Raw genomic sequence first — 60948 nt, 5'->3', positions numbered from 1 at the left:
ACTCTGAATGTAGGGGAGGAAGACATCCAGAACTAAGAGCTGATACAAGGATGTCTCTTGTTGTCCTTTGGAGCCAGCTGAAAAAAAAGCTTGCCAAGATGTGAAAACCAACCTTTCTGGCTCTGTCAATCAGGAGACAGCTGAAGAGGAAGGAAGAGATTCCAGATTACATGCACCTCTGTCTCCTCTTGGTCAGCTCATATACTTCTTCCAAAGGTAGAACCTACTGCCAATAAAGGAGAATATTTGAAGTTCAAGGTTGAAATTAGGGATCCTTGAGCACTCTTTGAGCTTGGTTGTTTTCTGGCAGATGTCTCATTACCCAAACCATCAGTGCAGGTGGCTGATGATGTTACCTAAGTTAGAGTAATGAGACAGCTGCCAGAAAACAACCAAGCTCAGAGCACCAAAAACCTAATGCCCTACAGATGTGTTGAGATGAATACTACCACTGGATTCCTGAAGATCAGTAGATTGGAGGAGGCTAGGTTAGGAGAAACCTGGATGGCTACCCTGTCAGAAGAAGAGCTGTGTGCACTGCCTCTAAAAAAGTTGCCTTCCTCCCCTCTGCTTTGTGGTTTCAGTATTCTTATTGTCATTTATGGTTCCTCAGCCAGAAGTCTCCATCTCATTCAGAAGTGGAATGCAGTGGAAATTAATCTCTGCCTATCACTATTAATACCCCTGCTCTTTCCTGTGTTATATTGTTATGTCACTGGAAGTCAAGACTTTTGTATTCTCCCTGGTCCAATATTTGTATTAAAATAATCCATGCTATAGCTCCATTTCAGTTCTTCATCTATATATATATAAATATATGTGTGTGTGTGTGTGTGTATTCCAGCATAATTGTGGAACACCTCAAGCAATTTCAGCCAAACTTAATACACAGATGATTTACTCTCTGGAAACAAATACTATGGGGGTAAGACACACCTAACACCCCTTGGGGTATGTGTGTGTCCGTGTGTGTGTTCCAGCATAACTCTGGAACACCTGGACTGCTGAAATTAAAAGGAATGAATTATAAATATTGTAAAGGGATGTGGTGGCTCAGTGGCTAAGATCCTGAGCTTGTCGATCAGAAAGGTTGGCGGTTTAGCAGTTCCTAGCACCGTGTAACTCCCGGTACTTATTTATAAATTAAAAAAAATGGGGGGGGGGGACTTCAATTAATCTCAGCCAGATCAGGTGTGTTCAAAAGAAAGAAGTCATTTTGACTGGGCTTAGGATAATTGGTACTGGAACCAATCAGAGAGGAAGTAACTTGTTACACAATTCTGTGAAATTCTTACTAGTTGTGTGGTTTTATTAGACCTCTTTATAGCCACACACCTTCCCTTCCCTCTCTTCTTCTAGCACCCACTGAGGTTTCTCAGACTGGCTTTTATCAACTGTTCACAAGTGACAGTGACCTGGTGCCTTGAAGGAGCTAATTTTAGCACCCCTCAGCTGAAGAAGATGGTGATTTTATGAAGGGATAACATGCACGCACCACTCAGTGGATGTAACGGTCTGTGAGAATATCCTTGTGCCATGGCAGGAAGAGCAATGTTGAATTGACTCAACCATATGCTAGTTTTCTTTTTCCTTAGTGCAAAGTAGCCAAAATTATCACACAAGATGGAAAATTGCAATTTCCCATCTTGTGTGATGATGATGAGGTGGCCTAGAGGTGGCGCTCTCGCCTCACAATTGGGAAGCTGTGAATTTGATCCTAGGTAGAAGCAGATATTTGTCTCACTGGGCACAATGAGAATATATCTGCTGAATATAACTCTGCATTGGTGACAGGAAGGGCATCCGGCCAATAAAGACTCAGCTCCATTCAGTTGCCCAGACACCATCCTGCAAGGGATTATGGGGTCATTAAAAGAAGATGATGATGGGAAATTGCAGCCAGTTTACCATGGTGGCGAACAATTTCCTGGAAAAGGACTGACTTGTCTAGGAACTATCAAAATCAAACATCAAGTTCCTCCAATAGATAACTAATCACATGATTTGCACCAAGAATTCAATTCTCTCTATAAACTTGGGTTTCTTCCGTAGCAACATTCTACCTTCCCCATAATTTGAAACCCAACAATTATTTGTACAGTACATGGTGAGATTTCCATCTTAATTTTTGTGCTCTGTTTTTCTTTCTCTATGACAAAATGGAATTTGATGCCCCTTGGAAATCCTCTCTACAAAAAATCCTACATCTCCGAGGGGATTTTTTTTTGGTGTGAACATATGAGTTTGAGATATAAAGATGGGAAAGCAAATTGGGAAGAAAAATAGGAAGCAAATGGAAGAGCATCGAGAATATTGATTCTATTTTTTTTCCATTCTATTCTAAATTACACTAAAATGACAAAGTTCCTACCTTTGTTTGCATTTCGTCTCTGGGCCATTTTGTCTCTCAATTTTTATTATTCTCAAATTTCCAGATTCTCCAGATCTTCCTGGCAGTTTCCCTTCCTATCAATATTTACATAGCCTGCAGATTGTTGTTATATTTCTAGGTTTTTCTCTGCAATCATGCTGGAACTCACCTGTTTTCTGAAAATAACTATTTTATTTTATTTATCCAATTTGGTAATCTAGAATAGAATAGAATAACAGAGTTGGGAGGGACCTTAGAAGTCTTCTAGTCCAACCCCCTGCCTAGGCAGGAAACCCTACACCACTTCAGACAAACGGCTGTCCAACATCTTCTTAAAAACGTCCAGTGCTGGAGCATTCACAACTTCTGGAGGCAAGTTGTTCCACTGATTAATTGTTTCAACTGTCAAGAAAGTTGCTTCTCTCCTTGATTAGTTTCCACCCATTGCTTCTTGTCCTACCCTCAGGTGCCTTGGAGAATAGTTTGCCTCCCTCTTCTTTGTGGCAACCCCTGAGATATTGGAACACTGCTATCATGTCTCACCTAGTGCTTCTTTTCATTAAACTAGACATACCCAGTTTCTGCAACCGTTCTTCATATGTTTTAGCCTCTGGTCCCCTAATCATTTTTGTTGCTCTTCTCTGCACTCTTTCTATAATCTCCACATCTTTTTTACATCGTGGCGACCAAAACTGAATGCATAATACAGTATAGCTTCACAAGTCCAACAGTCATTGGGAGGAGGGCAACCCTTCCCCCAAACATAGAAACAAAACATAAAAATATTAACGTTACTGATTATCCAATGATAGCAGAAGAATTTGTTCCGAATGCCACATTACGTCTCTGCCCTCCACTAGTGCTTGTTGGTCTACCAGAAATTGTGGGAGAACTAATAATCCTTTGAATATGGTCAACTTCTTTGGAGGAAATATTCTGTAGTTAAAGTTCTACAAATAAGAGAAGACAACAACAGGTTTAGGTTTAGGTTTAGGTTTTATTCAACTTGTATGACGCCCTATTCCCGAGGGACTCAGGGCGGCTAACAAAACCAAAGGGAAGTGGGGGACAATACGAAAGGGAAGGCAACAAAAACAAAACAATACAAAACCAATTTAAAAGATCTCAACAAGCACACCAGTTCGAGTGGGGATGGAACTCAGCAGCCCCAGGCCTGCTGGAACAGCCAGGTCTTAATGGCTATACGGAAAGCCTGAAGGGTGGTGAGGGTCCGAATCTCCACGGGGAGATCGTTCCAGAGGGCCGGAGCAGCCACAGAGAAGGCCCTCCTCCGGGTAGTTGACAGCCGGCATTGGCCGGCAGATGGAATTCAGAGGAGGCGAACAAAGCTTGGACCATCTAAAGATATGTTTTAACTATCACAATCTTCCTCAGACTGATGTTTTCCAATAGCCAGGATATGTCGGCATTTTAATAATTGCAATTCATTAAATTAGAAAATGCTGGGTTACGTAGTTCTTCATCAAACAAGTAAATTCCCCTAAGGACTGAGCCATAAAGCCCTGGGATGACTACCCTAAGCTATTTCCAAGTAGCAACTAAGGAATATATATAATTGCTACAATCAAATTGGAATTCTCCATGTTTGGGAACCATATTGTGTAATTTTTCTTCCACCCCTTATTATAAAGGGAAGCTGCTAAAAACTGATTTACTGCATTAAATATGAGATTAAGAGATCAGTGCAATCAACAGATCTTAACTATGATATTTAAGGAGTGCCACCTAAGAGTACTTCTAATCTTAGTACTTAATATAAAATACATAGCATACCATGAGTACTGTTCAGTTTGCCGAGGGTGGAAGTAATAACAACTAATAATTTAGCTCATAATTGCTGATTTCTGAGGCAGGCCAGATATTCATTACTCCTGGATGAACTCTTTGAATGAGTCAACATGTGTGTCCATCCATGATTCAGTCCCTATAAATGGGGAAGGCTTTTAGTATTAGTGTCCTATTAGTATTGTGCCCATATATATCTTCATTGACATTAGTTAGACTGAGATATAGATTTTCACAAAATGATTTAATTAAAACATTACAGATCAACATGCTGCAAAACAAAATACTAACCACTAAATTCCTGTCTTCTCTTAATGGTTTTGCATACTGCCAAGTTCCCATTTCACATGCAGGGTTTAATTATATGGATCCCAAAGCCACTTAGAAAAAAAAGTAAGTGGATATATCCCAGAATTTCATTATGAAGCATACTCAGAAAAAATAATTTTAACACAGATGGATAAAGAAGGTCTAGGAGAGTAAACATTTGGCTGGAAATGATGCATGTATTGTCCATGAAGTAAGTATAAGTGCTATTGCTATCACTATTTTTGTGTTGTTAGATCCTTTGTGTTTTTCTCACACAGCCAGCCATTATGGTGATGAAATAAATTTCATTACTATCTGTCATTGCAATCAGAACTGTTGGACAATCCTACAACTCGCTAATAAAGAAATAGCCCTTTTGGTATGCTTCCTTCCTGATCTCACACTTCAAGCAGAAGTAAAAGACAGTACACATAACATATCCACCTCCTGCAACAACAAACTTGTAAGATAGGGTGTTCCCTCAGGGAGTTTTTGTTGCTGAGGCTGAATTAGAAGATGCTCTCTTCACTCCTGCCCCATTTTCTGAATTAATTGCCATCAACTTGGCACTGACTCTTACTTAGATAGATTTTCTGCAGAATGATCTGTCTCCATTCCGGTCTTTCGGTTCTTCCAATGGTACACATTTTGAGAATAATAGAATTGGAAGGGATCTTGAAGGTCTTCTAGTCCAACCTCCTGCTCAAGCAGGGCACTCTATACTATTTCAGGCAAATTGTTGTCCAATCTCTTTTTAAAATCTCCAGTGTTGGAGCAACCACAATGTCTGGATACAAATTGTTCCACTGATTAATTGTTCTGTCAGGAAATTTCTCCTTAGTTCTAGATTGCTTCTCTCCTTGATTAGTTTCCACCCATTGCTTCTTGTCCTGCCCTCAGGTGCTTTGGAGAATAGCTTGACTCCCTCTTCTTTGTGGCAGCCCCTGAGATATTGGAAGACTGCTATCATGTCTCCCCTAATCCTTCTTTCTATTAAATTAGACATACCCAATTCCTGCAACTGTTCTTCATATGTTTTAGCCTCTAGTCCCCTAATCATCTTCTTTGCTCTTCTCAAACATTTACAACTGTTTGCTGTGCCCTGTGGTCACATGAGTGTGATTTACAATGTTTTTGTTGAAACCAGCAGTTCAGCCAAACTGGTAGTGGTTTGGCGGCCTGGGTCCCTGGAACCGGCAGCAACCCAGGCCTGCCACGCCCCCAAACTGGTTTTCCAGGTGCCACCATAGGCGCCATCTTGTTTTTCAATTCTATGCATGCACAGAACAATTTTAATTGCAATGTGCATGCGTGCACAGCGTGCATCAAGCTCGTGTTCACGCAAAGCGTAAAGACTCTGTCAAGAATAAAGACTTGACCGAAGTAAGCTTCAGTTCACAAAATCTGGGAAAAACAAGGCAAAAAGCATGACTCAATCCCAAAACAATCTGAGGGGAGAAGGAAATGACTCAAATAGACATCTCCTGAATTGCACAGGGGTATGAGGGGAGAGAGTGAGGCAGTAAAACACAATCAGGCTTTCAAGATTATAGTCAATATAATGAAAGTAGTTGTAATGTTCCTTTGCAGTTACGTTCTTTGACTGGTGTACATAATGGCTCTGATTGTCAAGTTGGTGTTGACTCTTAGCAAACACATAGCTAGATTTTCTCTAGGATGATTTGTTTCCATCCTGACGTTTTGGTGCTCCAACACTGCACTCTTTTGTTGCCAATTCACTCTGTTGGCATTCATCATTTTCCCTTCCCTTCTGGTGACCTAGTGTTGCAGGTTGCAACATTTTCGTTATCTGCCCTATGCCACAACCATGCAAGAAGAACATTGATTCACCTGCCCCAGGACTATACAATGACTTCACTGAGGTGTGGCCCTCATGTGGGGACAGCACCAGACCTGTGGGGAGTATCCTGAGTTTTTAATCTCTAAGGATCTCCAGTGCCATGGATCCTGTTCCAGATCATCTGAATCCTTAAATCACAATGCTCAGAACTGGACATACTGCTCAAGGTGAACATCTGCCAAAGTCAGAGCAAATACTTTCCATGATTTGAATACTTCTATTGAGGCAGGCTGCTGACTCATACTTTGTTTGCAATCAACAAAACAATTATCTTTATTCACAGGTTCTCTTGCCAAACCAATAATTTTCTTTCAAGCAGGAGGAATCTGAAGTCACACTATGCTCAAAGAGATCATAATAGAATAAAAAGAGTAGAAAGGGACCTTGAAAGTCTTCTAGTCCTGCTCAAGCAGGAGATCCTATACCATTTCAGACAAACAGCTGTCCAATCTTTTGTTAAAAACCTCCAGGGATGGAGCTGATTGTTCTGTCAGGAAATTGTTCCTTACTTCTAAGTGGGTTCTCCCCTTGATTAGTTTCCATCCATTACTTCTTGTCTTCATGGATTCATTATGTAACAAAATGATACATGATGCATTTGCCTGAGACTCTGGATCCCAAAGTTAATGCTTAAGATGGAGAAATAGTAGCATTTGAGTAAGTTCCTCACATAAACAAAATAAAGATTGTGAGATCAGTCTATGTTGTGCTTTCTTTTGGGGGGGACTTTTTTCTTACAAAGTTTCATTTTCTGAAATCTATAGTAGTATAACATGTAAAAATGATTTAAAGGTTTATTATGTGGAATCAGAGTGATATTACCCTATTAATTTCCAGATAATATATTACCTAATATACTGTAGTTTATATATTGGTGCTCTGAGAAGCTACACAGAAGCTGCCTCACTGAAGCTACACAGTTGAGCCATTTGCTGTCTAACCACCAATATATTTAATGATGAGTAAACCAGAAACAGATATAAAGTTGGATTATATTGGAGTCACTGACCAAGTGAATAATCATTGTTAGGTTTTCCCCAATATGATTCCCTTCCTTTAGCTCTAGGGTAAGAAAAATCTGCTTTAGATTGGAATATGTTTCTTCTTTTTATTACTCACTTCCTCATCCTAGTCTTCAACCTATATTGACTATTTTGTTGGCACATCTACTGGCACAAAGATAGGACCATTATTTCTGTGCCTATAAAATGTGTTTTGTACTTGTATACTTCCATGTTGTCCTGTGTAGTATAGCTACCTTCATAAACCTCATATATTGTTAGTGAAGTAAAGGGTATATTTAAGGCTCTGTGATGCTGCTGAAATATTGAAGTTGCATTAACTGAACATCAAATTAGAATTAAACCATTAATATAAAGAATACAGAATAACAGAGTTGGAAGGGACCGTGGAGGTTTCCTAGTCCAACCCTCTGTCCAAGTAGGAGACCTTATACCATTCTGTACAAATGGCTGCCTAATCTCTTTTTAAAAACAGCAAGAGATGGAGCACCCATAAGTTGAGTTTGAGTTTATTATATTTCTATGCCGCCCTATTCCCCAGAGGGGACTCAGGGCGGCTCACAAACAAGTCGGGGGGGTGGGGGGTGGGGTACAAATAAGAAAAAAAAAACACGAACAAAACAAAACTACAATTTAAAACACTCAACAACCATACCATTCGAGAGGGGACAAGAAACTCATTAGCCCCAGGCCTCTCAGAACAGCCAGGTTTTAAGGGCTTTGCGGAAAGCCTGGAGGGTGGCGAGGGTCCGAATCTCCACGGGGAGCTCGTTCCAAAGGGCCGGAGCAGCCACAGAGAAGGCCCTCCTCCGAGTGGTCGCCAGTCAGCATTGGCCAGTAGATGGAATTCGGAGGAGGTCTAATCTGTGGGATCTAATCGGTCTATTGGAGGTAATTGGCAGTAGGCGGTCTCTCAAGTACCCAGGTCCAATACCATGAAGGGCTTTATAAGTGACAACTAGCGCCTTGAAGCATATCCGAAGACCAATAGGCAGCCAGTGCAGCTCACGGAGGATAGGTGTAACGTGGGTGTACTGAGGTACACCCACAATCGCTCGCGCAGCTGCATTCTGGACCAGCTGAAGTCTCCGAATGCTCTTCAAGGGCTGTCCCATGTAGAGCACATTGCAGTAGTCCAGTCTTGAGGTCACAAGGGCACGAGTCACTGTTGTGAGGGCCTCCCGGTTCAGGTAGGGACGCAATTGGTGCACCAGGCGAACCTGGGCAAATGCCCCTCTGGTCACAGCCGACAAATGATGTTCAAAAGTGAGCTGTGGGTCCAGGAGGACTCCCAAATTGCGAACCCTGTCTGAGGGGCGTACTGTTTGACCCCCCAGCCTGAGAGATGGAATACTTGGCCATAAGTTTTGGAGGCAAGCTATTCCACTGATAGTTCTGTCAGAAAATTTATCCTTAATTCTAGATTGGACCTCTCCTCGGTTAGCTTCCATCCATTGCTTCTTCTCCTGCCTTCAGTTGCTTTAGAGAACAAGTTGTCCCCCTCTTCTTGGAACATATGCAGTTCCTTCAACTGATCATCAGTATGTTTTAGTCTGCAGACCACAAATCAACTTTCTTGCTCTTCTCTGCCCTCTTTATAGAGTCTCAGCATCTTTGAATCTTTTATTCTCTCTTTACTTATGGTGCCATCATGTGGTCTCTGTGAGGTCTCATGCTGCATTATTTCAGTTTATTCAGAATCAGAAACAAGCACACTATGGTAATTAGAACAAGTTATATCTGATCAAAACAGGTAGGACACACATTAAAAAAGCAGCAAACTCCATTCATTCATATCAAACCCCTGACCATTTTACGTGGAGTGGTAATAAAATCTTTGCAGAAAGAAAACCAAGCTCAGCAAAATCCCAGTAGATTGTTCTTGATTTATAATAGGAGATGATTTCTGTCTTGCAGCATTTAAAGCTTGAAAGATTAGTCAGTCCTATTCTAGTTTTGTGGCTGCTGCCACCAATGTTAGTAATATGAATAATGTTGCTGCTAAATACTTAGCCAAATCCTAGTTATGATGAAGTTTTCTAATTTAAGTGTGGTCTTTGAAAGATGTTTTTCTGCCCAGTCTCTTTTTGAAATGGAGATGCCAACAGTTCAATCTTTTGAGTTTCTGCATATACAACTTAAAAGCAGCAAATGTGTCTGAGCTCTTAAAACAGGAAACCAAATATAAGCTAGTATTTTTTTTTGTCTAGATCATACTATATTTTGTTTCTTCAAGCAAGGTTATTAAATAAGCCACAATGGGCTAGAATTTACAGACACATACACACACGCCTACCAAAGTATGTTATGGTTTATCATTAGGTGTGAATCATACTCATAAGAAAAAAATAATTTAAAATGAAAAATTTATTGCTGTACTTGCAATATCATCAGATAAATATGGAGTATTTATAAAAAAACAAGTGAACCACAAAACACTTTTCTCTTTTTTTTATAAAGAAATCAAGGGAAGTGACAAAGTCAGATTGATTCTTTAAAAAAAAATACTAAAGCCCACCTATTTTGTAACACTGCTAACTCAGAGAGTAGTTTGGAGGGGTACAAGATACTATTGGTATATGTTATAAAATGCCTCAACCTCATCAGAACTTAACCTGCAAAGCCCCCATTTTAAGCAACTTTGAATTCATAAGGAGATAAAGGCAGCAAAATAGTATTATTTCTTAACATCCTCTGAATAAAAAAAAGTAAATAGCAGTAGTAAACTGAGATAAAACTAAGTTTGATGTTAATAGTTTGAAAGGGAACGCTATCACAGTTCATTTTTCAACATATGTGTTTCCTTTACTCCCCCACCCCCAAACAGAATTGAGTTCACAGCAGGAAAGGAAGTTTAACTACCTTGCTCAGGATGAGATCATAGCAATTCTTTGCTGAAGCTAAAAACAACTGATTTGGTTAAGAGAGAGATTTTCACCAGAGGCATGTGGGGAGAAAAGGGCTACACTCTTCTACACAATTCTCTACTTTCATAAAATGTGATACTAGAGAATGACAAAATGAGTTATTCGTACAAGACTGCATGACTGGACAGCTTTGAATGCGAATTCAAAGCATAAAAGAACATGAGCTAAACAAGGTCTATGTGGGGAAAATGGCTACAGAATGCTTTGATTGAGACCTATGCTTAGCAATTCACCAAAAGCTTTATTTGATCTATAGCTCTCCTAGCCTGACCCAAATGCTCTAAATAACATTAGTTCATTCTTTAAAAAAATAGACTTTTCTGTTGAAGAGAAATCACGTCCAGTGCTACTTAACTTTTCTAGATTATGAGACTCTGAACTGGAGATACTGAATTCTCAGGATGCATACTGATGGCTGTGCTATTGAAGAAATGAACTGCTTTTATCTCAGTCCTATCTTAACAGAGAACTAGAGAGATCATCACCAAGTACTGATCATCCTAACTGGTCATCATTCCTTGACTGGTGGTGGGGATCAGATATCCCGTCTTTAGAACAGAGGTGATCTTTTTCTTTTCTGCTCTGTGTTTGCTGCTCTGTGGAAATGATGAAAATACGTTAGACACAATGCTGTGTTGCTATTGCACAATAAAAGAACACAGTTTGCAATTGGTCTATATCCAACTAGATTGCATATACATTTAATCTAATTTGTTAATGGCTCAGGGAAGGCCTTTATCCTTTATTTGCTACTTGTTCCTTTATTTGGAAATACTTAGCAGTTAAATCTGGGATTTCCTATATGCAAAACATTGATTCTGACAAGATATATTTATCTCCACAGGTAGGGACAATTTCTCATACATCACTGTATTAGAATTATGCATTTTCTGATTCTGGACAAAGATGACAATTTTGTCAGTTGCTGAAAAACTATTTCGTTAAGACGTATTTGTTTAAAGTAAAATTCTTATGGCAATGTTCTTGGCAACTTGAAGATGGGTGGACTTCTTTTCCTAGAATTCTCCAGTCAGCTAAGCTGATTAGGGGAATTCTGGGAGTTGAAGTTCACCCGTCATCAAGCAGCCAAGGTTGAGAAACGCTGTCTTCTAGAGCAGAATAGAAACCAAGACACCATGTCGGCAACACCAATCCAATTTCTGAAACTGGAGCAGGGATTGCCAACAGTTAAGAGGGAGAGCTTTGGCGGCAGTGTTTCTGTCTTCTTTGCCAAACTAAATTTTGTCATGCAAACTATGTAAACAAATGCAAATTAGTTTAATGTAAACTTTTTGTACAGGTTACAAGAAAGGGAACAATCCTTTCGTAATGTGAAGTGATTGCTGCATTTTCATGTTTTTACGTTCCATGCATTTCCTCATGTAAGAAGTTCCAACCTTGTTAAAAATCTCTCCCGTTGATGTTCAACCTCCCAGCTGCTTTCCTCCCATTGGAGATCCAAATCCAATATTGCCTAATGATGTAATGCCACATGATTTAGTAGGGCATAGAAAGAAATATAAAAATTACCTTTCTGCCTGCTGCTTGCCACACTAATTGCTAGTGGAAAGCCACTTCCTTCTGCTTCCTTCCAAGACATACACTTACGGAGATGTTTTTTGATCTCCACACGGCAAGATGTAGTGAAGTAGGGACTAGACTTAACTTATCTCTGTAATGTATTGCTTATAAATAGAGCCCCTTTTGTTACCATTATAAAAGTTGCTTTTCTAATTGTTAGTTGTATATACGGAATCATTTAATCTCCAGTAGGCAGTACTTGCAGAAAGTGACTAAAAATGCTCAGGAAATATTTCCCCATTCTTTTGCTCCTTCCAAGAGTGAATCTAGGGAATTCAGTTTTAGAAGCAAAAACAGCTTTGCATGAGGGCTGGTCAGGCAAGCTTCTTAACTTTCCCCTACAAGCTATAATTGTTAACCATTTGTATTGTTAGAAAAGTAAGAAAGCCTAATGGTATAAATGTAAATCGGTTCTTTTAAAATACAGGCAAATAGCTGGTAGCTAATACAATATAGGGAGGGACAGAGATGAGTGGCATATAAATTTAATAAACCGACAGGCAAACAGGCCATTGTCAGAATCAGTGACATTGCATCTATTTAAAAAAGGCAAAGATCAAAGAAAACCGATGCAATTCATGACACAAAATGTTATCTTCAGGAGTGGTATTTACTTAACCTTCCCTACTGATTCGCAAATGTGAGCGCGCGCTCACATGCACCCCCTCCACACATGTGCTAAGCCTTCAGCGCATGCACTTTTGGCTAAAAAAGGGTGTAAATGGGATGCCGTAGAGCAGGGGCGGGTGGGCGGGCCACCTGCAATTTCCGCTACCGGTTCAGGCAAACCGGTCCGAACCGGTAGAATACCACCTCTGATTCTTTTCTACATATTTGTGTAAATAAACAAGAAATTATACCATTTGTCTACAAATAAAGACTGAATATTGATTACTATATCCATGCCTTCTTCAGGTCTACACCAGCAAAATAAGATTCCAATTTTCTACCTACTGGGGTTCGCCGTGAAGGAGTCACTTGTTCCTCTCAACTCATGGATAATTTCCTGAAGAAGATCAAATCTGAGGAAACGTGAATTAACACATTTTTAATTAGTTTCATGAAAGATGATTTCAAAACTAGGGAAATGTAAGGTGGATTAAATTTAGAGATACATTTAGTTTACAAATGTCTTCATTAGATGAGAAATAGAAAATTTCAGATTTTGAGAACAGATTTCTTACTCCAGAAAAAGAGGAAGGGATACAAAAGAGAGTCAAAGTAATTCTACGTTAGTTTTGTTTCATAAAAGATTTAGCAGAGAGAAATTGTGATGGGCTTTTAGGATACTGCTCTTCTCCCCTACAATAAAGAGCAGTGTTTTTTCTTGCCTACCTCAAAGGGCTAACATTTATTGACAATCCCTGTGTGGTAAGAAGTTTCAGGGATTACCGTAGTAGTCAAAGATTTAGAAAGAAGACATTGTAGTGCTACCTGACATATTTACAAGGCTGAGATTGAAAGAGGATTTACAATAGCATTCTATTAAATTGCCACTTCTCACAGATTTCAAGCAGAATTCAACAAAATCAGTTCTCTGCCTTCTATTTAAATTCAATCCCTGTATAGTCCCATTTCTTTTTATAAATTCATTTCATTTTCTTTCTTTGTCAGAATTTAGCGACATAGTATATCTTTGGGGTTCTACACACAATTTCTGTCAGAGGTGTCATAAGACTGAGTAACTTAACCTTCAGATTTACAGAGCTGAACGCATCCCAAGCTGCCCCAAGCCCAGAATAACATAATCTGAAAGCTATTAGCCAATTCTTTATGCAAGGTGATCTACCTGGATCATTTCAGTCGGGTTTCATGCTTGGGTACAGTACGGAGATGGCATTGGTCGCATTGGTTGATGATCTCTGGCGGGCCCGGGACAGGGGTTGCTCTTCTATCCTGGTCTTATTAGACCTCTCAGTGGCTTTCGATACCATCAACTATGGTATCCTATTGCGACGACTCGGGAAGTTGGGAGTGGGGGGCACTGTTTTGCAGTGGTTCTCCTCCTATCTCTCGGATAGATCGCAGTTCGTGTTGTTGGAGGGCAGAGATCGACCCCGAGACGCCTCACTTGTGGGATGCCCCAGGGGTCGGTTCTCTCACCCCTCCTGTTCAACATATATATGAAACCGCTGGCCAAGATCATCCATGGTTTCAGGGTACGGTATCATCAATACGCTGATGATACCCAACTTTTCATCTCTACCCCAAACTACCCCAACTATGTCCTCGACGTGATGTTCCGGTGCCTGGAGGCTGTGTGGATCTGGGTGGGGACGAACAAGCTCAAGCTTAATCTCTCTAAGACTGAGTGGCTGTGGTTCCTGTCATCCCGATTTGTGCATCATGTACTATCTTTGATGATAGGAGGGAAAATTTTAGCCCCCTCAGAGAGGGCCCACAATCTGGGAGTCCTCCTGGATACGCGGCTTAGTTTAGAAGAACATCTTACAGCCGTGACCAGGGGGGCCTTCCACCAGGTTTGCCTGGTACGCCAGTTGCGCCCCTTCTTGGATCGGCATGCCCTGTGCACAGTCACTAACACCCTTGTCCTTTCTCGCCTTGACTACTGTAATGCTCTCTACATGGGGCTGCCCTTGAAGAGCACCCGGAGGCTCCAGCTGGTCCAGAATGCAGCTGCGCAGGTTGTCATGGGGGTACCTAGGTGCTTCCATGTTACACCCCTTTTAGGCAGCCTGCACTAGTTGCTGGTTGTTTTCCGGGTGCGATTCAATGTGTTAATTATGATCTTTAAAGCGCTCCATGGCTTAGGCCCAGGATACCTGCGAGACCACCTACTGCCACCGGTAGCCTCCCACTGTCCAGTACAATCCCACAGAGTTGGTCTCCTCAGGGTGCCGTGGGCCAGGCAGTGTTGGCTGGCGACCCCCAGGGAGAGAGCCTTCTCTGTGGGAGCGCCTTCCCTTTGGAATGAGCTGCCCCTGGAGCTTCGCATAATTCCCGACCTCCAGTCCTTCCGGCGCGCCCTAAAAAGTTGGCTTTTTCAGCAAGCCGGCCTGGCCTAAATTAGAATAAATTAAATTATTAATTTTAAATTGTTAATTTTAATTTAATTCTAAATTTGATTTAAATTGTCAATTGAAGGTTATTGGATTTTCTATTTAAACTTTTTAAACTTTTGTCATATGTGTTTTTATGTTGTACGCCGCCCTGAGTCCTTTGGGAGAAGGGCGGCATATAAGTCCAATAAAACCAAACCAAACCAAACAATGTGATTGTGACATCTGATACTTACTTCTTGATGTTATAAAAAGGCCTTTCTGTGTGACTCTCCAACTTCGGATAAATCTCTGATGAGACAGAATTTTGCTGCAGGCAAGACTGTAGGAGGTTAGTATCACCAAGCAATATACTAACAGAAGTTTTTGTTTTGTTTTACTTCATTTAAAAATACCTGTTGTTCTCTTCTGGCTTGAGCTGATAAATCAATAAGGTTTTGAAGGGAGTGGTTCTGGATGTTATCTTTGCACTTCTCTGAGTGGAGACAAATGGAGGTTAATAGCAATCTAAAGAGTGTTAGTTACAGGTACTCCTCAACTTATGACTGCAATTGAGCTCAGAAGTCAAACCAGTTGTTAAGCAGGTCATCCTATGAATGCCCAGATTTTATAACATTTTTTTTCCAGCAGTCATTAAGCGAATCACCATGGTTGTTAAAGATTATCTACAATGGTTTTTTTGGTCAGAATTTGGAAGTAAAAGCTGGTTTCCAGCAAAAAAGGTCGTAAATCATAGTCATTTGACCACAGGATGCCGCAAATGGCCATAATAGTGGGCTAAGAGCCTAAAATGGTGGGGTGGGGGAAGTGACAGTTGCAGTTTTGAATTCTGCTCGTAAATGCCTTTTTTTGGGGGGGGGGTTACATTGTAATTTTGAATGGTTGCTAAGCAATGAGTCATAAATCTGCAGGTAATCTTTGCTTAATATCCAAAAGAGAATAGTTGCAGAAGATTGCAATGCTACCAGAATGGCATAATGACAATGTGCTTTCCAGAGACACTTTGGCATCCAAAATCCCTCCAAGATAGCTATGAACCTGTTCAATTTTATTCTGCTGTTATAATCCATATTTTCTGATTGGCGGTTTTCCTGAAGGCCAAGATTTTGGATTTTGGAAACGACCTTGTTTTACTCACTATGGAGGATGGTAAATATCATTGTTCTTTTAAACCCATTTGATGTTTGGTATATAGCCACAATAAAAGTAATTTTAATAATTCTGTATGCATGAAGAACCTCTAGCATTACTAAGAATATCAGGTTCCTAAAATTATCAGTCGGGATCAATTTCCCCACTACTGATACGTACGTTGCTGTCACCTTCTGAAATTCTATTTCAAAAATTTCCATTTACACAGCAAATCAAATGGTTTCTATGATTTTCTAAAAATATATACTTTTGTGATACATCTGTTTTTTACTAATATGCTATATTTGGAGTAATGTACTAAATTGTAGTACAGTCTAATAAAAAAATAATAGCTAAGAAAAAGGCCACCTTCTCCAAATAGTATGGACAAATCTACTACATAGATCCCAAAGGAATTATAATCCCCTACTTCCTTGAGGATAATAGCTGGGTTGAGACCAGGAAGCCATATTTCTTTGTCATGACTCTCATTTTAAGGATTAATCTCTGCGATTAAAGTTGAAACTTGCCCTGACCTCAATTGCCTATCAGAAGCTGATTAAAAAAGAACTCTTCCAAACTGGTTTTTTAAAATATGAATGTTATTTATTTTTATCTCTTATTTAATATTTATTTCTAATAATTTTACAATCAGCGTGTTATGTTTTTTAATTGTATTGTGTACCACCAAGAGTCTTTGTTCTGTATTCGTGTGTGTGTGTGTACCACCAAGAATCTTTGGTCTGTATTCTCTTTCTCTCTCACTCACACACACACACAAATAAAGTACATATGGATTTGGAATGAGATAAAATGCTGCAAAGTTTTTTTCCTGGATTTTTGTCCCTAGATAATCCTCTTTTCAACCATGCAGCCAACTGCAACTGTGTCTATATTAGCACTGATCAAATATAACAATTTTCCCCCTCCGGAATAGGTTTTACTTCTCAGAATTTGAAAACACATGTAAAAATAATACAGGGAATTAGTCCTGCAAGAGTTGGAAATTGATTAAAAAAAAAATCTGAAAAGTTTGGAAAAGCGGTCCCCAACCTTTTGAGCATCAGGGACTGGTTCCGTGGAAAACAAAGGGGCAAAGAGGAGGATATGTGTGCTACTTAAAACATGTGCACACCTAGAGGACACTTTGCTCGCTTGTGTTGCCCAGTTACTAACTGGCAGTGGACAGCTTGAGGGTTGGGAACAGGGGTGGGATTCATTCAGTTTGGACTGACTGGCTGACCCCACCCACCCTTCCCCTCCCAGGAGTCTCCAAATGGCCTGTTTTGGATGTCCGATAAGTGCAGGCCCGGTGTGGAGGCTCTAGGAGGGCGAAAAACGGGCCTACCGGACGCACTGGAAGTCTGAAAAGGGGGTCTGTTTCTGGCTCTGGACCCTGGGGAACGCTGTTTTGCCCTCCCGGAGGTTCAAAAAAAAGCCTCCGGAGCCTGGAGAGGGGAAAAAGGGGCATACCAGAAGTATCGAAAGTTTGAAAATGGGCTTGTTTCTGGCCTCCGTAGCCCAGGGTTGGCTGTTTTTGCCCTCCCGGAGGCTCAAAAGAAACCCTCCGGAGCCCGGGGAGGGCAATATCCCCCCTGTGGTGCAGGAAGTCGACTAGACCACGGCCCCATTACCATGCCGTCCCAGCAACTGGGCAGAGAACCAGCTGCTAATTTTTTTCAATCCCACCCCTGGTTGGGGACCTCTGGTTTATATGACCATGAAAGATTCATACATCAGATTCAGTAATTCAGTGCTGAACAAGATGCAGAGGGGTTGTGTAATGCTGGCACACAGATTATAAGTAATAAAATATCTACAATAACTGGAAAGGGTCAAAGCTCTTAACTTTTAATGTGCACAAGAAGGAACATCCGCAGTCACTGTGAAATACATGATAGCTTCCAGTATTAGGACTTACCCACCACCACCCGCTTAGATACGGATCCCTCACTATGATGCGTTCGACCTGGTGCCCCTTGATGGGTGACAAATGACTCCAACATATGGATGCCAGATGCAAAATGTTTCTCGAGATTTTCTAAGGATGCTTGGGCCTTTGCAAATAGACAGGCTGAATCCTGTAGGCTGTTCACAACATTGTCCTCCTGGCTGGCAACAGTGTTTCCCTGAAGAAGGGGAAAAAATTGTGAGGAGAGTTCAGGTGGGGTAACATAGAAGAGATCAGGGTTAGGAGTACAGGTAGCCCTCAATTTACAATTATTAGGTTAGAAACCATTTGAAGTGATAGAAACATTGAAAAAAGTGACTCACGACTGGTCTTCACATTTATGATCATCACAACGACCCCAGTCATGTGATAAAAATTCAGGCACTTGGCAACTGGCAAGTTCTTAGAATCACATGATTGCCAATTGTAACCTTCCTAGCCAGCTTCTGACAAGTCAAGTCGAAGGGGGAAGCCAGCTTTTGCTGAATGGCTATGAGATTCTCTTAACAACATGGCGAAAAAGGTCACAAAACTGGGCACAACTCACTTAACCATTACCTAGCTTAGCAATGGAAATTCTGGTCCCCACTGGGGTTGTAAATTGAGGACCAGTTCTAGAGTATTTGGTTTGTGAGAAATCATCCAAAAATGCAGATCAGGATTGAAAAAATTCGTGTGTGTATGTGTATAATCCAGAACTAGGAAAGAAGATTGATACATTTACACTATGTATATTGAAGCAGAATCATATTGAAAAGGGAACGGAGGCTTACAGAGTGAAATGGTTTACTTGAGAAGTGGTGAAATGTTTCTTAAAACTCCTGGAGATTTTGATGTAGAATAGTATGTAAATCCTAGTAGTATGTAAATCCTAGAGCTACAACTTTTAATCATTACATTTATGGATGTGTATGCTTTACAGTCAAGTAAAAAGAAATCCACAATCAATGCATTGCATATGTGACACTATGTGATAAAATGTGAATGTGCTTGCTTCACAGCACACAGTTCAGGCTTCATAGTGAAAACATTGCTTGTCTTGTACTTTCTGGTAGGCCCCCTCCCCGTTTTTAGGCTATAATTCCTATATCTCTGCTAACAGCAAGTGTTTTGCATTATTACAGAAAACATCCAAAGATCCCTGGATTTAATCAAAGAACTTAGTTGATTCATTAAATAAGTTCTCATTAATTGATTGGAAACTCTAAATCATTTCATCCAGCAATGTGTAGCTGGGGCGGGGCAGGATGTTTACAGATCAAGACTTAAAAAGGCTTCAAGCCTGACCAAGCCATACCAGGTCTGTTGACATGACAGTATTATCAGATTCAGCCTTCTCCTCATCACTCTTCTTGTGTTCCCATGTGTTGTCACTGTTTGACTTCAGATTTTGCTGTTCCACAGATTTGCTATAGACACCGGCCTCCTGATCGCTGTATTTCTATGAAAAAAAAATGCAGAACACTGTGAAAATGGATGCTCCTCAGTGGATGGAATGTAATCTAATCTGAATTGTCCCTTCAACCTGTTTCCTAAAGAGGGGCATCCTTGACCAGTCTCTTTCTACGGAAGAAATTTTGTTCTTCTACTCCAATATGCGAGGCCCTAGGCCTCTCAGTTGTCAATGGCTAGAAACATGAGAACCTTATTAGTCTCCTCTTTCTTCTTTCTTGTATCTTATGGCAGTCATTTAATTGACAATAGAACTTAGGCTTTTGACTTGTTCCAGTTCACCTTTCTCTAAATTCTTAATATTAAGAATATTGCAATATTAATTAAGAATATTAGAATTTAAAAAATGTAAGAAACCCTTCAAATGAAACATGATTCACACTAATGAACCTGTTGAATATTAGCCATTTCCCTTGGGATAAACATTTGGAGCAGTGGTGCAATTCAATTTTTTTAAAAACCAGTTCTTTGGGTGTGGCTTGGTGGGCGCGGTGTGGCTTGGTAGGGGAAGGATACTGTAAAATCTCCATGCCCTCCCCACTCCAGGGGAAGGTTACTACAAAATCCCCATTTCCTCCCAATCAACTGGGACTCGGGAGGCAGAGAATAGATAGGGCGGGGCCAGTCAGAGGTGGTATTTACCGGTTCTCCGAACTACTCAAAATTTCCACTACTGCTTCTCCAGAACTGGTCAGAACCTGTTGAATACCACCTCTGATTTGGAGAGCCAGGTCTTTTTTTGAAGATTCAATCAGTGGGTCAGTCACTCTGCTGAACCAAGATCTCAAGAACAGATGCTATGTAAGAGTGCTTTGCCTGTTTTAGCTAATAAGTGTGAGTGTATGTGCATATGTGTTTGTATCATTTCTCCATTTAAAAACTGATATAAAATGGGCTGTATTTGACTGCATTATCCAAGCAACTTCCAGAGTTTAGTCCAGTGTTTCCAAATCATGACAACTTCAACATACACTGAAGTCAAAGACTTAACATTCACACATATTAAAATTGCCAAAGTTGGAAAACATTAGTCTAGTTACTATTGCAGCAAAATTCAAATTACTGTAATTGAAGGCTTTCTCCAAAAACAGACAACATGCTCTTACATGTAATAGGAATTATGTTGTGCCAGGATACATCCCTCCCCAGAAGGAAGAAGGAAGGGGAAAGTTTGTTTAAAGCCACTGGAATCCAACCTCCTACCTGTGCCAGTTTCATTGTCTGGTTCCCAGGATGAGCACTAAATGTGCTTTGTCCTGCACTCCTGCTACTGGACTCCACCTCAAAATATGGTGCTTCTGGAGAGAGCGACAGAGATAAAACCAACTATAGAAAAATCTATGGGTTCAGTTAGATCCTTATATTAATTTATTTTGCTACTCCACATTATTATATATTAGCTCCAATTTTCCTTATTAGTTGCCCTCTGTTTCCCCATTCTTCTTCCTGCATATGATTTTCCACTTTCAATTTCCAATTCATATTATTGTTCCAATAATTATTAATTTTAATAATTATTAACATTATTGTATTATTATTCAAATAGTTCTTAGCATAAAATATTTGATCTTATCTGATGTTATACAAGATGATTTTTTTGTAACCTACATAGCTATTCATTTATTCATTTGGAGTTTACTTTTACCAAAAACTGTTTTATAAACCCAATTCTGAAACGTATAGCTCGTTGTTCAATTGAGTCCAGTTAACCTCAGGATGGCTTGCCAAAGGGTTGCAGAGTTTGCCATCTAAATTATTCTGTAGAGTTGTTTTCTTAGTCTATTCATATTTTTACCTGGATGCAAAACTAGAGCAGCAAAACCAAATGAGAACAAATCAAGAACAGACCAAACCATGGGTGTCCATGGGATCTAGTTGCTTTCATCAGAAAAACAAAAACAGACACATGTCAGCCTCTCTTTCTCTTTCTTATGTGCATGTAAAAAAGCAATGACCACTTTGCTCATCTACAGTAAAGACTCTGGCCTGTTTCATAAGTGATTCAACAATTGTGGCTAAAATAGGCTATGAGTTAATATTAAGGGGTGAACTCATTTAGTGACTCAACTTAAAATTCACATCTGAGTAAATATAGATTATAACACGCATTCTCAAAACCAACATTTACTTAGGTTTGGCCTCTGGATTTACATTGGAATCCATGAAGCTAACATCTTTTTGCATGCTGTAGTTCTACTACCATCCAAGAAACTGACCTTCAGGAATGATGGGGACAGGGTCTTGAGTGGACACCATTTGTCCTGCCCATATGCAAAGCTTCTTTGGACATGATGCTGTTGATGAAAGCAAAGGAAAATCTCCCGCGGCACCCTGTAAAAGTAATACTGCTTATGATTTTTATTCCTGATCAATAAAAGTTAAAAAAGAGACTCAACAATGTCTTGTTCTTTCCTAAAAAGAAACTTAAGCACTGTATATGATGAAAGGGGGCCGGGGCTGTACCAGTATTTGTATTTTTCCCCTTAAACAGAAAGCTTCTGAAAGTCATAGTGAAGGTAAAATTCGCTACATTTCTCAACAGAATAACAGACTTGGAAGTGATCTTGGAGGTCTTCCACTCCAACCCCCTGCTTAAGCAGGAGATCCTATATCAATTGTAAGAGATGGTTAGGTCACCAGTAATAGCTAGACCTCTTTACAAGGGCTTAAATGTTGTGGAAGAGGGCAAAGCAACTGTAGAAACAATGCAATGACAAGAATTGAGAATGGGGCTTGGATGGCTGGGCAAGATATGAAGCAGCCTAAGGATGAATACAATAATTCAAGAAGGAATCAGATAAATTATGTGACTCAAAGATTCCAGTCTCTGTTTGCAAATGCAGAAAGTATAGGAAGAACCAGAACTAGAATTCAAGAAGGCAAATATGGTTTAGCAGAGCCGTGATGGCGAAGTGGTTGGAGTGCAGTACTGCAGGCTCCTTCTGCTGATTGCCGATTGTCGGAAGTTTGATTCTCACCAGGCTCAAGGTTGACTCAGCCTTCCATCCTTCCGAGGTGGGTAAAATGAGGACCCAATTTGTTGGGGGCAATATGCTGACTCTGTAAACTGCTTAGAGAGGGCTGTAAAGCACAGTGAAGCGGTATGTATATGTTTAAGCGTTATTGCTATTAGTAGGCATTGCTGAAGCCTTTAAGGATGAAACTTGTGAATGATCATCTGAACTTCTCAATACATAGGCTCAATGTCTTTTACATTACTACGCCTCTTTCCTTTTACTACATTACTACTTTATTACATTACTACTCCATTTTCCTTTTTTCTGGTCTGGTAATTTTCTATGCAGTGAGGAAAGGCCCATACTTTAATCAGTGATGCAGAAAGGATTAGGAATAACTCAAAATGTAAGCAGTTGAACATCTTACCTGTTGGGCTGCCCGCAGTAAGTAGCGTAAGTCAGGGAAAGTGCCTCTCCGGTCACGTTCTTTCAAAGCTGTACCATTTTTGACCACCTCATAAAATGGCTCAGGGACACGGGCATCAGTTAAGAGAAACTGCCCTCCCTCCATTTTTTCTTTCACATCGAGGCCATCCAATCCATCCCACGGCATTTCCCCTGAAAATATGCATTGCTTGATATATAAGCCTGATAGTTTTGATCACCACAGCATTCTACTAGCTGCAATTACTAAGCTTGTGCCCAAAAACAATTTGAAACACCTTTAATGAATTATTAAAGCAGCATAATTTCATTGCAATTCTTACAGCAGCATCTTTTTTCAAATGCATGTGATTTATTTGCTTTTATGAACAATAGAAAATGCATTTTTTTCTGAATGATTTTGAAAGCCTGCAGATACCAATTATTATAAATATCTTGTTGTTTGAATCATTAATCAATAATCCTATAGTTGAAACCACACTTAAGAAATAGATAGAAGTGTGCTAACCTCAATAAACTGAATCCGGTAAAGAAGATTTCTCCACAAAATAAATAAGTAATAAACAAAAAAGATCAAAGGAGCATCTAAATTCTAGTCCTTAGGACTGTTTCTAATTGGTCATTTTTAGAGCTTGTTTGTACAATTTTAAAATGGATCTAAATCTCCAAATGTGGCTATACAGAATATAGCATGTCTAATTTAAATCTGACTCCAACAGCCTTATTTTAAACATAATTAAGGCTAAAACCAACGTGATCTTTCCGGAAAAGAAAGCATTTTTAACAGACTGCATGTTTGGCAACATGTTCACATAATTTATTTGCAGTGAAGTTACTTCGCACAATTCACGAGTTGCTGATAATTTCATGCTACCTGTGATTTTCTACTAATATCCCAAACTGACCTGTGAAGATTTCCTGAATGACTGTGCAGAAACTGTAGAAGTCAGACTTCACAGAGGCTGATCGGTCTCTGATGACTTCCAAGGGTAACCAGTTGTAGAGAGGCGGAGGTGGTGGGATAGGCCAAGTTAAACAGAGTTTCTCTCTCCTGAAACAGAATCCATTCCGTCAAGATTCCTGCAAAACCCTATCCGAACAACTACAGTTGCACTTGCTTCAACTAACCTCTGTTGCATGTACTCAAGGTTACTGAGCTTGGCAAGGCCAGGTCTCACCAACTGTATGGCGTGAGAGGTCACAGCCCGATGGATATAGCCTCGAGAATGCAGAAACAAAAGCGCTTCAGAGACTTGGAGGAGCAGATGCACTGTAGCGGAGGATGCTGGGGAGCTAGGATTCTGCAGTGAAGGGAAGAAGGAAAGGAAGGATGTAGTTCTGGGTAGTGAGAAGAGCAGCCTACTTCCTGACTGTCCCACTTACCTCACAGTGCAAGGCATAGTAGAGGGAGCACATTTCTACTCTTTCAAAGACAAGCTGGATAGTTTCGAGATCCATGGATGGACTCACAGCTAAGAGGAGCAGTAGATAGGGATGGCGAAGTTGACTACAGGAAACACAAGACTCATGTTAAACACCATATCTACTCTGAACAACCGCATAGATCGCATCTCTTGACTGTATCCAGGAAAGCCTGAATAAATAAATCACCTCACCATATCCTTCTTTGACCCATCATATCCCCCGATGCCCACAATCTGGAATTACCTGCAGTGCTCTTGTTCAGCTAGGAGCAAATCCATGGTGCGACGTGCTTTGCTGCAGTTGGGATGTGCCTCTGGCTTGATGCTTCTCACGGTAACCAACTGTCCATTCCATAGCAAGCTAGGAACAGAGGTCAAAATGGAAGAATTGGAGTTAAGAGTCCAATCCTTTTCTCCACAAAATGGTGAAATGAAGAGGTCGAATCATAACTCCTCAGTTGGCTTTATTTGCAAACCATCCCTTCTCCCAGACTACCAAGTTACACATCTCTATTTATGTAAAGTTGCTGCATATTCAGGTTCTGTTTCCCTGTTTTTAGATACGTATGTATTTCTACTCTCTGCTTGGAAGTTCAGTGTAATGTCAAAGCTTGCCAACAATATTCTGAACTTGAATAGCAATAGCAGTTAGACTTATATACCGCTTCATAGGGCTTTCAGCCCTCTCTAAGCAGTTTACAGAGTTAGCATATTGCCCCCAACAACAGTCCGGGTCCTCATTTTACCCACCTCGGAAGGATGGAAGACTGAGTCAACCCTGAGCCGGTGAGATTTGAACAGCCGAACTGCAGAACTGCAGTCAGCTGAAGTAGCCTGCAGTGCTGCATTTAACCACTGCGCCACCTCGGCTCTCAGATGGGAAATATTAAAGATGAATCACGGAATCATATGATGACATAAGTCACCATGGATTCATTATTAATTCAGAAGGCTTTTATTATATGTAACTACTCCTCTTTGAACTGGATCTTCCAAGTTATTATAAGGTTACATTTCATTATTCTAAAAATGTGGGAAGGAACAAACCACAAGGGGCTATAAATAGCAACTCAAAATACAGCTTTACTTCCTCATGAGTGTAAATGGTCCATTCTGATAACTCCAATCTGCCTCTCCTTGTCCTCTGATCAGTTCGTTATTATCAGCAATGGATAGGAAGGCAGCCATCCGTGGTTGCTCATATCTACTGGGATAGAGCTGGGAGGGAGGGGGAAATGAACAAATTAAGTATGCAGCTTAGCTTTGCACTTTATAGATTAGTACCTGCCCTTCCCTCTGCAGTTAATTACACTATTCAAATAAATGTCCTTACATGTCCATATCCAACAAATGGCTTCTTCACATTTGCAAACATTTGGGGACAGTCCAGATACCTGCAAGAGAGGCGGGAGGATTCTTTTAGGATACATTCTTTTGAACTTTCAGTAAAAGAAAAGGGAATGGACAGTTTCTCTTGCTGACAAGAAAAAAAAATCTATAAGGTGTAATCTATTTTCTTGGTATGGAAAAATGATATGGCTGCTTTCATGAACAAATGAAAGTGCTTTGCTCACGTGAAGTCTAAAATATTTCTTCAGATCAGTTTTTAGGTCTGCACTGCCCTAAGCTTTTTGTTCAAATTGTTTGCACCTGAAAGAAATTATATCGTTGCAAGTGCTAACATTAAATAATAACTAAACAAATGTCACCAGGAGATAACCCTTAAACCCTTTATTGTGCCTTCAAGGAATTAGAAGAAACGACATTGGATAATGTTTTGTGCATATTTTTGTTTTTGTTTTACAACAACATGAAGTTTTGGGAACTTGAGAGTTTTTCAAGAAATGATCACAGCTTATTTATGGGATGGTGATTTCTGATATGTACTATCCTGATATGCTGCACTTTTTTCTTTTGTCAGTGTAGATAAAAACATATACTCACTGGGACATATTACATGAGAGAACAATGTATTTGGTCAGTTCAAATCAGGCTTTTTGATATATAATCTTCTGCTTTAATAGGTTTGGGGTTAAAACCAAACAAGAATAAAGTTACCAGAAGGAGGTAGATAAAAGTGAGGTGAAAGAAGAACGCAAACTGCGTGAAGGTGTTCCTAGACTTTTTGAATACAGCGACTGATCTCCGTGCTGCACCTGTGCTGTCATCTGAGCATAGTATTGTTGTATGATGTCCATGACCTAGAAGCAATAGAAAGACAGTGGACCACATTCGGTAAAATCCTTGTACGTAATCCAATAGCCGGGTATCATAAACTACATACTTGCTAAGTAAGCGGATTGTTCAGGGAAGAGCAGTGCTCATACCTCTGCATCCAGCACAGAAGCCAAAATGGCCACCAGTATATTAACAGCACATATATCCATTCATTTAGTGACTGTTCAAAGTTACATCACACTGAAAGAAGTGAGTTATATAACCTGTCCTCATTTAGAACTGTTGAGAATCCACAGGGTCAACTTACAACCACAGTCGAGCCCAAAATTTCTGTTGCTCAGGGAAGCAGTTATGAAGTGAATTTTGCCCCAACTTGCGACTTTTCTTGACATAGTTGTTAAGTGAATCACTGCAGTGCTTAGGTGAGTAACATGGTTGTTAAGTGAATCTGGATTCCCCATTGACTTTGCTTGTCAGAAGGTGGATTGCATGATACGGGGACACAGCGACGGTCATAAATATGAACCAGTTGCCAAGCATCTACATTTTGATCACATGACTGGGGTCACAACTGTGAAATAGGGCCATAAGTCACTTTTTTCAGTTATGTTGTAACTTTACATGGTCACTAAATGAACTGTTGTAAGTCGAGGACTATCTGTCATTGCAATTCAGATATTTGGCAACTAGCATATATTTACAACAGTTTCAACATCCCAGGGTCATGTGATTGCTATTTTGCAACCTTCCCTGCCAACCTGTGACCAGCAAAGTCAATGGGGGAAGAAGGATTTGCTTAACAAATACATGCTTCACTTAACAACTGCAATGATTTGCTTCACAATCATGGCAAAAAGGGTCATAAAATCAGGCACAACTCACTTAACAACCACTTTGCTAGCAATTGATATTCTGGTTGTAAGTTGAAGACTACCTGCAACTATCTCTCTGCACAATTTTGTAAAAGCAGTGAACTTCCAAACACAGAAAAAACTCCCCAATGCTTTAATTAGTTACTATTAGATTAGAATCTTTTGTTTTTCTAGCAGGCTAACACAGTTCATAGAATTATATCCATATCAGCCTTATGAATTTTGTACCTTTGCATTTTGTTCACTTCCAGCTTGCTGGGCCCAGTCCTTAGGAGTCCGACCCTTTTGATCATGGAATCTTAAATCACCTCCGGCTTGCAGGATACTGTTGAGAAGTCTTGGGTGACCAGAAAATGCAGCTGCATGGACTGGACTGCTACCGTCATAGCAACGACTGAGATTCATAGAATAGAAAGGGAAGGAAGAGGTTTAGGGTATCAACTACAAAAAACAACTAAGTTCAAACGAATCTCATTTGTGGTGAACGGGCTAAATGTCTATGGAGATTCTCAAGTCATCCAGGTCATCCTGTTCCCAAAGGTGCTTTTTCAAAAGGCAACTGGACTTTCTGGTTTTTCTTTGTAGACGTTTTACTTCTCATCCAAGAAACTTCTTCAGCTCTTCAGACGATTGGGCTAATTTACCAGTTGTCAGTGTTCATGATCACAGCTGATTCAACAGGAGTTGGTATGACAATAGTTTGGGCTTAATGGCTTCTTAAGCTAAGATATCTTTTGTACTGTAGAAATATGGCATAAACTATAGAGCCAAGGTGGCGCAGTGGTTAAATGCAGCACTGCAGGCTACTGCTAGATCAGCAGGTCAGCAGTTCAAATCTCACCGGCTCAGGGTTGACTCAGCCTTCCATCCTTCCGAGGTGGGTAAAATGAGGACCCAGATTGTTGGGGGCAATTTGCTGACTCTCTGTAAACCGCTTAGAGAGACCTGAAAGGCCTATGAAGCGGTTTATAAGTCTACTGCTATTGCTATTGCTATTGCTATAGGGGTGGGCAGTGTTCTGGATCTGAAGAACAAAATGAGTTTGGGGTTGTGAATGAGAACACATAAGCGGCATCTTTTGGGAACAAAACAGATGCTGCTTTTCCTGGGATTGTATCTGAATCACTAGAGGCATATAATGTGATTTATAACCGGCAGATGCCAGTTTAGTGTCGTGGTTAAGACATCAGGAAACCAGTTCTGCCTTAGGTTCAAGGCCAATTGGGTGACTTTGGGTCAGTCACCTTTAGCCCTAGGAAGTAGGCATTAACAAATCATACTTCTGAAATCTTACCAAGAAAATAGCAGTGACCTGTTCAGGCCATTGCTAGGAGTTAAAACTAACTTGAAAGTCTTAATATATAGTTAATATATTCATCTGTTTTCTTGTTTGAATTAGAGTTGCTTTGTGAGCTAACCCTGTAATTGATACAAGGTTAGCTCATAAACTGACAACTACGGTGTTTTCCTAAAAAATAAGACAGGGTCTTATTTTCTTTTGACCCCTGAAATAAGCACTTGGCCTTATTTTCAGGGAGGCCTTATTATTTTTGAGGTGCAGAAGGCGGCGAGCATGGTCACCTCATGACAGCTGCTGTGTTGCAGTATTTTTGGGGAGGGCTTATTTTCGTGGAAGGGTTTATTTTAGTGCATGCGCTCAAAAGCCCGATTGGGCTTATTATCCGGGGAGGTCTTATTTTCAGGGAAACAGGGTATTGTTCAAAAGCCTCCATTAAGATGTTGCTCTTAATGCTGAATGGCAAATGTACCAATTGGGCTTATTATCTGGGGAGGTCTTATTTTCAGGGAAACAGGGTATTGTTCAAAAGCCTCCATTAAGATGTTGCTCTTAATGCTGAATGGCAAATGTACCGTTCTACATCATGGACCCATTAGATGTAATCTTGCCTTTGGCACAGCAGGGATAAGTCTTCACTTTCATCCTCCTTAAAACACATTAGGAGAGTGAAAATGCTATTGTGTGGACACCTCCAACAGACCTGTTAGTGTGTTAGCTGGAAGGAGAAAAAAAGGCATCTCGACAACAAAGCCAGGCCATTTCTATTCAGCATTATCTGTGGACTGTAGCTGCAAATCTGAGAAATGTATGAATGGTGGGATTGTTCCTAAAGAAATGAACATCTGCAGATATCTGAAACAATGTATGCATTAGGATGCTTACAATATATTTCTATTCTAGAAGAATTGCAGTCAGAAATGCTGCAAAGGAATAATTAATATTGAACTAGTTTCTCTAGGAATTCTGTATTACTCACTGATTAGGATTAGCACCAAAGCGCAGAAACAGCTGAACTACGGAAGCATGTCCCAGTAGGGCACCAATATATAAACCAGTCTGTCCGGCTGTATTGTGGCTATCGACGTCCACACCTAGGCAGGAAGGAAAGAAGCATACACAATGAACAACAGCAAAAAAACCAAACATCTGAATGCATGTCTATTGGAATTGGGCAGCCAATAAATTAATAATATTAACAACAGCAATAATACCGTAAATTTACAGTAATTCTCAACTTACAACAGTTCATTCTGTGACCATTCCCACTGAAAAAAGTGACTTATGACCCTTTTTCACACTTAAGACCACTGCAGCATCCCCATAATTACATGATCAAAATTCAGATGCTTGGCAACTGACTCATATTTATGACAGTTGCAGTGTCCCAGAATCATGTGACCACTTTTGCAACCATCTGACGAACAAAGTCAATGGGAAAACCTGATTCACTTAACTACCATATTACTAACTGAACACCTGTGGTGATTCACTGTGGTAAGGAAGGTCATAAAATGGGACAAAACTCACTTAACTAATGTTTTGCTTAGCAACAGAAATTCTGAGCTCAATTGTGGTTGTATATCAAAGACTACCTACATATGTATCAAAATGAGTTCATTGAAATACAACTAAATCTCCTGGCCCATATTAGAAATAAATTAGAAGTAAAACATAAATTTTGCTGCTTATGTCCTCTATTTCCATCACATGAATGATGCCCAGCTAGCATTCTTAGTCTTACAAAACAGCAGCTATTGACACAATGTAATCAGTGGTGGGATTCAATTTTTTTTTTACTACCTGTTCTGTGGGCGTGGCAGGGGAAGGATACTGCAAAATCCCCTTTCCCACCCTACTCCCAAAATTTCTGCTACTGGCTCTCCAGAACCTGTCAGAACTGGCAGAATACCACCTCTGAATGTAATCCACACAACAAACATGATTTACCTCTCTTTAGTAATATCTTGGCCTTATTGCTCTTGCCCTCAGCAGCATGTCTCAGTAACTGCCCCTCCAGAGATTCAGGTTCAGTAAAGTAGCCTAGGCTCACAGGACAGTTTGGCGAGAGCACTGGCACCTTTGGCATCACACTAAAACAAGCATCAGAACACGGTTAAAGTGATATTATAAAACAAAGCACTGCTTTAAATGAAATGCAAGCCTCCTTTAAAAATCATGTATTGTAAGAAAACAGATGTATGTATGGATGTGTGGATATAAAACATAAGATGTTTTATATCATAGATGTGTGGATATAAAACATAGATGTGCAACAAGTATGGACATTCAGAAGAGCAACAAAGATGATTAGGGGATTGGAGGCTAAAACATATGAAAAACAGTTGCAGGAATTTGGATACCGGTATGTCTAATTTAACGAAAAGAAAGACTAGGGGGTGACATGACAGCAGTGTTCCAATATTTAAGCCCTGCCACAAAGAAGGGGCCAATATTCTCCAAAGCATCTGAAGGCAGAATAAGAAGCAATGGATGGAACATAATCAAGGAGAGAACCAATCTAGAACTAAGGAGAAATTTCCTGACAAGTTAGAACAAGTAATCAGTGGAATGACTTGCTTTCAGAAATTGTGAGTGCTCCATCACGTTTTTAAGATTGGACTGAAATGGTACAGGGTCTTCTGCTTGAGCTGGGGGGTTAGACTAAAAGACCAATATTCCTTCCATTGTTATTCAAAATTCTTTCCTCCTCCTTTCTATAACCTTAGTATCTTCAAGAGGGCCTCACAATCAGGAGGTTGTGAGTTCAATCCAAGGTAGAGGCAGATGTAGGGTCTCCTGCTTGGGCAGGGGGTTGGAGTAGATGACTTGCAAGGTCCCTTCCAACTCTGTTAATTTGTTGGAAATGAATAGAGTTGGAAGGGACTTTGGAGATCTTCCAATCCAACTTCTTGCTCAAGCCCCAAAGGTGCTTTTTCAAAGCTGCTCAAGCAAAAGACCTTTACTGTTGTCTAAGGTCTTCTTAAAATCCTACTTTATTCATATGTATTTCACAGTAAAAGAATTTCCAGGATCTCCGGAGAATCAGTAAATTTTGTAAACCTCATCGGTAATCCGATTCATATTCATGAATATATTTTACTGATACCAATGAGATTATTGAGTGAATATTCGTGAAACTCTGCTACACATTTCCATTTTTATGAAAAAAAATGCTTTGATAAATCCGTTTGCCTGAACAACTTTGCAATAGTATATTATAGACTGCAATCTGACCTTATAGTACTTTTCTAAATGGAGCAGTATGGTGTTATTGTATGACTAATTGTGAATTGCATGTGTTATTGTGTAGGTGTTCTGCATTGCATTGTCAAGCAAATGTGGATTTTCCCTATCCCTGTTACAAAGCTGAGATTACATATACGTGATCCCACACTACTAATGCAAGCCTACCTGGCTCATCCACCTGGAAATATTCATGGATATGAGAAACACACTCTGCATATTCAGCTCCCTTTATTGACGCTTACTTTCCATTCCTGGAAGGGTTGAGCCCTGCTCTATATTAACATTTCATGCTGCAGCATTATAAAGTGCTTTATGCTCCCAAATCAAGCCAGTGTGCAAAATCATAAAAATTGAGCAATACACTAAATCCTGAATTCAATCAGGACATTTTGTAGAGCAACAAAGCAAAACTCTAAGCAGGGCAGGAACCAGTAAAAAGCAATAGATGCCACGGGTTAACTAATGTATTAAGTGTAATGAATGCACAAAAGCCACCCTTGATTCAATTACATCTATTGGGAAGAAATTATTCTTGCTTCATAAAAAGAAACACCTGTCACCTCAAGGAGCTCTCCTTGGGCGAGGAAAGGCACAACGAAGAATTAGGGTGCCAGAATCCCCACCAAATCCAAATTACTTCCTTTCTTGCTTTTACGCTCTGAGCGTGATTGACAGGCAAGATCACAAGAGCAAAGGTGGAAAGCGCCCCGCTTTACAACGGCCGCAACGCGAACCAATCAAAGGGGACGAAGACAGACGGGGAGGTGGGGCAAAGCCCGAATTGACGGGAAAAGAAGGGTTTTGCCAAGCGCGACCACAACGAAAAATCTGTTGGCGCGTCCCTTTTAAAACGAGCCACGCCTATCTACGGGCGGTGTGGTTTTAATAGTTGGATGCCGAAGGCCGAACCATTCCGCCTCCTTAGGGAGGATAAAGTATTTTGAATGCTTACGAATTTAAAAATAAAAAAATAGAAAGCGAGCGTGATAAATAATAAGACTATAACGCCATCTCTTTTGTATCCTCTGCAATGGTCTTGCTTATAAGGAATCAGCATAGCATAGGCAAGCACTAAAATAGGGGATTCACCCCCTTGCAGGTCGAAGTAGTGTTGTCCATGTCACCCTTCCTTTACCCCGTTTGACGGTTAAGCGTCCGTTTATTTCGGGGAGAGATTTGCCAAAAACACGTATTGTACGCTTTATTTAAAAACAAAATAATTTCTAAGCTATTCCCCTCCGAGCAATTGATGATGGGGGAAAGAATAACCCAATTTAGCCATTTTTAATTTAGAAATTAAAATCTGATTGCTTTTGTCGCTCTATGTGTTTTTGTTATTGTGAAACTATATAATAAAACGCCGATTTTTTCGAGTTTAAACTTATGCTCGTTCACTCTCATGTATCCTAATGCACCAGAAGCAACGTTTTCTATGGTTTTATGTCAAATACACAAATATGTACAAAACGAGAGATGATCAAACCCTTACAACCACGGCAAAAAGGAAATGTTTGAGGAGAAAAAGGTCCTTCATAAGAGATATCTAATTCGTCCTCATTTATTCACTGCTTCCTCTCCAGTTTTATGTCATTTTCTTTTATCCCAGTGTTTCTTAACCTTCCCCCGCTTCCCTTCCCAGGACCCTTCTCAGTTTTAAAGATGATGGGTATATTTATTGATATTTATCATATCAAGACTCAAATAGCTTTGCTGCCACTATTGCTTCTCTTGATGATTTGATAGGATTTTGGTGTCATTTTTCCGCACAAGCTGGAAAATCATTTTGATTTCACAGACCTCTGGGTGACTGAGTCTTGGGGGGACCCCCAGGGGTTCTTGGGCCACACTTTGAGCAAAACCTTTATGCTAAGATAAGGAAAATCCTGTCTCAAATGACTTGGCAGATATTTATGGAATTTCTAACACAAAAAAATGTTTGCTTTGCTGTGAAATCCAAATTTCATAAGTTTGGGGGAGGGGATGCTGATTATCAGGGAAAAACTTAGTTTATTATTAAATGAATTTGTAAGGCAATTAACATCTTAAACTGGGCTGCTTTGAGGATTATTTGATTAAAAACTTTTAACTACAGTATAACAAAGTAGCAACTCTAAATAACACTTTTCCTAACACCTGGTGGGTTGCTTCATTGCTTGTGCTAGTGGGTTTGCCACCAGAGAGATCTTGGTAATGACACAATACCAAAATTAAGGTGCTAACTATGTTTATATTTCTTTTAAAAAATCAGGTCTGTTTCTAAGGCAGGTAGTAGGAGCCAGAGCTGCTTTTAGGACAATTACTCTGGACATCTGATTCCCCAAAAGACAAGCTTCTTTATTAACTAGCCTTAAACTTTTGAACAACAACTCTACTTTTTTCAAATGTCTAGAAAAGCTCTTATTCTTTCAACTGGGATGTTTATCCTCACAAACTAGCCTTAGATCTCGGTAGACCGAGGTGGTTCTGAAGGGCAGATGACAGTTGGACTAACAGCTCACTAGTTCTCATCTCTTCCTGGCCCAAGTTATGGTTCATCCACTTTATTATTTTGCTATTGTTTGCATTTATTAAAGAAACAAGCAATTTCTACAAAAGCTTCAGCTTACAAAATCCTATTCTAGATATTACAGTACTCTGTAAATGACTGTATTTACAGTATGGAAATTTAAATTTGCAATTTCAGTTGATGAATTGTCAATGATAAGTTTCATCCTTGTATTGTGCAGCATAATGTCCCTATATCGTGACCACAATAAAGATATTTGATTTGACCTTTTCTGGCCTCTAATACTTGGGTATAATTTTTAACTTTTTTTATTTTTTTGTCTGCTTTCTATTCTTTTTGTTCCCAAAACACATATTGTTCGTTTTCTGCCATTTTTGGTCTGATCTGCCATTTCTTTTTTTCCTCCTCCTGTCCTATTTTCCTATCCTGTTTCCAGGTAAGCCTTTAATTATATACTGTAACTGCTCCATAAACCATGATATGTATATGTGTGTGTGTGTGTGTGTGTGTGTGTAGGTGGGGTGGGGGATGTCAATGGTAGATATTCTGGCCAAGTGCTATCCTGCTGGGATATGGAAAGTAATTTGATGCAAAATTTGTGACCCATAAAAGAAGCGACAAAGAAACAGAAAAATGAATTCAAGTAGTAAATTCAAACCTTTGTTGAAGATAGGAATTTCCAGGCAGATAATTTGAAATCATTGTAACCGAGGATATCCAAGAATGGGAAAATATTTATGTAGAAATATTGTCTTCTGTTCAGAGAACTATTTTGCTGCCCTTCCACTACCATTGCCAAGAAACACTACAATGATCTCTGGAGAATGGAGAATACTTGATATGAGAACACTCTGCTTAGTAGAATACCTTTGTGATGAAACATCTCTCACATTATAATATCATGTTTCCCTGAAAATAAGACAGGATCTTATTCTCTTTTGACATTGTATTGTATTGTATTGTATTGATTTTATTTATATGCCGCCCTTTTCCCCCGAAGGGGACTCAGGGCGGCTCACAACTCGACCAGGGAAGGGGGATACAAACAAGAATTTAAAACGACATAAAAAACAATGCATGATTAAAACACAACAGTCATACCAATTTGAGACGGGGGCAACAGTTCTTTAGCCCCAGGCCTGTCGGAACAGCCAGGTTTTAAGGGCTTTGCGGAAGGCCTGGAGGGTGGTGAGGGTTCGAATCTCCATGGGGAGTTCGTTCCAGAGGGTTGGAGCAGCCACAGAGAAGGCTCTCCTCCGGGTGGTCGCCAGTCGACAGTGGCCGGCGGATGGAATTCGGAGGAGGCCTAATCTGTGGGATCTAATCGGTCTAGTGGAGGTAATTGGCAGCAGGCGGTCTCTCAAGTACCCAGGTCCAATACCATGAAGGGCTTTATAAGTGACGACTAGCGCCTTGAAGCGTATCCGGAGACCAATAGGCAGCCAGTGCAGCTCGTGGAGGATAGGTGTTACGTGGGTGAACCGAGGCGCACCCACAATCGCTCGCGCGGCTGCATTCTGGACAAGCTGAAGCTGACATCCAAAATAAGCGCTTGGCCTCATTTTTGGAGAGGTCTTATTATTTTTGGGGTGCAAGAGGCAGTGAGCGTGGTCACCTCAAGGCTGCTGCTGTGTTGCAATATTTTTGGGGAGGGCTTACTTTTTGGGGACGGTTTATTTTAATGCATGCAAAAGCCGGATTAGGCATTATCCGGGATGGTCTTATTTTCAGGGAAACGGTATATATTCTGAAGATGAGATAAGTAAGAAATGTGTTTATACAAGCTTTGATTAAATCTGCTATGCACCGTCTGTTTATCAGCCTACAATCGGCATATGATTGCAAGTAGACGTAGATGTATCAGTTAATGAAGGAAAGAAACCCAGGAAATAGTATACTAAATAAAAAGATTATGAGTTGCGCCCATATATTATATCATTAAATACGTTTGGACATGGCATATTATGCACTGAAGAAAACATGATTTATCTAATAATCTCACGTACATTTGAAACAGCTATCCATTTAAAAAGGAAAATGAGGTAAAATAAACAGAAATAATGTGGGAGTTTGTTTCTTGAATTTTGTTTCCAGTTTCAATCTTAGAATGACCCACTAACAGGTATAACATGTATAAGATAACAAGGTATAATACTTATACTTGTTATCTTGTACATGTTTGACAAACTAAATACATAAATAGAAATAAAATAAATAATACCTTATAGCATTGCATGGTGATAATTATTATTACACTATACAAAAGACAATATGAACTATTAAACAATGTTTAATGTATTTCTAAGCAGCTTTTAAGATAACTCTAAGCCATACAAAGCAATTTACATGAATTTACATGCAGTAAGTGTACAGTATACACTTTTGTTATACTGTACACTTATTGCATGTAAATTCATGTAAATGAATAAGTGTACAGTATAACAAAAAGTGTGACTGCTTCTTCCTATCTCTTTAAGTTTAAATTCTTCAGATGTCCTGGATGGCCATCTGTCAGGGATGCTGTAGTATAGGTAGTCCTCGACTTACACCCATTTGTTTAATGACCAATCAATGTTACACCACCGCATAAAATGGTGACTTATGAGTGTTTTTCATACTTATGACCAATGCAGCACGTGGTCATGTGATTAAAATTCAGATGCTTGGCAACTGGTATGTATTGGTTATATATTTATTTATTTGCCTCCTTTCTTGCCACGGGGATACTCTAGGTGGCTTATAATAGTAAGAAGGAAGAAAAATGAAAGGATTGTAAATAATAGTAAAATAATAGAACAATATAATAAACAATGACAAAAGGGCACATTGAGAATAATACATCTGTATAATGACCAAAAAGATGGATGGGTGGAGAGAGGAAGAGTGTGGGATATAGAATCTGCCATCAAACTAGCAGGCACCTCCAGTGTGGAACTCCCCCATTTGGTCCCAAGGCCAATCAGTAGAATCATGTCTTCAGGCTCTTGTGGAAAGATAGGGAGGTCCTGGGGTCATTTGATCGCCGTTTGCCACCTTCTGACAAGCAAAGTCAAAGGTGAAGCCATATTCATTTAACAGCCATGTTATTAGTTTAACAATTGCAGTCATACACTTAACAACTGTGGCAAGAAAGGTCATAAAATGAGGCAAAATTCACTTAACAACTGTCTTGCTTAGCAATGGAAATTGTGAGCTCAATTGTGATCATAAATTGAGGATTACCTATGGTAGATTCCTGATTAAGCAGTAGTTTTGACGAGATAATCTCCAAGGTCATTTCCAAAACTTCTACTGTACTATTCTATGAAATGGGATTTTTTGCAAATGGTTCAAAATGGAGCAGAAAGACAAAGGTTTGAAAGTACCCCTTCATTGTTTAATGTATTTATGGATACATGTATAAGGAATACTTCTGATGTTTGAAGCGTACTGATTGGGCATTTGAATGTATGGATAGATTTTTAAATATATATATAAATAATGCTATGTTATTGTATGAAAATGCAAATAATTTCTAGCAAATATTATCTGATGCAACAAAGAATATGGACCTGAAAATTAATATATCCTAGACCGAGGTTTGTTTGGAGAAAAGTAGAGTGAATGATTGTGAGTTAAATTTATATTTTGTTCTAGTCTAGCTTTGAAGGCCAATCATGGAAAATGCAATAGTTCTTGAGATTTCACAGCCTTTGTGACCTCCCACTCCTGAATTCTTTTACAATATTTTTCTCCTTCCTCCTTTAGATTTATTATGTCAGAAGATTGTTACACAACAGACTGTGAATACTAGTTATTCAAAAAATGGTATTGCATTCAGTGGCACAGTTGAGTGTATAGCAACCAACATACAACATCAATCTGCAGACTTCAGAAAAGTAGATCATCCTTCCATTTTTAAAATACACTCCATATTCCTAGGCTCTGTTCTACTTTCTTTGTATATAAGTATACCTGCCCATTCTTTTTCCACGCAATCCTTGAGTCACTTCCTGCGCTAATTTAATTCTGAAGATAAAGTTAAACTACTGAACTCATGTTAGGCCTAATTTCAATTCACTGCATGGTGACTGTGCCATCAGTGCAATTTTACCCACTGTCCCATGTTCTTACAAGTGATCTTTTGCTAACAATGTTATCTCCATTCATATTGTACAGAATACGTTAGATTGGCCAACTGACACCATTAGCATACTACGTTAGCTTTGCCTTGTCATTTCACTCATACATAATGTCTCTCAAAGAAACATGGGAACTGTAATTAATGAGGAGGTACGAAGAATTCCAGAAATGAGATGGCTGTTAAAACAGTGCAGAATTCCCAGGGAGAAGTCATATTGAAAGCAAGCATTTAATCCAGTGCATGCTTGGTATGATTACAAGGAGAAAAAAAATCATTCCTCACCAAAAAATATTTGGTTGGGAACATACCATCCCCAAAGAGAGGCCTTTGTTTCAGTTTCTAGGTTTACAAAATGTCAAGCTTTTCAAGCTCTGGGCAATTAATTTAAAGAATCTATGCAATATTTTACTGAATACGTTTATTTTTTGGAGACCTTCAATATGAAAAGTAGTTTTATTGGTATATTCCCATCCTTATGGATTTCTCATAGGCATCTGTGTGGTTATTATGAAGCCTCATCCTTTCACTTTCTGGGATTTTTTAAAAAATTATTTTAAAACCAGCTATTCCTGGCCATGCGTTGCAGTGGCCCAGTCTGGTTAAATGGAAAAGAAAGAAAAGAAAAAGCGCAAGTTTCTAATATGTTTAATTTCCAATGCTTGTGGGTATACAATATTTTTTGTTGTTCCATTTTCTGTGCAGATATAGAGATTGTTTGGTTTTCTGACTCTAGAACACACAACATATAATTGTCCATGTGAGAAACAATTTTCAATTGCTGGAAAGACGTTGGATCAGGCACATTTACCAAAAGCATGCGAAGAAAGAAACGTTCCCAGAGTGGTTCCCTCCGGGCAGGGTCATGCCGTTGCCAGCAGCGGCAAGGTTTGTGAGGGTGTTGCCCACCTGGTGGGCCCTGCCACTTGCTGCACCGGCCACGGCTCCCCCGGCAGAGGCAGCCCCCGCATGGAAATGAGCCACGGTGGCCCCTACAAGAGCCGTCACGGAGGACGCTCCTGCAGACCCCGGTCTAACGCCCTCCAAGCTCCCTGCAACGGGCAGCCTCCGGAATGATGGGATGGATGGGGCCCCTCCGGACATGGGCAGGGGAACCCCAGTGTGGGAGGGAGGCTGGAGGTGTCCCCCGTGAGCGTAGGGGGCAGCGGGTGGGCACTGCTGTTGGTCAGGCCTTGGGGCTGCTGGGCCGGGCGAGGCTGGTTGGGGGAGACTGTGCCGGGGTTGTCGGCCTCATGGAAGTTTTTGAGCATCTCCTTGGAGGAAGAAGAAGAAATTGAAGAAGAAGAACGGCACAACTCCCAGAATTCCACAGGCAGGCATGCTCAGTTCCGATTTAAAGCGACAGCATTTGTTTTTCTCCTTTGCTAAATAAATTTCCTTTTTCTTTTTCTTCTCCCTTCCCTCTCTCCCCCTCTCTCTCAAACACCCACCCACCCACCCACAAAATTGCACCAGGAGGATGAAGTTTGAATTCCTCCCCCTCCCTCTGACCCACACATACCTTTTCCAACTGTTTCAGAGAGGATTTCAACTCTGCTCTTGCCTATCATCATGAAAAGAAAAAAAATGTAAAAGGAAAAAGGCAAGAGCTGAGGTCAGGCTGGGCTAGTTGCTGCCAGTCACCATGGATAACTCTGCTTAACTGTTTAAAAAAGCCTCTAAAAAGCATCCTCTACAGGAGGAGGCAGGAGAACGATGTGCCTCATCTACGTCAGGAATTTTTCGGCTTTTAACCCTTGCTTAACTCTGCTCGAGAGATCATAAAAAGTCAGACTAGATGAGGCACGTCGTTCTCCTGCCGCCTCCTGTAGAGGGTGCTTTTTAGAGGCTTTTTAAAACAGTTAAGCGCTAAGCAGAGTCATCCATGGTGACTCTGGCAGCAACTAGCTCAGCCTTTTTGCTTTTACATTTTTTTTCTTATTATGATGACAGTGGTGAGGCTCTGCCTCCCCTGACTGCACGTCCCTGCTGCACAGACAATGGAACAACAAAAAATATTGTATACCCACAAGCATTGTGAAATTAAACATATTAGAAATTTGCGCTTTCTCTTTTCTTTCTTTTCTATTTTATAAATAAGTTAAGATGGTGAATACAACTAAAAGCTCCTTTCTTCGATCCCCCTGCCCTCCAAAACCACCCTATGAAGTGAATTGGGCTGAGAGAGAATGAGTGGTCCAAGGTCACCAGCTGGTTTTTCATGCCTAAAGTGAGACTAGAACTCTCATTCTTCTAGTTCCTAGGCCAGGACCTTTACCAAGTGACCAAACTGGCTCTCATTATTCGTTTTATTGCTGAAATTGTATGGTTTGGTCGTTCACTAGTCAGGTTACAGATTTCCAAATATCTGAATAAACAAGATAGCTTTTACATGTGACTTGCAATGTAAAATTGCTTAAGGAATTAAAAACAATAGGAATATACAATTTATAGGAAAGCTGCAAAGCTTGCAAGGAAAGCTGTGATATCAGTTCAGATTATTGTATAACATTTTATTTAGCTCATTCTAGATGTTTTTAATCTGTAAGTGTGAGAATGTATAAAACTTCAAAGGATTCAGAGAAAAAAAATGAGTGGATTAACATCTGTAGTGAGTGAGAGCTTTTATTTTTAACATGATTGTGTTCAACATGTTTATTGTTGTTTGTTTGTTTTTTTGGCTGAATGATTCACAGTCACCCCCTGCATCTGTGAATAAGAACAATGGGTCCTCTTTGACCTAACAAGGCAGAAAAATGGATAGTTTGTTAGCATGTGCTGTACATTCTGCATTTCCCACATTTTGCACACTCCTCCCATTGGATATTCTGGTTATGCTGCTGGAAAGCTGGTCTGGGAAGTTCTGTTATCAGTCTGGCCTCCGCATCACCTTAGATATCTTCCTTAGTTATTGAATAGCTTCAGTTTCCACCTGGTATTACAAAATCTGCATAACATTTTGGGTGACCATTATATCCCTACCAGTCTCTCCCTTGCTGAACCTGTTTATTTCTGAACCTCTGGACAAATGTTTTGAAATTAGATTTCCATATGTAAAATAGAACAGAACAGAATAGAACAAAATATTCTTTATTGGCCAAGTGTGATCAGACACACAAGGAATTTGGTGCATAAGGTCTCAGTGTACACACAAACAACAAAGTAATATAATGCTTATTATATCATTAGAAATAATTATTATAAAAGTAATGTTTATTACTTGGATGTTACCAACTGAATTCACTGGCCCATAGTTTACTAGGTTAATTAAATATTTTAGATTCATATAGTACCCTGAACTATCAACCAATGACTTAGTCACAATAATTTGGTACAATGTAGTTGGGCTATTATCTGCTTATGAACACCGAAAGCATTGTTGGTGCAGAGGAGTCCAGATAGCGCTCGCAACACATGATTGAAACTCCATCCCTTTCTGACCTGCTAGGCAGACACAAATGTATATATAAAAAAGGGGTAAAACTTCAATCAGCCTGCCAATTTAACTTTTTGGATCCCCGAAGATGGCCCTATATCTGTGATGGCGAACCTATGGCATGCGGGCCAGAGATGGCACGCAGAAGCCTCTTGGTGGGCACGTGTACTAGCCATCTGGTCTTCAGGTTTCTGGCACTCTGGCACATGCGTTCCAGTTTGGGCACATGGTGCCAAAAGGTTTGCCATCACTGCCCTATACCTATTTATTGCCATTTACCCTTTCTTGTACCTTTTGTAGACAGCCAAAAGGTTTGGTTACTAATTAAAAAAAACATAAATACACTGAACAGAGGTTAAAATGATATAAACACTGTACAATCAATATACATCACTATTTATTGACCTTTTTATTCTTTAAGAATCACTATGCTATGTTTCACAATAGCTTTGGGGCTCTGGAGTTCAAAGCAATACTCAAAACAATAGAATAAGAATTGCCAGTGTTCCCACAATGGTATACCTGCTTATTACTAAAGAGTAGCTAGTGTCAGGTACAAGCAATCAGAGGTACTCATAGAAGCGAAAGAAAGCAACTTTATTGTTCTTTACCTAAGTTACAAGAAGCTGCCCACATGGTTTGCCTTCTCCTGGAAATGACCAGTTAAGACTTTATGGATCTTGGGAGAGGTTAAGCTTATACCTCTTGTGGCGCAAGGACTCTAAGCTAGGCCTTCACTTGATCCCTCATTCCAGCCTAGGTTGCAGTTTCCCAACAGGTAGGAAGCCCAATAAATGTATTCATTAGATGATCAAAGGGCCCAGTGAACCTAATGTATATGGGCATAGAGAAGCTTGCTTGTTAACCTTGTATAATAGCCATATATGCAACTTTAGCAACATCTGTAAGGCTGTGGATAATACCACAAAAGCCTATGTGGTGAATACATGAAAACTCATCCTTATTTGGCTTTGTATTTGAACATCAGCAGGAAACAGTGAATCTCTAATGGCATGAAATTGACTTTTAGTTCTGCAGTCTCCATGGTCTGGGGCCACAGGTTATCCACCCTGCTCTAATTTTAAAGCTATCAAAAGTTGCATGTTGATTAGGCGTCACAACTCTCATTTTCTCTACTCTCAAAAAACTTGCAATTAAACCTGGTTGCATCATTCCATAGCTCTGCAGTTTAAAATGCCATAAAATGTCCAATATAGGAGCTTTAGCACCAATCCTGCCCCCTTTGGGAATCAGGGTGATTTGTAAAAGCCTAGAATTAAAGAAAAGGTGAGCAGAGGTGTGGTGGTTGTGGCAAATTTAGCACAATGATTGTTGCTGTCTTGTGATTCCATGCCTTCTGCTGAGAAAGAAAGGTTACAGTCCTTTCATCATTCCAGACTTGCCTTGCCAAATTCCCTGTAGGAGGATGTTTCCAAAAGGTTGCACCTGCTCTGTTGAAACAGTAAAAAGTGGCACTCCCATGCAAGGGATCACAAGATACCACACCCTAAAAATCTGGGAAATCCAGCCCTGAATCCCAACAGGAATGATATAAGGTGTCTCCTTGAGAGTACCTGGAGCAATTGGTTCCATTTATGAGCCTGACTGGAGATTCATAAAGCAGCAAGGTGTTGCAGTGGGCCAAGCAGGAAGGATGAAGATCAACTTTAGCTTGGGCAGGATGCCCTTCAATGGAAGCCTTGTCTTCGTCTTGGCCACGACTCTACTATTAACAGGTAAGTAAAGGATGAGTGAAGTCAGAGCAGCAACAGAACATCAAAAAAGAAAAAAATGGAATTACTGCAAAACCTGGAAAAGTTCTGTTTTGACTACGGTAGCCAGAAATCAGGAGGACTCTGGTAGCAGATTTTCAGACAAATAAATTTTATTAAAATACAAGCTTTTGTGAGTTGTCCTCATCAGATGCATGAATGGTTTTTAGATCCTACATCAGTTTAACCTCTCCATGCATTTGATGGAGTCAGAAATGGTTCACAAAAACTCCTGTCTTGTTCAGTCTGAGAAGGTGTTACTAGGCTCCTTCAGATTTTTAGGAAAGCAGCATAATTTGTTGGGAGAATTAGGACTATGTTTATAGCAAGCTCAGAAGATATCCTAGATCCTGTGAAACCTAAGAAGAGATCCACTGAGAAAAAGAATAAAACATTATTCACTTTCTGACAGTGGCCACTTCAGCATTTTATTTTATTTTTTTCTTATTTTAAGTATCACATTACTTAAAGTTTAGCACTGCATTGAATTGTACCAGCCTATTATTTAGGAAATGTGGAACAGCTGTGTTTAAATTGTTTTGTGTTTAACTTTCATTTGACAGCTGGCTGGATGCTTTCAAGGACCAGAACACTTATACAAATGTTAGGGAAATGTTCTAGAATATAAAGACTTTTTAGGGTAGGTAGGCTGAGAGATGCTCATTGCTCAGTTTCATAGCTGAAAAAAAATGATTCATACAATTTAAATAGAGTTATAAGCACATGTTATAGATTTATAAATTCTCAGTCTGGAGTTAAAATGAAGTTTTGCTTGGACCAATTCTTTGTACTGGTATTTCAGTAACTCTTCCTAGACCATTGATAGCCTTTCCAATGTGCATTTGTGAGTGTTTCACGGTGATCGATGTCTAGTTTGGATATGGTAGATTAAAATCTCTACTCCATCATGACGTTTAGTTTTCTGGATGATCTTGGATAAACCAGGTTCTCTTAGGTTAGGCATATTACCAGCAGTCTGAAATTTCCCTATGCTCTTCTTTGTGAAGTAATGTATGTGTGGCTCAGAAAGAAAGGAAAAGCAAATAGGTTGTGTTAATAATGGCAAGAAAGTGAACACCCTTTACACAACTCTGCCACAAAAGTTGGCATTAGTGATGTGATGGGCCAACTTTAATTAGTCTTAACAGTCAGGTCAAATGGCAAGATATTGTGTGAACTCTAAAACATCTAGAAACCAACAAATTGTCGATCCCTGTTATAAATTCTTTTGGGTACGCGAAGCTATTTTACAGAAATTATTGATGGCATTTTTTGATGGCAGTTGATCTGGAGTTTTGGAAAGAGGAATCCAATAGCAGATTCCAGATGGGGACTTCTGGAGTCAGCTGAATATCTACAAAGTACCTATCCTGAAAACAGAATGTCAGGAGAGGCAGAGATGTATCTCTTTCTTGTTGGCAAGATGGTCATTATTTATTATTTGATGACTTTCTCTCTTTTTTTAAATTCAAAGTAAGTCCACAGAATCACATTCAACTATTGATCGCATCCAGATCTGTTTTGCTTCTGTAAAACTGCTACATCATATAATGTGGGGCAAGAAACTAGGATTATATTTTTCAACCTTATTTACTTCCATTTGTGTTGGATTGCCAAATTTTGTTCTAAGCCTAATTAGAACCAGTTAATGTCCTTCGCTTGTGTCTGCAGAAGCGAGGCGTATTTATAATCTGGTTAGGCTGGATTGTCAAGATTTTATACACGAAGATGATAGTGTGAATATGCCTTCATTTTTCAAAATTTTATCTCAGTGTCAAAACCAGGGATAGCCATACAGTAATTACTAGTAACTAATGCTGACTGTGCAATCAGCAATTCCACAAAGATATTTGTATTTTAATTTTTTTCTTCCCTCAAAATATAGTAATTACTTACTAGCACTCTACGCAACAATCTAATTGGCCAATTTCTTTTATACTCAGCCTCCCAAAGCTTTTTTTGAGAATATATTGTGGTCTTCTCTTTTGGAAAAGCACCTGCTGTGGTGATGCGGCCAGCCACATTCTCGCCATATATCAGAAGCCAAAATGGTGAGGTGACTTCCTCCCTATCATTCCCTTTAGCCCTCTGGAATGCTGTCGGCATCTTGGCTTACGTTTAGTCTTATCGCAGGCAGCTACACTACCAAGCATCTTAGTTGGATTCGTTGCCAGCAATCATTTCCATTCTGTAAGAACACCTGGGGCATCCTTCTAAATATTGGCTGAAGCTTTGAAGGATGCCAATTTTTTTTAATTTTAATTAAAAAAACCTAGAACCCGTAAGGCACTCCAAGCCTACTTTGGAGTTGTGTTCCTCATTGTTCTTTTTAAGGTTTAGGTCCCATCTTTCCCAGGAGTTCTAGGTCAGTGATGGCTAACCTTTTTGTTGTTAGGTGCTAAAAATGCGAGTGCGCACATGCATACAATAACACACACACATGCTGGCAACCATAATGCAAAGCGTGCACAACCCACCCCCCCGCCACCCTCTGCCACCCCCGCCACACTGCCCATCTCCAAGCTGAGCTTGGTATTTCCTCTAGGGGGCCAGGGGAAGCCGTTTTCACCCTCCCCAGGCTCCAGAGGCTTTCCTGGAACCTGGGGAGGGCAAAAATGGCCTCCCTCAGCCCTATGGAAGGCTGAAAATCAGCTGGCTGGCACGCGCATGCGTGCTGGAGCTGACGGCTTGCGTGCTGGCAGATATGGATCCGTGTGCCACATGTGGCACATGTCCCATAGGTTTGCCATCATGGTTCTAGTGGTATGCATATTTGACCTTTATTTCCCTCCTCCCCCCCCACAGCTCTATGAGTCGGGCTATGCTTTTCCACTCCACCTCTCTGCTCTAGTGATGACAGAGAGGGACTGATTCCCCCACAACATCCAAGGGAGTTTTCTGTAGGTGTTAAGGGTTCTAGATGCTGGGTCCCTCCACTGCTTATCTGGAGCACTAGCCCAGAATCTTAACTGGTATGAGATACAGCTCTTTTTCCTGCACCCAAATTTTGACTTGATTTGTCCTCAAGGTTCCAGTCCTACCTAAATCACAGAAGCTTATTGGGCAATTTGGGGCTACTCTCTTTTTCTCAGCCCAGCCTACTTTCCTCAGGGGAAAATTAGGTCTTGGACCATACTTAGATAAATTGCACATAAAGCTCTTAAACTATGCTCTCTGCAGTTGCCTAATTTGAACAGTGTAATTTGTGTTTCTAAATATCCCATGCTGTCCTGAACATAAATGACTGATGAGAAAGTATTATATCGCTAAAAAAATTTAAAACAGGTTTTCTGGCTGGATTCAACTTTATCTGATGTCCTTTAGATTTAGGAGTTCATAAAATTTGGCAAGAGTGGAAAGGGGAATTACTTCTGAGTGAAGATGCAAAGGACAAAGCCATTAATCTATTAATTGAATATTGAATAATTGTACAAGAAAAAAAATCCTAGCAATAACTTTAAAAAAGCTTTTATTTTCCTTCCTTCTTGATCAAATTTTAAAAAAAAGTTTGCTAAAGCAAACTGTAGTTGTAAGCTTAACTTCCGGCAATTTTGATATATAGGAGAAAAAAATGCTAAAAGCAGAACCAAAAACATGATATATTGAATATTAGATTTTCAGGTTCAAAATGGCTTAGAAGCACATTTTTTAATTCCCTTCCATCGATCAGTGTTTCTCAATCTTGGCAACTTTAAGGTGCATGGGCTTGAACTCCCAGAAATCTGAGAGTTATCTAGGTTGAGAAACAACTGATCTAGATGCTTTGGATTTTACGTGGTCAGGTGGGCATGTTAAAAATAAAACTGCAATCCTTCACTTAATACTTTGATTGATGAACTCTTGCTCCATGAGGCCCCAATTTCTGTCAGCAGTGCCAAAAGGAATTCCTGGGTGCTGAGTTTCCTCAGTGAAGAGATGGGCTAAAAGGGACAAACAAGTTAATTGGTTTCAAGGTGGGGCCCAATAGTTTTATAAGTGATACTTACTAGAAAAATATTTATGGAGAATGTTACTTGAGATTTGAGAACCCAGGAGACACAATCAGAACCCCTTTGAAGCCTGACAACGCAAAAATTTAAACATTCTTATGTTTCTCAAGGGGGTCATGTTTGTGAGCCAAAGCATGGCTTCCTTCAGTGAAGTTGTGCATAAATAAAACATTACTCATCATGCCCTTGAAGACTAAATCAGCAACTTGGCTTCAGTTTTACACTACATCCCACTCAGTACCTTTTGCTTTCAGAATTAACCTCCATAATTGCCACAGTAAACAGCACAAAGCTTTCTTTTTCTCTCAAAGCCATCTGTGGAATTCCCTAAATACGATTTAAAAGGAAATATGAAATAAACTAAGCATTGTTATTGTAACTTAGAGATTAATGGAAAAGATAGAATTTCACCACCACCCTAATTTATTATTCGTTGAGATTCAGCCAAATAGTTTGCAAGTTATTTCCCATTGTGATAATTTCAAGTAAAACTGGAGGGGGGGGGTGTTCCAGGCCTATTTAAATAATTTATGATTAAGAAAATATTATACTGCTTTGCCTGCTTTGTTCTTCTCTAACCAGCTTTCAAAACCAAAGGCTTTTGAGATAGGTTTAACTACACATCCTATCATCCCCACTCAGCATGAATGTAGATAGATATTTATTTCCCTGGTTCTGTTGTTATTTTAGGCCATTATTGTCACTACAGCAAGATTTTTAACTAATTTTGGAAAAGGTTGTTAGATAACACATTTGTAATCACAGCATACACATGCCAAAGAAAGAACAGGTAGTCCTCATTTACCAACTGCCTAGTAACCAATCCACAAACTGATGACTTTCCTAGGTATGTGAAGCAAAGGAAAGCTGAAGTTAGATCATAAGCTGTGGTTTCACTTAATGACAGCTTTGCTTAATGATTGAGTTGCCGGTGCCAATTATGGTTGCGGAACAAGGAGGACCTGTAACACGTTCCTCTGTCTACATAGGCAGTTGATATATTTGTTTGTACATACCCTGCTAATTACGCCCCATGATTTCCGCTCTACGTTGGTTTGTGTCCTACTTTATAATTTTGAGCAGACACGCAAAATAAAACCTGCCCTATTTTTTCTGTGGAGGCTTCTGTGCCTTTTACAATATTGTAGGCAGAAATTGAATGGGTAAAATCTTGAGTTTGCCATGGAATGCTCGGCCTGTTGAGTCACTCAACACTCCCACTTCTTTAATTACATTGTTTCAGTGAATTTTCCCTTTTCGTAGTGAGAAGTGCTCCAAGCAGATTTTAATATTCACACAATGAACAGATTTTGAGCAGGTATAACTTGCCTAGCCAGGTGACGTGGACATAGAAAAGGCTGTTCTTCTTTCCAGCAAATATGGTGGCAGCAGCACTATGACTATGTGGCTAGCAATATCATTTAGTGGACGAAGAATCTTCTTTCCTATAATGCAATTTTCTAAACTTGGTCAATTGAAGATGTGTGGACTTCAATGCCCAGAATTCCCCGGCCAGTATGGTTGGCTGGAGAATTCTGGAAGTTGAAATTCATGTATCTTCAACTCTCCAAGGTTGGGAAACACTTATAAAACAGGTAAGGATCATTTCAAAGGATTGATAAAGCTTGCTTTAAACTAAGACTTAGAACTGACCAAGTTCCATCCTTGCCTGTCGGGGGCTTCCTCTTAAGAATTGTGAAGATCTTGAGCCTTTCTCTCCCCAGCTTGGATTTCCTATTTGTTAAATGAGAACAGCAACTATCTATTTGATAGAAAAAAGATATTAGGTTAGTTCAGTGTTTTTCAACCTCAGCAACTTTTAGAGGGGTGGAATTCTGGGAGTTGAAGTCCGTACTTTTTAAAGTTGCTGAAGTTGAGAAATGCTGGTTGGAGACACAAAGTAGGATTATCTTCTTTGCTGCCCTAAGCAACCAGTTAGAGTAGCTGACAGGTGTGTGGGCTGCTGCCTAGAGCATTAACAAGAACTGCACCAGAGAGATAGTAAGAGGGAAAAATACCTGCTTAACTGGAGAAGCAACGTACCTTGGCATACGTCTCCTGGGACTTTCCTTTTATTTACTTGAAGATCAGCAGAATTAATCCTGCTTCATATGTAGAGTCTGGGGGGGGGGAGGAGTCCTATCTTTGAGCCTGAATACAGGTAGTCAACTGGCTGCTTAGTGATAGTTTGAAGTTATGACGGGTCTCCCCTGGGATACTTACAAGTGTTGAAGTTTTGACAGTTCCCCCTATGCCCTTGTGGTCACATGACTGCATTTCAGATGCTCGTCAAACAACCTGCATTTATGACTGTTTGCCGCATCCCATGGTCACATGACCAGGTTTTACTACATTTTTACCGAAAACCATCTTTTACTTCCAGCTTTTGGCAAAACCAGTCCATAACAAGCAATTGGTTTGCTTAATGACTGCAGCATTTACATGACTGACCCAATTCTATGCCAACAAGATCATAGTATTGGGTTGGTTATGTGGGTGACCTGCTTGATTTACCATCATGATTTACAACCATCATGCACAGGCTCCATTACAGTCCTAAATTGAGGACTACCTGTATGGATGTGAAAGTATTCTGAAAGCAATTGAAAGATTTGAATTTGCGGATTCATCCTTGCTCACCAAATGAGTAGAAGAAACACAGCATCATATGAAGTGCTGGCTGCTTTCATGTTTTCTATTTCAACACGCTGTAGAAAAATTTGTGGAAAGAAAAGAAAATGAAAACTGTAGACAAATATTAAGACAAATAGCTATACAAAGAAAAGGGATTTTCATTTAAGAGTCTGTATTATGAGCATTGATATGTCAAACAATGAAATTAGGGTGTGTTGCAATTTTTTTAAAAAGAAATTCCCTAGACAATTTGTATTAAGAGTTACTCAAATTAAGAAAAGATCGTTACGAAGGTCCCATTGGACAGCAGATTACACAATTGAAGATATTCCCTGTTCAGCTGCTGTCAGATTGGAATACTTTTCTACAAATATGAACAGGGTTTTTAAATGACTCATAATAGGCAAGTGCTACTTAATTGTTGGTTGCATAGTTTATAGCTCTATATTTCTCCTTTGTGATTCCTCCTAGGTGTGATATCCATGAGCGTTCAAGTGCCTGTTGAGAAAACGGTTACTGTAGCCCCAACTGTGGCCAATGCATCAGGAGCAGAGGTTCCCGAAAAGGAAGGTGCTTTGGAGAAATACAACCTCCAACCCAATGAGTTGGAAGTCGATTCCAACGAGGCTGAACCTGATGATTCCTGGGATAATATTGGCGCTATTATACCCTACCTAGAAGATCTGGACTCCCCACAAGTTAACGGAACAGAGGGAGTCAATAAGGAGCAAGGAACTACTTTGTGGGGATCTCTAAACACCTCAGAACCTGAAGAAGAAAATCTGAAGATGATTGAAGATGAGGAGGAAGATACTTTGGCTCTATTAAGTCTCCTTGTTAAAAGAGCTATTGAAGGAGATGATGGGGCTGGTGAATCAGAGACCATTGATGAAGATGACTTTTCTTTTTCTGACTTGCCCAACATTTTTGAGCCTTTAATAAAGGCTTTCTCCAGCTCTCCAAAATCTGAGCCTCCTCCACCGGAAGATTTTTTCTCTTGGTTTCCTTCACTAAAGGAGCTTCTAGATCCCCCAAAGGAAGAACCTGCTTCAGTCACCAGTTCACCAAGGGACAGCATCACCCAGCCAGCAAGAAGGTCTGATCCCCCTACTTCATTAGAGCCATCCCTTCAGATGGCCCCTGCTATCTCTTCTCCTCAGGCAAATGAAGTCGAAAACCTCCCCTTCCCCTCTTCACTGGAGGAATCATTCACTTCTATTGTTCCAACTCTCCCTACCCCACCTCAATCGAGTGAGCGTTCTCTCTCGGATGCCTCAGATTCTGAAGAGACATTTGATTGATCAGAAATATAAATTGGATCAGGAATATGTAGCCTTACTTTTTCTTGCTTTTCCCGGGAATTGAGAAAATAAAGACATCGGTTAAGGAAGATTTTCAGGTGGGGAAGAAACAATATCCCTAATTTTTGTTTTTTTTTTAAAAAAAGGGATCTGAACAAAGCACAATATATGCTTTGATAACATTTTTTTTAAGGGAAGGGGAATATGATCTTGTATACATAGCAATCCTTTTGAATTTTCTTTCTACAAAATTTGGAAATGCCCCTTTGATGAGTAGTGTTGTAACAATAAAGTAACTCTATATTTCAGACACAGGAAATTATAACTTTTTTGGGTAGATCATTTTCCTTATTTTTCTTTCCTAACATGTTGGGGAGGCAAATTATGGATTTGCAGAATCTGCTCTGTGTTTCATCAGATCCACGAATTGAGTTTGGTGCAAAAATAAATACTTAAAATTTTACAAATTCTGAGGTAACAAAACCTAATTTAACCCCTATTCCTGTCAGTCGACAACTCCTTTGTGTACACTCACACACACAAAACAATCCATTCTAGAGCACCCCAAACTGCCTCCATTTCAGCCATATATTTTATGGGGTTTTTTGGTCACTGTTGGACAATTAAGATGAGAATTTTTGAAGTCTAAGTTCTGTACTTTCTCAAACAAATACATTACACCACAACTCCCAAGGTAGCATAGATAGATTAACAAACTAAAATGGGAATTGTAATTCAATATATCTAATGAACAACAAATTTGAGGATGATAGTCTAAAGGATAAGATTAGTGGGAAGAAGAACATAAGACAGGACATGAAGTTGGCTTAAAGCCCACCAGGGACAATTGGATGAAATTGATTTATGAGGGAGATTGAAAAGCAAAAATGTATGCTGCATCACCAATTCTCACCTCCTTCCTCCAGTAATTGTCAGGCCAAACAACCAGACCTACAGACGTTGAGTTCAAATTTGTTAGTTTATTATTTTCTGCCTATAATGCAGAATCTTCCCAAATAAGCAACTCCTGCCAGGGAAGACCCGATAAGGCACAAATACATTTGGGGTGTATGTGTCAGACTTGGCCCTCTTGTGTTCACATAGTGAGTCTAGTTTAATTCCCTGCTGAGTCCCCCTCCCAACTGGGACAGTTGGTTTCCAGCAGCAATTTCTGAGTTGATTACAGAGTGCCACACTTCAAGCTTATGAGATTTATTTCTTTCCCAGTATTTCCTGAACCTTCCAGTTGAACTTGGTTGTCTATATAGGGAAATTACTGCTAACATTCATCCCATGCCATTGTTATAAGAGCTAAGAGCTGTGGGTGGCTCAATGATTAGAGTGCAGTATTGCAGGCTAATTCTGCTGACTGCGAGAAGTTCGATTCACACTCTCTCAAGGTTGACTCAGTCTTCAATCCTTCCCAGATTGGTAAAATGAGGAACCAGATGGTTGGGGCAAATATGCTGATTCTGTAAACCCCTTAGGAGGGCTGTGAAGCACTGTGAAGCGGTATATAAGTCCAGGTCCTATTGCTAAGAGGCCTGAGTATAGGACTTAGGGACTGATCTGTTGTAAATCACCAAGCTACCTTTGTCTCACTAATGGCAATGGGGAGTATTCTAGTCAGTGCCAGAATGATTTTCAGCTACTGGGTGGGGAACAATTTAAGTACCTTGATGTTTGTGTCTATGTACTAATGTCCCTTTGGTGCCCAGTGCCCTATTCCACTACAATAAGCTCTCCCTGTGCACCTTAAAGTTAGCCTGCCTTTCACAGCCTTAATTTATTATGACGCAGTAAAGTGTTGGCAGTTTAATGGCTACTTGGCTTCCAACACATTTTATTTATTATGTTATTGCTAATTTATCTCCTGCCCTTTCGTTGCTAAAGAAACTCTGCGTTATTTTATGCTTAATGTTTACATTAAGGTTCTGCCTGACCGCTCTGGCTTCTGCCTCAACAGTTTCAGCCCTTATACCTCCCCTCTGCCTATTTTCTTCTTCCTGGTTGAGTGTTAACTCAATTATAGGTTGTTGTTTTTTTGTTTTTTTTAAGGCAGGCTGGACGTCCCACTAGTAATTTACATAGCAGCAAAGTTATTCTTCCAAGGCTGCTTTTATCTTCTCCATTTCTCTAACCAACTGGGCGGAAGACAGGTGGAGTCCTGTCAGTTTTCAGTATCCAACAATTGAAAACAGAGCATTCCAAAACACACTGTGAAAACTAGAAATGAGATAATTGGATAAACAGTTGTTTCAGGGGGAAAAAAAGATTGAATAAACAGGAAAACACTTTCAAGAGCAGAATAAAGGCCAGGATGTGAAATGTGCCATCTTAGGGGGGGGAAAAATCATCTAGGTGTTTGGCAATTGCAAAGGTAGGTCATGTTTGAAAATGAAGGAAAATGAGTTGTTATGGAAAGGGGTGGGGAAGGGAAGGGAACCAACAGCCCAGCCAGTTTGTGGTGAGAGATGGCCTGGCTTGAAAAGTGAAGCAAAAATATATACTGTATATACGGCTTGATCTCAACTCTAAAGCAAAACATGGAGTCACATAGGAGGTGGCTCATTTTACATACATCCTAATGTTAGCTATTAGAATAGATTTTCTAAACCTCGTTTGGTGGCTGGGGAATTGCGGGAGTTGAAGTCCACACATTTTAAAATTGCCAAGGTTGAGAAACACTGTGCTAAGGTATAATTTTAGACAGGGATTTTTTACTGTCCACAGAAGAAATTCCAAGAAGAAGAAATTCACTAGAGGCCGATAGGTCAATGCAGGTCTCAACATCCACTGTTGGGTCAAAGAAAGAGAAGATATGAATGCAGCAGGGCTTAGAAAGAGGGAGTGAATGGATATGGTAAAAGAAACTGGTAAGAACACTCCAAGAGTTGTAAAAAAGAAAGTTGTAAGTGTGCATGTTTAAGAGGATACAAAGGTGTATAAGAAACCATCAGATTCTTCGTCTGATACACATTCCTATTGAGAAATTTGTCTGTCTCTGACTGCAATAAACAAATCTTGGAAACTGATCACCACTCCACCTTCATTCCTCAGAGAAATCAAACCGCATCATATTACTGAAGATGAAAAAAAAAAACCTCCAACAATATGCCTATCATTGCCTTTTAGTTCTTGAGATTTGGACAATTTGGGTCTACAGGGCACCACTTTTACTGACCTGTTTTTAGCGTAACATCCCACTTTTCTTCCAGGTGGTCAAGGAAATACTGAGAGATCCAGTTTGCTCTAGTGATCTGGCTAGAAAGCAGAGACCATGAATTCAAGTTCCACCTTAGCCATGAAAGCCAGCTGGGTGACTTTGGGCCAATCATTCACTCTCTCAATCCAATTGCCTCACAGGGTGGTTTTTTATGGGGAAAATAGCAGGAGGACGATGTGTTGGATATGTTCACAACCTTGAGTTATTTGTAAAAATAATAAAGATGAGATACTTGTCTGTCTGTCTATAATCAATCAACAAAAAGATACACAGAACATTCCCACATTTTCTTATTGTGATGCATTTCATTCTGGTTCTATTCACACAATGTATTAAACAGAGAAAAAGAAGAAACTTCCAAACTTACTATTAAGTTAGAGGCTGGTAGTTTTAATCCAAAACAGATCCAGGCTATTTGGGGCTATATTAATTAACTAATCGGGCCCAGTTTGGTGTGTTCGTTAAGGCACCAAGCTAAAATAGAAGAATAGCAAGTTCTAATCCTGCCTGCTGTATAAAGCCAGCTGGGTGGTTGGGTGCAGAGGTAGTATTCAGCCAGTTTGGACCGGTTCACTCGAACCGGTAATGGAAATCTGCTCTGGCTCTATGCTATCCTATTTAGGCACATTTTCAAGCCAAAGCGCATGCGTGGAAGGCCGAGCACATGCATGGAAGGGCTTGTGCGAGCGAAGCAAGAGACCGCTCATGTGCACTCACATTTGCAAACCAGTAGGGAAAGTAAGTGAATACCACCCCTGATTGGGTGAGTCCTCTCTCAGTTCTAAGAAGGAGGAGCCAAAGGCAAATACTTAAAAAAATCTTGCTCGAGAAAACTGCAGGGACCAACCCAGGAAATCACCAGGGGTCAACATTGGTTTGAAGTCTTCCCTTTGTCAACTCTCATGTATAATCAAATGCTGCCTTCAGAATAATAGAGTTGGAAAGGGCCTTGGAGGTCTTCTAGTCCAACCTTTGCTCAAGCAAGAGACCTATACTGTTTCAGACAAGACACACCTTGGCATAGAGACAAACTCCTAACTCCCCATTTAGAGAGTTGAACTTACCTGCCCCATTGTTTTCTTTCCCAGTACAAATGGAGAGAGAAATGAAATTTCCCTGCAAACACCCAAAACTATTGTGGATGTTATTGTTTACAGGGTCTAAGTGGAATCCTCATAGTGCTACCAGCAGTACAGATTTTGTTCTTAATTTCTCTCTTTCCAAGAGTCAGCAAAGCAATGCATCTGGGAAGCAGCTTAAGGTTGTTGTTATTATCATTAGTACTATTACTATATTTTTATCCATCTCAAGTTTGACTGGCATAGTGTGATGGTGAACTTTGAAATCCAGAGTGAAATATTTCCTCTGCTGTTGTGGCTGATTTAATCCTTTAAAACAAAAAAACTTTTTCCAGAGTTCATCCATGAGTGAGTAAGATGAGCGGTCTCTGATAAATAAATAAATACATACATACATATAAAATAAATAAGTGGTGGAAATACAGTAACTTCTCCAGGAGATGGCAATAGAAACACGTGATGAATAACTAGTAGAGCATTTCGGTCTAACTGCCACTGATTTTATTCATTCTTCTGGCAGGAGAATTACAATTGTTTCTTATGCATGATTGTTACACAATGTATGTCAAAGAATGGGTAACCTGTGGGCTGCAAGTGACTTCAAACATCTTTTTGTTGCTGTTCACCACAATTGTTTTGACTGCAAAAATCTAATGGTGAACTGATGAACAGGAAGAACAAAATTTCTTGCTGGTTTTCAGCAGGAAACAAACAGAAAACAAAGCAGAAATAAAACAGAAAGAGCCCTATCCCTTCAAAACAGGAAATAAAAAGGTTCCCCCAAACCCATTCCATACTTCAGAAGTAATTGTAGAAGTCGTGTTTTGTGTGTGCGTGTAGAATCAAAAGACAGACTACACACTACATGTCCAATACTCTCTCTATCTCTCTCTCTTCAATTTCTATAGCCACCCATCTCAGCTTATAATTCTAAAAAAAATATGTTTTTATATACATAGACAAAATTCATGTAAAATGATGATGATTTAATTGCATAGTTATAGCCACCGTCATGAGTTTTTTCATTCTCCTACAGCCCCTTCTGCAGAAAATTCTCCTCTCTGATGGAAGTATCAATGAGGTAAACCATTTTTCCAACTAGGTGCCTTAACTCTTAAATCAATCTGGCTCTTGAGACTAACTGCAGTCCTAACAAACCATTCCTAATCACTCTCTTAATATCTAAAGAATTATTAAGGCAATAGGAGATCTCTCACATCTTGAATCACATCCTGTCCCTTCCCATCAGGCAACTTTCCCAGATATTCCTGAATCATCCAATTCAGGTGCAACAGGTACCAGAGGCCTTGTTGCCAGGTCCTTCAGCTGCAGCTTTTATGGAACTGGAACCAGCTGGTTAACTAGTTAGACACTGGAAGCGTGTTACTTATGGTATGCTATGAATGAAGCAAAGGCATTTTGATGACTCTTAGGAGGATTCAGATCTGGAGAATGTAGCAAAGCAGAAAGTGACCTGACACACTTCTCCAGCAGTGTAGTCTTTCACTGCCAACAAAAGCCAACACTCAACATGGATGGTTTGTCAGTGAGGGGAAAACCCAAACCACCAACCTGCATTGTTTCCTTAAAAAATTTAAGACTACAACGCCCAGAATTTCCTAGCTGTCAGTCATGCTGGCTAAGAATTCTGGGAGTTGATGTCCACACATCTTCAACTGCTCAAGGTTGAGAAACCCTATTCTATTCTTCTGTGTTTAGGTAGTCCTCGTCTTATGGCCACAACTGAGCTCAAAATGAGAAGTTTGTTAAGTGAGTCCCATGTTATGACTTTTCTTGCCACACTTGTTAAGTGAATCACTGCAGTTGTTAAGTTAGTAACCAATAGTTAAAGTGAATCTGGTTTCCCCATTGACTTTACTTGTCGGAAGGTCGCAAAACGGGATCACATGACCCTAGGACACTGCAACCATCATAAATATGACCTAGTTGCCAAGCATCTGAATGTATATGCCATGACCAAGGGGATGCTGCAACAGTAATAAGTGTGAAAAATTGTTTGCTCCAATTTGGGTCTGAGCCTGGTGCCGAAGCCAATGATGGATGCCAGACATGAGTTGCAGGTTTTCTGATTGCTTTTTATTGGAGTACTCCAAGGAAAAAGGGTTCCTGGCCAAAATGCCAAGAACCAAGAACAAAAGATTAAGAAAGCTTTATACATTTTCACTAAAGGACAAGGGGAGATAATAAGAAATATCTTCTAATAAACATTTTAATAATAATTCTACAATTTGTTCTATTGGTTTATAGCTGTCCCTATTCCTAAGCCTTGCCTAATGAATGCCCCAGGAGTTATCTAATACACTTTTCATTTGCTGCAGGCCATCTCTATTCCTAACTTTTAGCTGAGGACTGCAAGTTACTTGTATCAGCTTTCTAACTACCCATAATTGCTACAAGCTTTACACATGCATATTTCCTGTTGATAAGCATTCTTTGTTCTTGCCAGACAATTACAGTCTTCCTGATTTACTTTCAAGTGTGTGCCATGACCTTGCTTTATTTTAGCAGCCAACCCATACGTCACTTTTTTCAATGCCACTGTAATTTTGAAGGGTCACTAAACGAAATGTTGCAAGTTCAAGGACTATCTATATTGTATATGGCATAATGAAGTTAAAATCTTCTACAAGCAGTATAGACGATGGCACATACAGTACTTGTATGTGTATTTGTATATGGCAGGTACTTTTGACTACAAATTCTGTAATCCCTCTTTATTTGTCTATTCAGTGCAGCTGATATAAGATGAAAGTTGCATACTTCTACTTTTATCTTTGATATTGATGAAAAGAAATGTCCTTCTGGGTTCGGCTCCAAGTGGGGAAAAAGACACTGGAGACATGGAGGCTGCTTGGAAAGATGGTTTATTGGTGGACAGGACCACATGGCTTGAGTCCTGAACAGAAAAGGCGATCACATGCTTCAATGTTGGTGGAGAAAAGAGAAGGGTCGCTGAGATGCTGAATCCCTGGTTTTATGCCTGCTCTGGCCTTTGATCTTGAGCTTGTATTCTGATTGGTTGTCAGACTCCCATGGGGCCATGCAGGGGCAACTCTTTAGACTGTGTTTTGAATCCAGGTTTGGTTGAGTTCTCAGATGCCATGTGGTGAGTTGGGTAAAGGGCCAATATTATCATATTATTTAGAAAGAAGGTGGCAATTCTACTGTATCATAGCAATAGCACTTCTATATCACTCCACAGTGCTTTACAGCCCTCTGTAAGCGGTTTTTAGACTCAGCTTACTGCCGCCAACAATCTGGGTCCTCATTTTACTGACCTTGGAAGGATGGAAGGCTGAGTCAACCTTGAGCCAGTCAGGATCGAACTACTGGGAGTTGGCAAAATTAGCCTGCAATACTGCATTCTAACCACTGCACCACCACGGCTTTTCTCATGTCATCCTTTTCAGTGGAGAATTTGGGATTGAGTTTTTATTATGAGTCCTTTCTTACCACTGGAATTCCCATATAAGTGTGTCTGTGTCTGGGTGTATCCTATAACTTATGGGATCATTGTGAAATGATGATATAAATGATTCTTAATATCAGTGTCTGATATGTGAATTGTACATGAAATGTTTATGAGATATGCTTTTTTCTTGATTGTGCAATTGTAGAATTGATTTTTCATTTTGGAGAGAGACTGGCAAATTTCCAGAATTTCTGGGACTTAGGTGGCATGTACATTTAATAGATGATGATGATGATATAGATAGACAAAAACAGCCCATTGTACAATGAAGTTTTTTTTCCATTGAACTGATCTACAATCTGCTATACAAGTAGCCCTCAATATACAACGATTTGTTTGGCGACGATTTGAATTTACAACAGCACTGAAAAAAGTGATACGACCATTTTTCACACTTAAGACAAATTGCATCATCTCTATGGTCACATGATCAAAATTTGGATGCTTGGCAACTGGTTCATCTTTATTACCAATGTATGTGATCTAGTGGTGAAATTCAATTTTTTTTACTACCAGTTCTATGAGTGTGACTTGGTGGGCATGGTGTGGCTTTGTGGCGTGGAAGAGGAAGGATACTGCAAGATCTCCATTCCCACCCCACTCCAGGGGAAGGATACTGCAAAATCTCCATTCCCACCCCACTCTGGGGCCAGCCAGAGGTGGCATTTGCCAGTTCTCCAAACTACTCAAAATTTCTGCTACCGGTTCTCCAGAACCTGCTGGATTTCACCCGACGTGATCCCCTTTTGCAACCTTTTGACAAGCAAAATCAATGGGGAAGCCACATTCTCTTAACAACTGTATTACTAATGTAATAACTATAGTAATTCACTTAACAAGTATGGCATGAAAAGTCATAAAATGGAGCAAAACTCAGTTAACAACTGTCTCCTTTAGCAACATAAATTTTGAGCTCAGTTGAGATCTTAAGTCAAGGACTACCTCTACCGATGCAATGTGGGTTGGTAGATATTCTTTTTTTAAAACTTGGACTAGGACTAAGAGGGAGGGATTAGGCCAAAGTCATTCAACCACTCCTATGCAAAGAGAAGACTGGAATCTGGGTTTCCTCACTCCTATCTCAATATCTTAATTACTCCACCCTATTTTTCCATCTCCATCTCTCTCTCTCAATCTCTTTCTGTGTGTAATATAGTTATTCCAAAATGAATACAGTTAGTACATATCTATCCATCCTTAGATAGTCAGGCAAGACTCTTGCATGTCAGAGTGAAACTGAAGTTTCCATGAAATCCTTAAGGAGTGGTCCTCTAAGTCATTAAGGCATGTTTCACTCCCTTCCTCCACAGAAAGTGTGTTGGGTGACTTCTGCTAAAAGAAGCTGATGACAAATGAAGTGAGATGGAGTGAAATGGAAAGCAGAAATGATCCATTATGGTGCATCAGTTTTTCATTCTCCTGTATCAGCCATTGTCATGGTATCGTGATGCTTCTTGAGTCCTACAATGTAGGAATTATTTTGAATACTGCTCCAATATTTTAAAAGAAGAATATTCCTAATTTCTGACAAGTAAAATGA

The 60948-nt window shown here is 39.9% G+C and overlaps 2 protein-coding genes across 2 annotated transcripts; one reads left to right on the top strand and one right to left on the bottom strand.

The window, feature by feature from the left end:
• Positions 1 to 10776: 10776 nt before the first annotated feature.
• On the bottom strand, positions 10777 to 35139 carry LOC106552348 (inactive serine/threonine-protein kinase TEX14). The gene is made up of 20 exons (XM_087707795.1): positions 35017 to 35139; positions 30554 to 30696; positions 29583 to 29697; positions 27535 to 27700; positions 26315 to 26457; positions 25590 to 25650; positions 25344 to 25474; positions 24501 to 24617; positions 24216 to 24339; positions 23961 to 24133; positions 23738 to 23883; positions 22816 to 23006; positions 21648 to 21762; positions 20635 to 20729; positions 19277 to 19420; positions 17950 to 18157; positions 15293 to 15372; positions 15134 to 15207; positions 12832 to 12899; positions 10777 to 10892 (listed from the first exon to the last, which is right to left on the bottom strand). Exons 1-20 carry the CDS (start codon positions 35058 to 35060, stop codon positions 10792 to 10794), a joined length of 2439 nt encoding a protein of 812 aa, XP_087563921.1. The 5' UTR covers positions 35061 to 35139; the 3' UTR covers positions 10777 to 10791.
• An 8375-nt stretch (positions 35140 to 43514) lies between these two features.
• Positions 43515 to 52071, top strand: LOC148047870 (uncharacterized). The gene is made up of 2 exons (XM_087707794.1): positions 43515 to 43650; positions 50781 to 52071. Exons 1-2 carry the CDS (start codon positions 43569 to 43571, stop codon positions 51608 to 51610), a joined length of 912 nt encoding a protein of 303 aa, XP_087563920.1. The 5' UTR covers positions 43515 to 43568; the 3' UTR covers positions 51611 to 52071.
• Positions 52072 to 60948: the final 8877 nt, after the last annotated feature.

This window comes from Thamnophis sirtalis, unplaced genomic scaffold (assembly GCF_051295495.1).
Source record: "Thamnophis sirtalis isolate CommonGarterSnake01/CBP01778 unplaced genomic scaffold, rThaSir2_p1.2 scaffold_3, whole genome shotgun sequence".
Classification (NCBI taxonomy): domain Eukaryota; kingdom Metazoa; phylum Chordata; class Lepidosauria; order Squamata; family Natricidae; genus Thamnophis; species Thamnophis sirtalis.
This window is presented reverse-complemented; position numbering and strand designations above follow the sequence as displayed.

Excerpts from the sequence above, each read along its gene's own strand:
- LOC148047870 (XM_087707794.1), top strand. The coding sequence starts at position 43,569 with ATGAAGATCAACTTTAGCTTGGGCAGGATGCCCTTCAATGGAAGCCTT. Across the intron at positions 43,651-50,780 it reads CACGACTCTACTATTAACAG|GTGTGATATCCATGAGCGTT; the intron begins GTAAGTAAAGGA and ends GATTCCTCCTAG.
- LOC106552348 (XM_087707795.1), bottom strand. The coding sequence starts at position 35,060 with ATGATTTCAAATTATCTGCCTGGAAATTCCTATCTTCAACAAAG. Across the intron at positions 29,698-30,553 it reads CAAGATATTACTAAAGAGAG|GTGTGGACGTCGATAGCCAC; the intron begins GTAAATCATGTT and ends CTTCCTGCCTAG. Across the intron at positions 26,458-27,534 it reads GAAGTGAACAAAATGCAAAG|GTCATGGACATCATACAACA; the intron begins GTACAAAATTCA and ends TATTGCTTCTAG.